The 64,069-nt window shown below is 39.6% G+C and overlaps 2 protein-coding genes across 2 annotated transcripts; both read left to right on the forward strand.

Moving 5' to 3' along the window:
- Positions 1-10,348: 10,348 nt before the first annotated feature.
- Positions 10,349-12,921, forward strand: KRT24 (keratin 24). Its single transcript, XM_063113281.1, has 6 exons — positions 10,349-10,927; positions 11,218-11,300; positions 11,664-11,820; positions 11,914-12,075; positions 12,163-12,288; positions 12,700-12,921. The coding sequence occupies exons 1-6, from the start codon at positions 10,349-10,351 to the stop codon at positions 12,919-12,921; spliced, it is 1,329 nt and encodes a 442-aa protein (XP_062969351.1).
- An 11,607-nt stretch (positions 12,922-24,528) lies between these two features.
- Positions 24,529-28,520, forward strand: LOC134388159 (keratin, type I cytoskeletal 24-like). The gene is made up of 8 exons (XM_063110980.1): positions 24,529-25,125; positions 26,074-26,156; positions 26,583-26,739; positions 27,014-27,175; positions 27,271-27,396; positions 27,679-27,896; positions 28,121-28,221; positions 28,417-28,520. Exons 1-8 carry the CDS (start codon positions 24,529-24,531, stop codon positions 28,518-28,520), a joined length of 1,548 nt encoding a protein of 515 aa, XP_062967050.1.
- Positions 28,521-64,069: the final 35,549 nt, after the last annotated feature.

The following is a 64,069-nucleotide window of genomic DNA, read 5'->3' on the forward strand; positions in this document are numbered from 1 at the left end:
AGGGAAATGACTGTTGGGCAGGAATCAAGAGACTCGGGTTCTAATCCTGGTTCTGGCACTAATGAATTGGATGACATAGAGGAACACATAATTTTTGAGCTTCAGGTTTCTTGTCTGTAAAATCCCCTGACTGCTTCTCACAGCTCTAATAATTATTCAGTTGCAGTGACGTGGGCAAGTGTGGTTGAAAACTGAAAAACAATGTCAAAATGCGAAAGCATTAGTAGCAGAAGATTTTAGACAAGAAAACGATGTCTTATTTAAGGGAGCAAAAAGTCTTGAATCATAAATCATTAGAACAAATTTTTGAAAAGTGACAGGAGGCAGATTAAGGATAGTGGTGTAGGTGTAGGTTTCCATGGTGATAAACACTCCTACGATTAAGGCACTGTCATGACGTAAAGGCCGGCTTCTACAATGATGGGCTCTTCCCAAGTGAAAAACGCACAGTCCAGCTGTACAGTATAAACAAGCTCAAAAATCAAAATCAGTAGGGATTTGGCCCAGCCAAAAATTACAGAAAATATTATCCACTAGTTGAGGAATTGATGAATCAAGCAAGAAACCTAAACTCCTCAGCCTCTTTATTATAGGTAATAGTTTTGTGGGATTTTGAGATAAAAAATAATGCACTGCAACAGACACAAATCTTGCTTTCTATTTTTCAGGTAACTGCTGCTAGTGATTAAAATCCCAGAACTATTTTTAAATGGGCAAGAACAGAATAGCTATTGGTTACATTAATCTGTCATTAAACACAAAAGCAGTCCTCAGTTCAAAAGGGGGTTGTATTCCATGAATTGTTTATAAATGTTTTCATTTAACTAACACATCTCACACTTACTGTATGGCAGGCATTGCTCCTAGTCCTTTACAAATATAACTAATTTAATCCTATGATAATCCTATAAAGTAGGAACTAAAGTCTCCATTTCATAGACGAGGAAACGGAGGCACAAAAATGTTAAGTCACTTTCTCAAGGTCATACTACTATCAAATAGCCAGGTAATAAGTGGGGAGCTGGATGTGCAAAATGTGCCTCCGGGATTTTTTAGGCATCATGCCATGCTGATGTTTTGGAACTGAATATATTTTCCCACAGAAACAATGGTAGAAATTGTTGTAAAATTCCACGATAGCCTATGGAAACTGAAATTCTATAGATCTATCAAAGTGCTCTCCCTGCCTTCCAACTCAGGATCTGTCACAGAGGAAGTGCTCGATAATGTTTGTTGAATTTAAATAGAACGAACTGCCCATTTGTGATGTTAGCACTCTAGAACAATTCGAAGTGCCCAGCGGCGGGAACATAGATGTTCTCCTCTGCAGAATCTCCTACCTTGGTCTCAGTAGTTTGGTGGTGAGAAGGAACTCGGGCGATTGGGCCTTATGGAGGTGGCACAAGTCTTCGGCAGCATATGGCAGGCAGGGTGCTGGTTTTAGCAGCAAAGCACCAACAGAAAATTTCAGCAGCAAAACTGGGGAGATAATCGGGGTTCTATCGGGTTGCAGGACAGACTTGCAAGACTGTGGCAGAAGATGGTGTGGAAGCAGGTAGTGGGATGCTAAGATGAGCTTCTGGGACCAAGCTAAAGGAAACTAGGTCTCTAACCAGGGCGCTGTTTGTCAGCAAGGGAAGGTGACAAGTCAGCCATCTGCAGCCAGAGTCTACATTTAGGTCAAGACTTGGACGGTAAATAATCTCTCCTTACTGTTTCTCAGTAGGAAAAAGAAATTTTAATTATTTCTCTGACACTCTGTAAATGTTGTGAAAAATACATAAGAGAAGGCTTGCTATGATTACATAAAACGCAACAAAAATTATGCACTTAAAAGCAAGAACTGTGACTTGTCAATTTTATTCCCAAGATCTAGCAGAGTGTTTTTGCAAGATGCCCAATTAATATTAGGTAAAAGTTGACTTACCACTAGTGTGTAAAATATAAACTAATTAACCAAATAATAAAATAAATAACAGAATAATAAATTATAGTGAATAAATAGGACAACTGATAAATAAATAGAATAATAAATTGAATAATAAATAAGAGAAAAATAAATTAATAGGACTATCAGGGAATAGAGTAATAGATGAATAATTAATGAATAAAACAACAGCACCAACTACTATATTCTTTATATTCTATATTCTGTATTCATTATAAACAACACAATGAATTGGAAATAATCTTATTATCTTGTTATACAATATATAATGTGAGCAATAAAGAACACAAGTATTAAATTTATCCTTGCCTAAAATAAATTACTCTGGTTATCAAAATTCTCATCTTTAATTTTTAAAATCCGTATGGCATAGCAGGAAGATGTAATTCCAGTTTATTCAGTCAGATATTTTGACCCAACTTCCTCTTTGGATACAACACAAAAATCTACAAAGCAATGTAAGGGAGAGAATATTCTTTATTTTGTCAGTAAACAAACAAATAAAAATATAAGTATCTTGGATCTTTGTTCAAGCAATACCACTACATAGTTTGAGCTCTTAAAGAAATCCCTACTCTGAGTCTTAATTTTTGAATTTTAAAAGGAAGGGATTGGTCTAAATTTTTTAAGTTCTTCATCCCTTCCTAGGTGGTAGAGAACTTCCCTAAGTAAATTTATTCAAAATTTTCCCTGAAGTCCTTGGGCTGGATAACGGGGGGGGGGGGGGTGAGGGGTGAGGGGGGATGAATATTATTTCATAGAAAATATTTTAGAAATATTTTTATTTGAATGAATTTTTAACCACTTTCCAAAAATACTGGTACCAAAATGGGACTTATCTACAGTACAAAATAGAAGTCAACATCATAGTCAATGTCTTGAAGCTTTGACAACTGCTGACCTATGAATAAATACATGAAAACCAAATTGAAGAAAATGACTTATCACAAAAAGAAATCATACCTTAATGCTTTTCTACATGTCCTTTAAAATAATCGTCTTTGGGGCCAGCCCATGGCTCACTTGGGAGAGTGCGGCACTGATAACACCAAAGCCACAGGTTCAGATCCCTATATAGGGATGGCTGGTTTGCTCACTTGGGAGAGCGTGGTGCTGACAACACCAAGTCAAGGGTTAAGATCCCCTTACCGGTCATCTTTTTAAAAATTAATTAATTAATTAATTAATCAATCATCTTTTTAGGATTCATTTTAACCAAAAGAATCAAGAATAGAATCATAGATTTTTCTATTATAATTTAATTTAATTTTTCTGTTTCTTTTCATTAGCCAATGAGATGGAGAAATATTCTAGTGGTAGTGTAATTACTGAAAGGAACACTGCCCCAACTGCAGACCTGTCTCAGCATTTGAATGTTGATAAACATAATATGAAATTTTTGCCATGCAAAACTGTAAGGAAGTTAATGAACAGTTCAATTAATATAATGGCTAGTGAAAAAATATATATTAGTAAATCAAATGGGAGTATGTTCCAGAGCTCTGTTCCACCATAGTGCTACAGCCCAGCGTGAGTCATAGCCAGCTCTCAGCTCTCCACTGGAGCAGACAACCAAGCCAGACATGAGATCGTGAAACTGAAACGCATTCTTCACATCCATGACACTGAAGCACAATCCCTAATAGCTAAGGCATGTGACAGCAGCTAATTACAGACTTAAACTTAAATCCAAAAGAATCCATAGATAGGGTCTACATAATTTTTTATAAATAATTATATATAAAAACTTTAAAGATAAAACCTTTTAGAAAAGGTACCAAGGACATCAGATGCACACAGAAAAATGGTGAGAACTATGAAGCACTTTAATCAGATAAAGGTAGGCTGATCGCCCAATTTAGCTTCAGGTGGTCATCTAGAATAAACAATACAGTACAAATGCAGAGAGCAGTAATAAAAATGATCAAGCTTTACGTGTGACTATAGAATTACAATTTACAAAGTACTTATACATTCTCACATTGGACATTATCATCCTGTACAGTATGTAGGGCAGGAATTATTATGCCTAATTTTACAAATGAGAAAATGATAGCTCAAAAAATATGCTTCTAGCTCAAATTAAAGCTAATAGAGTCACAACTCTTTAGCAGGACCTCTAACCCCAAATCCAGGCTGGTTTCTGCAAAAAGAATGAGTGTGTGTAGAACAGGGTTGGAATCTCAGGTCCAGCCCTTCCCAGATATGTGGCATCTGGGAAGTCACTTCATTTCATTGAGTTTTGCTGCACGTTGGCTCTCCAGGAAGTAGATGCTGAGACAGTTGGAGGATCAAAGGCATCATGGGGAGTAACACCTATGAAAAGAAAAGGGAAGATGAAGGACTGGGTAGACTTTTAGTCTTTTTTAGCATAGTTGGCAGACTGTGATGCTGACCAAAGTATCTGTCAGCCCAGTGAGGGAGCTCTAGAGCAAATTTGCCCATTAGCCCCTAGTATGCCCCCAAAAAAATAGCCATCACCATTTATCAGCTGCGTCTAATAGACCCATTTTAATTTTTTTTAATTTTAAGTTATTTTTATAGGTAACGTACAGATGTAAGATTAAAAAAATAGTGTAAGACAAATTTATTAGAAATTTTAAGGGGCTGGTCAGATAGCTCACTCAGTTAGAGCATGGTGCTGATAACACCATGGTCCAGGATTCCATCCCTGTAACAGCCAGCTGCTCAAAAAAATAAATAAATAAACTTAATATAAATTTAAACATATAAAACCCAAAATTTTATTCCATAATTTTCCTGTTTTGAAGGTATATACACCCAACAAATGTCATGCATGAACCTGGAACATATCTATCCTGTAAATATGGATTTCAGATTTCAAATACATCTGTAATAAGTTCTAGCTTATCATTACTTCCAGTTCTTCTTGCACTCGCATCAACAAAATATGATACCTGTGAGAACTTTGGTGGCCTATGAGTTTTTTAAGAGAGGAGCCACCCTCTTTGTGCCATAATTGCAAAATATTTTCACTTTTAGATTTATAAACACCAACTGAATAATCAATCCAATAATTTTTTTTTATTTCTACATCACCTATTTTCTCTCAATCACCTTTATATACACACCTGCCTTTAGCATCTGTGCACTTGCAAAGCATATCAAGTAAATTTTGGTCACAAACACTATAAAAGATGAAAGAATGTTGTGTACATTCTTTTGTCCTTAGCAATAAATTACTCACTGTTTAAATCTTGAGTTTGAGAAAACCCTTCTAGAATGTCATCATCTGGAGAGTCATAGTCTGAGATCTCGTTTATACAATCAACTTCACCATTCTCATTAGTCTAGAGTGCTGCTACCTGCCCTTTGCATCCATTTTCTGATTTTTCTAATAATTGTGAAACATCTCCCTGTGTCAATTTTCTTCTCTTTTCCATTATGGGTAGAAAATTAAAAACCCTAAATACTCACCATTTTTCAATTACAGTTTTTTTTAAGAAAACCCAAAGATGGTGTCTCCATACTTCTTTTATATCTTCTTGAAAAGTGATGTAATACTTCGGGCAATGCATTGAGAAAACTTATGATACAGTAGTGATAATTTATCTCATTGTTGCATTATCCTGCTGGGCAATTCCATCATTCTTTTATTTTCTTACTATTTTAGTCTTTTTTAGCATAGTTGGGAATAATTGATGAGTAAACATGAAAAATTCCTAGGAAGGATAATGAAAGAGCAAAAATATTTCAGGATCTGGGAAAAATAAGACCATTAAGATCTCATAATGTGTCATAGGTTTATGAAAGGAAACAGTGGATTCATATGCTGTCTGTAAGACAGAATGAGCTTCATTCCATTTTTTTAAAAAATAATCAAATTTTCTCTTTGTTTTTTGGGAGACTTCTAAGAAAGAATATAAATTGTGAAATATCAATCTTTACAAATAGAACTACTCCTTGGTCAGTCACTGGCTGGTGGCCACCCCAAGAAGAGTGTGCCCTTGGCTACCACTACCTTGCTCAGTCATTGGCCAGGATCAGTCTAAGAATAGGTCAGGAAGAACTGAACTGGAGCTAACAATCCTCACAGTGAGGCAGTAAGTCCCTTCTTAAAAGGAGATATGAGCATATCTCTGTGTCTGTCAAAGCTCCTACTTCATCATTCATTCATTTATTCATCCAAAAAATACATGTTGAGTACCGACTATGTTCAAGTTACTGTTCTTGATCACAGGGATTCAGCAGTAAACAAAACAGTCCAAAATAAAAATCCCTTAGAGCTTCCATTCTAGTGGAGGTGGGGAAAGACAGTGGACAGGTAAATGGTGTGTTAGATAGTGATAAATGCCAAGGAGAAAAAGGGAGATATAAAATATGAAATGGAGGTATAAAATATCAGGGGTATATAAACTATCAGAAGGCTGGGGGTAGAATTTTAGATGCGTTGTCTTGGAAAGAACTTATTAGTCAAAAGCTCTCTTGAGTAAAGGCCTGAAGGAAGTGAGAGAGTTAAACCGAGCAGGAGTCTGAGGGGAGAGCTTTCCCGGCAAAGCAAACACAAAGACCCTGAGGCCTAGAGCTTTTGAGCAATTAGTGTTGAGTGAGCGAGGGTGAGCGGGGTGGGAGATGATATTGGGGTTCACAGGAAGCCAGATAATGTAGAATCTTGTGTAGTAAGGACTTTGGCTTCTATTCAGAGTGAGATGGGAAGCCTCCAGAAAGCTTTAGGCAGAGGTGCATAGCTTCTGTGTGGGCTCATTCTGCTGTTCTGGCAAGAGCTTGGGAGCAAGGTCAGGAGCAGACAGGTCAGTTAGGAGGATACTATAGCACTCCTGATAAAAGATGATGGTAACACCAAGCTTTTAGCCTGAGCAACTAGAGCATGGAGCCATCATTAACCAGCTGGGGAAGACTGCAGGAGCTATTGGGCTGAGGGTGGGGGAGAATTTTAGGAGCTCAGTTTTGGACATGTTGATCTTGAGATGCTAATTAAGCATGCTAGTGTCAATGTCAAATAAGTAGCTGCATTTGCAAATCTGGATTTCCAGGAGAATACCAGCTAGTGATAAAATTTGGGAGTCATCAGCATATGGATGATATTAAAATCTACACACTGGAAAGACCATTTAGAAAGTGAGACTACATAAGGAAGAGCAGATGTGCCTCCCACATAGGGCTGTTTTTTGTCCCTGTATCAGTAACATGTGGGAAAACCCAAGGCACACACAGTTTAGGCACTTAGTATCTACCTCAATAAACTTGCTTTTTATAGTATTCCATTTACATTGTTGAGATACCCTTTCCACCTATATAGCTGGCAGAGGTGCAAGGAGAGAAATAGTCCAAGACTCTTCCGGAAGGAATGTAAAGGTACAACCTTACAGACCATTTAGAAATATCTAATAAAAGTCTTAAACTTTTGTATACCTTGGGCATTGTCTTAGATCAGAGTAACTGTGTAACTAAGGCAGAGGTTGCTTGTAGGAAGTTTACTGGAGTGAGACCTCAGGACCAACACCTAAGAGTGGTGAAGGAGATAGAATTGGGCAGAGAAAGGTGTTGAGCTGCGATTTGGTTCCAACAAAGGCTTCGGCTGGTCCAGTCCCATGGGGAGCTCTATAAATTGGATGGCTCTTTAAAAGTGCCCCACACACAGGCGGGGGGTCTTTATATCCCCTCATCAACCAGTCATTCAATGTGGCTGTCCCGGGGAGGGAACGTGACCCTGGGGGAGGGTGATTCCCAGAGAGGGACTCAGATAAGAGTCTCAACCACCAATCTCCCAGCAGGTAGGGGAATGAGTGCTTCATTCCTGCAGAAGGTTCTGGGCACTGCACTCAGCATTCACTACAGCCGGTAATTCCACTCTTAGGAGCCTATTTTTTGAAAAGAGTCATGCATGCCTATGAAGGTTGAACACAAAGGATGCTCAGCCCAGATTTTAATAACAGCTCATTTGAAACAACCTTATTTCAACATCAGGTCCAACATTAGTGAATTGGTTAAACACATAACAGTATGTCCAGTTAAGGAAAGAGTACATATTCATTAAAATAATGCATACTGATATGCAACACGAGTCAGCAAACTTCATCTGTAAAAGACCAGATAATAAATATTTTTATTTTTGCAGGCCATATGGTGTTGGTTGCAAATATTCAACTCTACCACTGTAGTGCAAAAGCAGCTACAGACAATGTGTAAACAAAAGGGCATAGATATGTTCCAATAAAACTTTATTTACAAAAACAGATGGCAAGCCAAATTTGGCCCACCAGCCTTATTTTGCCTACTGCTACTACAGAATAATTACTGATTTAGGAAAATGTTCAGGATATTTTAATAACTGAAACCAAATAATAAAAAATGTGGCACAACATGATCCCATATGCAAAATATTTAAAGTGTATGTGTACACAAAGAACAAAGCTACTGCATAAAATATAGGTGGTGGTTTTCTCTGCATGGTAGTATTTAGGTGATTATTTGGCTTTACAACATTTTCTAAATTTTCTGGGATAAACTATATGATTTTTGTGAAGAGATTATAATATCACTTTTAAAAACACCTCACCATCTGTATTCCTCACCCTCTCATATTCTCTTTAAGTAAATAAGACCATTATCCATGCTGTTATTCAAGTTAGTAGACCTCCAATCTCCTCTGTGTCTCTCAGTTTTCTCCCCTTCTCTCCAGTCCCACTGTCATTTTCTCAGCTCATGTCCTAAAGCAACTCTGACCTAGACTGAGGTCAGGCAACAGCCTCCTAGAGCCCCCTGACCCTGTCTCTTGCCTTCAGTCCATCCTTCATAAGGTACTGTAGGTGACTCTACCTTGCAGATCTGCTCATCTCTCTCCCCTCCACAATGTTCTCTGTTAGTTCCCCATTACCTCTAAAATAAAATTTAAATCTCTCTGCACTGTGTAAAGGCCCCTGATGACTTGACTCCTGGTGGACCTTCACAAGCTGGTCTCCTCTCTGAAAAGCACCAGGCCATTCCCAGACATTCTGCTTTGCTCACACTGACCCTTATATCTAGAAATCTCTTTGCCCACTACTTACCTGCTAGTAAACTCCTGTACTTCATTCCACTTCACAAAGCCTAGGACATCATCCTTGACACCCCTCCTATCATTAGCCTCTCCATCTTCTTGGGTCCCACCATATTTTAGTCTAAGCTCTATTTTAGTTCTTAATATAATAATACACTATGATTGGTCTGATCATACCAACAGACTGAAAGCCCCATCTTAAAGGAAGAGATGCATGCCAGGAGTGCATAAGGAAGGTGCAAATAAATGCCAAATGGAAGAACATAGGAAAACTTTTTTTAAAGCTCTTTATAAAAACTTCTAGGACTTTCATAAAACTCCACAAATTTGTTGTTATCACAGGGATATTTAGGTATCTCCTTTGTAAGATCACTGGCATCATTACGTCTTCATCATGGCAGAGCATGTAAGAAGAGCTATGGAAAAAGTGCAGACTCACAGAATATCTTTTCCAAGTAAATCTGCAAAATAAAAGAACCAACATTTTATAGATTTACCTTTTCAAAGTAAAATAAAATATTGTAGACCTCCATAGTTAATGAGGAAAGTGGGCTATTATCTTTGAATTGTTTTTAATGGAAACTGTGGTTACAAAAATAAGATTTGATAATGTTTAAAAAAAACTTAGGGATAGACCAAATCTAATGGGGGGGAGGAACATTTTGCTTTTGAATCAGGAGGCTGAAAAGAAGCATTATTATTGCTCAAAAATCTTGCATGGAATAATTCAAAGGGAATTTACTGACTAATTACTCCAACTTATCAACAATACTTGCTTTCAAAGCTATTCCACATAAATTAGCAAAGTCAGGCTTTCTCTCTGCAAGAATAGTTACGATGCTCAATTTATTCCCAAAAAAATGTTAAAGGGAATATGAAGCTACTCATCATTATTACTAGATTTTAAAAAGGAAGAAATATTTCCCGGCAAAGCACTCCTGAGTAAAACTCGTATTTGAATTGTGACTAACGCTAAAATCTGGTTTAATAATCCTCCCCAGCATGGCTTAGGAAAAATGTATGAGTTTAATGGACCTAGAGAAGTGTGTCATTTGCCAACTACAGATTTCTATGAAGAAGAAAAAATGATTGGCGGGAAATAATAGATTGAGGAACACTAATGAATTCTAATGAAATAATAACAACTCTAATTTTACTCCACCCGTATCCAATTTTTCCAATATTAATTGGTCCAAGAGAGTGAGGTTAATTCAGAATAATTTAACCCTGAATGGATTAGAGATGTGAAATAATGACAAAGCCAAATGAGGGGAACTCCCTAAAAACCATGTATATAAAGACCAAAGGACTTACAAACCAGTGCGCTTTTTAACTTCCATCCCTCAGACCTGGACAAGCTAAACATCTGCAGGAGCGTCATGTCTTGCTCACCTCGCGTCTCCTCCTCCAGGGCTGGAGGCAGCAGCTCGGTCAGAGTGTCTGCAGGTGGAAGCAGCTTCAGCAGTGGGAGCAGATGCGGTCTGGGGCGTGGCTCTGCCCAGGGTTTCCACGGAGGAGCCAGCAGCTGCGGCCTGAGCGGGGGATGTAGAGGTGGCTTTGGAGGCAGCTTTGGAGGGAGCTTTGGTAGCTGCTCAGTAGGGGATGGTTTTGGAGGAGCTTTGGGCTCTGGGGCTGGCTTTGGCGGGTGTTCTGGCTTTGGTGGGGGCTCTGGATTTGGCGGGGGTACTAGTGGAAGCTTCTACAGTTATGGGGGTGGTGTTGGTGGTGGTGTGGGCAATGGGGGGCTTTTCTCTGGAAGTGAAAAGCAAACCATGCAGAACCTCAATGACCGCCTGGCCAGTTACCTAGACAAGGTCAGAGCTCTAGAGGAGGCCAACGCTGATCTGGAGAACAAAATCAAGGAGTGGTATGACAAATATGGGCCTGGGTCTAGAGATGGTGGATCTGGAAGACTTTACAGCAAATACTATGCAATAATTGAAGATCTCAGGAACCAGGTGAGAAAATCAGTGATGATACCACTTTTCTGTCTCTTTATTAGATTGTAGGATAATGTGAAATTGTTCTATTATTATTTGCTCAATTATTTCATGCAAAAATTTTTAGACATATTATTGATTTTAAAAACTTTCTAGAATGTCGCTAGATTTATTTAGAATTCAATTTACACATTGACATTAGTTCCTAAAAAAAATTTCTGCAACTATTTATTGACAATTAAATATAAATCAATACTATGTTGTTAATTAAAATGGTCATTAACTTTTTGCATCTGTATATGTCCTAGATCATGGCAGCCACTATTAATAATGCCAGCATGACTTCCCCAATTGACAATGCTAGACTTGCAGTGGATGACTTCAAAATGAAGTGAGTTTGCTTCAAAATATCACTCATTCTCATGACAAAAACAGGACCTTTTTTTTTTTCACTTTTTACATAAAACGCATATAAAGGAATTAATCCAAGCAATTAGATACAAATATCAGACAAAGGTAATATATTAATATAAAATATCTACACTGGGAGAATAAGTCAAACAATTTTAATTTATATTTAATTATAAGCGATTCCAAAATTAAAGTCTTTTGAAATGATTTGATAGTCTTTGTTTAAATATTTCAAAAGAAGAATTTAACTTGAGCTGAATGGCAGTGTGCAAATCCCTTTTAAAATAAAGCTTCTCAAAGTAATTAATCTAATTCATAAATTATTTTCCAAACGTCTCTTAAGATACGAAAATGAGCTCTGTCTACACCAGTCAGTAGAAGCTGATATAAATGGCCTCCAAAAAGTGCTCGATGATCTGAATATGACCACATCAGACCTTAAAATACAGTTTGAAAGCCTAACTGAGGAACTGGCTTATCTCAAGAAAAACCATGAGGAGGTAGGAGCAATGAACCCAACAGGCTTCCCATCACTATGCAACAAGTCCCCGACCTCAAAGAATTTTCTGCGACTTCTGTTTCCTCTCCACCAGGAAATGAGCGCTCTGCAGAGACAGTCCAGTGGGGACGTGACTGTAGAAATGAATGCAGCCCCAGGGATAGATCTAACCAAGCTGTTGAACAGCATGAGGCAGCAGTATGAGGAACTGGCTGAGCAAAACCGCCGGGAGGCCGAGGAGCAGTTCAACAAGCAGGTAGCAAAGCTCAAGATCACAAAAACCCAGTCCAAGTAATTGAAGCTTCTTTGGTTTCATTGTCCTTCGTGGATTTCATTCTTGTAGAGTGCATCCCTGCAGAGACAGATTTCCATGGATGCTGGAGCAGCTAACTCAGCAAAGAGTGAGATGATGGAACTGAAGCGAGCCCTCCAGTCCCTCCAGATTGAACTGCAGTCTGCCCTGGCCATGGTAGGTGGGAAAGGAGCACTCGTTTAATCTACTACCAAAGCTTTAAAAACATTGCTTTGCAGAAACTGTTTGGAAGCACGTTGGCAAAATGTTGGCACCTCTAAAATGGGAATAATAGTACCTATCTCATAAGGCTGTTATGAGAATTAAATGATTTAATATTCATAAAACACTTTGAGCAGTGCCTAGAGGTACATAGGAAATGCTATGTTGTTACAATAGCACTTTTTGATGAATTAATATTGGTTATTATTACTATTATTGGTTGCTAATTATCAAAGGTAAATCTCTATTAAGTGGTTCATTTGAAGACAAAATACCCTTGTCACAGAAATGAATGTTTCAGTAATCGTACTCTGAACAGTTTTATTCTGACAATGTCTTTTTCTCAATTTGCATGTACATTTGTAGCATAGCTCCCTGGAAGGGACCCTGGCTGACACGGAAGCTGGCTACGTGGCTCAGCTGTCACAAATTCAGACACAGATCAGCAGCCTAGAGGAGCAGATCTGCCAGATCCGGGGGGAGACCGAATGTCAGAACACAGAATATGCACAACTGCTGGACATCAAGACACGCCTGGAGATGGAGATAGAGACCTACCGCCGCCTGCTCGACGGAGAGAGAGGGTGAGCCACCAATGCCTTGATTTTGTACTTTTTCTATAAAATGAGGAAATAGTTTTCAATTCAACAACCAAATTTTCAGCAAATTTCAAATAAAGTTCCCTTGAAAGAAACATGCTCCATTCCGGAAGAATAAATGCCTGCTTCTTTACAATTATTTGGCCAAAGAGAAGTAAGTGAAGATAATCATTTCTCTTACTTTTTATTTTGCAATAGTTCTGGGGACAAAGAAGCTAGATCTAAAGGATCGTTCTTTGTGGACTCCAGAGGAGGAAACAGCACGGCTCAGTCAAGGGGTAGGATTGCTTTTTTAAAATAATATTTTCTGCAATGTATATTGAGAAGTTAAAAATTTTTTTAAATGAATGAATAAAATAATATTTTCTGCTTACTTAGTGAGCATCCATCATTAATAAAATGCATTTTTCCTACCCACCAAAGTCTAGACTAAAAAAACTTACTTTAAAACATGTCTTGTGAACCAACCTTTGTATTTCCAGTTCTAAAATTCTCCCTATTTCTTTTTAGATTCAAATAAAAGCAGAGAAACCAGGACAGTGACAGGTAGTGACCAAATGATTTCATCTCAAGTCAACAATGTTTCTGATGTAAAATTCAAATAAGAGTAAGACGCACGTACCTGTGTTCTATCCTCAAGAAGTAAATGGTGAATCCTAGCAAGTACGGGGAGCAATCCAATAAGCCTGTGAAGACAGAGCTTCACCTACTCCTGTAATCGTTTCTGATGTCTTTTGTCTTGATTGGTTTGGTTTTGTCCTTAAAAGGCAAAACACGTTTTCTTTCTTAATCATTCTATGTTAATAAACTTTCCACCTGTTGCAAATCAGCTACATAGATCTTTGTAATTTTGTTTCACACTGACTTGTTTCACAACAGCTTTATTGAGATATAATTCACATACCATACAACCACCCACTTGAAGTATACAATTCAATGGTTTGTGGTGTATTCACTAAGTTGTACAGCCATAACCACAATCAATTTTAGAGCACTTTCATCACCTCAAAAAGACACCCTGTATCCATTAGCAGTCACTCCATATTTCCCTCCACAAAGCCCCATCCCCAACTCTAAACAACTAGCAATCTACCTTCTGTCCTATATATTTGCCTATTCTAGACTTTTCACATAAATGGAATCATGTGATATGTGGTCTTCTGTGTCTGGCTTCTTTCACTTAGCATAATGTTTTCAGCAATCATCCATGCTGTAGCACGTATCAGTGCTTCATCCTTTTTTATTGCTGAATAATAGTCTATTGTATGGATATGCCACATTTTATTTATCCATTCATCAGATGATGAACATTTTGGGGTTATTTACACTTTCCTGCTATTATGAATAATGCTGCTATGAACATCCATGTACAAGTTTTTATGTGAACATACATTTTCATTTCTCTTGGGTTTATACCTAGGAATGCGATTATTGGGTCATATGTTAACTCTATATTTAATCTTTTGAGGAACCACCAGACTATTTTCCACGGTGGCTGCACCATTCCGCATTCCTACCAGCAGTGTGTGAAGCTTCCAATTTCATCACATCCTCGCCAATGCATATTATTGATATTTTTTATTATAGCAATCCTAGTGGATATTAAATATTAATTGGTATTTCATTGTAGTTCCACAATGATTTTTGAAATCTACTATTATACATAGTCCAAAATCATTCCCCCCAAAATATTGTGAAATATCTGATAAGGCTGCAATTTTCCTGCTTTTTATTGGGTCAAAATACATACATGTTACTTAAGATGGTACCTGCCCTTTAGAAACTTACACTCTACCTGTAAAGACAACACTAGCACAAGTGAAAATAAGGACACCAAATGATTTTAAAAGGAGGAATTATGAGGAATAACTTGAGCCTCAAGATACAAAGATGTTGGTGTAGTGGATACTCCCAGGGCTGGGAGTACAGGCTGCTGACAGCTCACAGCTATGCCCTCACTGAGTGTTGCCCTCGGCAGCAAGAAGCTGCTTTGCCCAAGATTATGCCCCTTTCAGGAGAATGCCGATGGGCCAGTAGCTAGCTGATGGGAGATGCAAAGACACAGCCCCCTCGAATTAGGACAATTCCAAAGGGCCAGCCCAGCTCCCAAGCTTTCCTAAGGAACAGTTGAAACCTCCATTAAAAGGGTATTATAGTCAGCCTCTCCCTACCCAGTCCTGTCCTCCCCTCCTTACAGACATATTTCCCAAGAGAACTCCCTGATAAACCTCTGCACCTGTCTCTCCATCTCAGAGCCAGTTTCCAGGGAACAAGATTTAAGAAAACAGTATAAAGTTACAACCATTAGAACAAAGTGTCACTAACACAAGAACCAATAACCCAGAAAAAGACCTACCTATATCTAAGAATTGCATTCCCAAATCAGTTGTGGAAAAGTAGATTATTAAATACAGCCTCCTGGAATAATGAGTTAGCCAAGGGGCGGGGGCATGGGTGGGGGTAAGGAGGGTGTTCAATGGTTATTTCATACCACACGCACAAAAATAAATTCCACAGAGATGATGGAAATAAAATAAGCTTTTGACGACTTTAATTTTAAAAAAAGAATATTTGTGTATTTGGGGGGATGGTGGGGGGGTTTTTTTAACCAAAAAATAACAAAAAACAAAAATAGGCAGTATCAAGGGAAAGAAGGATAGATTTGTACCAGGAAAATAATGCACAATAAGCAAAAACAAAGCTAAAAGAAAAACTTCTAAACTTTAATGAAGTATGGTAAGAAAGAAAGAGAGAGAGAGAAAGAGAGAGAGAGAAAGAAAGAAAAAAGAAAGAAAGAGAAAGAGAGGAAGAAAAAAGAAAGAAAGAGAGAAAGAGAGAAAGAAAGAAAGAAAGAAAGAAAGAAAGAAAGAAAGAAAGAAAGAAAGAAAGAAAGAAAGAAAGAAAGAAAGAAAGAAAGAAAGAAAGAAAGAAAGAAAGAAAGAAAGAAAAGAAAGAAAAGAAAGAAAGAAAGAAAAGCCCAGCACCAAATGGAACCTGTGCAGCTAGTCAGTCAACAGGGTCCAGCCTTGTACTGCGTAATTGAAATCATCTTGTCCCATCTACAGTTTAGCGCCACCTGCTGTCAGATGTCTTTTCCGTCTTAAACCTAGGGAGGATTCTGCCGCTTGCAGACTTCCAAGAAAACAGCTGTTCTAGGAATTGGCAGCCTGTCTAGTTGACCAGACTCATCCTCAGCCTCCCCGTTTCCCATCCTCTCCCCGAACCACCCCCACCTTCCTGTCCATCTCCTGTATCTCCCCTTCCCACCTCAGAAGATAAGAAGTCTAGCCCACCCTCTTGGTGACTGGTTGCAGAACAGAAACCAAAAGCCAATCATTTTTTGTTTAAATTTTCAGCAATGCTACGTGATACCAAGGGTTTTCACTGCACTTGTCATATATGGCCATTCAAAGGCTGACGTCCCCGACATAAATTCATGAACAGATCTCTAAGCAGGAGATAACCATATCAATAAGAAATGGATACTTGAAACACATAAGCAATGCATAAAATATGAATGGCCAAAAACATTAAAAAGTGCCTGATGCCCAACATCTCTAGGAATCAAGGAAAGGCAAATTAAAATAATGAGATGTCATTTTCAGCATCAAAACAGATCCACTTTGTTTAATGAAAATAAATACCCATTTAAGCAAGGATATAGGGAAAAGGCACTAATATCTTGCGGGGTGGAGTGTAAATTGGCAAAACCTTCAAGACAACTATTCAGCAACAGGAATCAAAAGACTTTAAGAAAAGAGTCTATTCTTAGAACCAGCAGTTTTAGGAATTTATTCTTACATAAGCAATTACCAATATATGTATATCCTTCTCAGCTGTGTTTATCATAGTGAAACATTAGCCATAATAAAATATCCAACATTGAAGAATCAATAGGCTGTTATGAAACATCCATCAAAGTCCATCAAAGGACAGTCCTACAGCCATTAAGAATGTTCAAGTTCATGTATCAACCTGAAAATATGCCAATCATCTATTGAGAAGTGAAAAGTAGAATTTCAAGGCAATACATACAGTACGATCTATTTTTGTAAGAAAATAATTTATACATATTATGTACATGCTCATTTAAAAAATCTAAAACAATATGCATCAAAATGTTAATAGTGGTTATTTGAGGTAGTAGAAATAAGCACAATCTTTATTGTCTGCTGCACGTTTACATGCATTTTCTAATTTATCTGAAATAAACAGATACTACTTGTAAAATTTTAAAATCTTTAAAGAAAAACCATCTGTATATTTAAATGTTTTTACAATGAATACTCTTTCATTTTCAAAGAAAAATAAAAGAATAACCAAATGATAAGTAATGTGGTAGAAACTGAATAAGAAAAAGAAAGAAAAAGTACACAGAGAAGAGAAGACGCTGGTAAATTAAGGGCTGGAGTAAGGGCAAGAAGAGTAATCTAGAAGAGGCAGCCCTTGAGAGGTGGTAAAACTTGGAAACATGGAAAAAACAAAATACGGCATGGTTTTAGGCCTTGCTCCAGGACCAATCACATCAAAGGTACTTCTAGAAAGAACCAGTCACCTACAATTAATGGATCACAGCTTAGTACATAAACATTATCCATTAGCACTTTTAAGAAATACTTGTGTCCACTCTACACTCAAGAGGTTAATGGCAGGCTCTGGACTTGCTGTTGAATGATACTGTGGGAAGGACACAAGGCTTACCTGGCATCTTTCCACCAAGGTTTCCTGGGCACTGTGTTTCTCTGTCTCCCTCCAGGGCACAGGCAGCAGAGGAGATGAACAGTTGCTTGCCGGGACCTGCCCCCCCATCAGAGCTGAGTCCTGCTCCTTTTCTCCCTTCCTGGAAGGATCTGGCTTTGTAGCCTGTATTCCTACTGGTTCCCCTCCACTTTCTGGTAATCATATGAGGTGGCCCCTTGCATCCTAACTCCACAGCCAACCCTCCGCCCTCCCTCTATCCAAGTCTGGCCTGAATCTGCAGCCTCTCTATTCAGACTCATCTTGTCCTATCAGCCCTTCCCATTCAGGACCACAGCTCTGCCATTGCTTCTTGACAGCCCTGTCCTCCGAGGGTAAGTCCTGTGCTCCCTTCTCTCCAGGCATGCCCCAGGACCAGTGCAGGTAGACTGTGCACCTGAGCCTGCCCCATCCCTGTCCCTGGGGTGAGACTGGTCTGATGAGCATAGAGATCACCCACAGGGCAACAATAATTTGGCTAAGTACTAGAAAGGTCTCCAAAGGTCTCTTGTAAATATTTTAATTTTTTCTGTACCCACAGTTATGTCTCCTTTCCCATTTCTAACCTTGTGTATTTTGGATCTCTCTCTTTTCTTTAATCAGGCTCATGAAGAGGTTGTCTATTTTAGTGGTCTCTTTAAAAAAAGCCAGATTTTAAAAAAAAATAAAAATAAAAAAAATAAAAAATAAAAAATAAAAAAAAATAAAAAAAGCCAGATTTTGAATGTATTAATGTATTTTTTCATTTTTCATTTCAATAATTTCATCCTTTATCTTTATGAATTCATTTTTATATATTTTATCTTATATGGTGGTTCTTTTTTAAAATTTTTATATGCTAAGTATCTTCATCTTTAGTCTCTTCTCTTTAATAATGCAGCCATTTGAGGCTGTAAATTTTCTTCAGTGTACAATTCTAGCCACATCTCAGAAGTTCGGATATGAAGTCTAGATGGTTTGTAATAGCTGTTTTGATTTCCTTTTTGGGCCAAGGATTAAGAGAGGTGTTGTCTTTTCCTCCTGACACCAACCGGGAGTCCCACAATTCAACTGGATACTGACACTAACTACCTGGAATTAGCATCAGATTCCATAGGCTTAAGGGCTCAGTTCCACAAGACTGCCCTCCCTGCAGATGCCAGTCACAAGTAGGTTACCCACATTACCCACACTTCTGTCCAACCTGGCTACAAAGGTGGGGGCTCCCACAGCCTCCCCCACTTCAGTTTCAATAATTTGCTAGAATGACTGACAGGACTCAGAAAAACACTCTACTCATTATTACCAGTTTATTATAAAGGGTGCAACTCAGGAACAGTCAAATGGAAGAGACGAATAGGGCAAGATATGGGTAAACGGGTGCGGAGCTTCCCTGCCCTCTCCGGGCACGCCACACTCCCAGCACATCCGTGTATTCACCCACCCAGAAGCTCTCCCAACCCCACTATTTAAGGGTTACGGAGATTTCATTACACAGGCACGATTGTGGCCACTGGTCATTAACTCAATATCCAGGCCTCTCCCCTCCCCAGAGGCTGAGGGATGGGGCTGAACGTTCCAAGCTTCTAAGAAGGCTTGGTGTTTCTGGAGACCAGCCTACATCCTGGAGCTGTCTAGAGGCCCCCAGTCACCGGCTGTCTCATCACTAATGTATATTTCCCATTACACGACAGTTATTTAGGAGGATATATACCTTAACTTAAAAATTAAGTTTTTTCTGGTTGTCTTTTCATTATTTAGTCCTACTTGTAACTCTGATCAAGATCATTGTCTTGAGAGAATTTCTAGGCAAGTGTCCTCTCCCTCAATCGGGTACTTTCATGAGGCCTTTCCTTGGGGGGGACACAAAGAGGTCAGTTAAGGAAAACCTCTAAGCACAATTTCCCCCAAAGAAGCAGTACTCTCTACCCAGTTCTCAAGTACAAGAGCTGAACTTTTGCAGCTAACACACTAGTAAAGAAAATCCCTCCTAATTGTAATATAAAACATTTCCTAAATCTAACTGAGAAATAACACACTTGATAACCAAATCGCTAAATATTAGAGCTGCAAGGGAACCTGAAAATTGTTTAGTCCAATATAATAGTTTTACAGATCAGAAAACTGTGGTCTGGTCTAGAAATATTAAATGTATTGGAATTTTAGAAAACTTTTATAATGCTGTGTTATGGTCCTGGTGGACAGAGGACAGGAGACATGAGACAGATGAAGGCTTCCGCTGAGCCTACGAGATGCGATCCTGTCAAGTAAAATACCATCCCCTTCTTTTGCTATGAAGCTAATATTTAAGCACTGGGATTCCTTGACCAAAGATTGCAGCTTCTCTGAGATCAGAGGGCCAATAGAGGTTGAGAGGTGAGCTCAGAGAGACAGAGTGGAGAATGTCCAGTGAATTGACTGACTTAGCAATGGAAAGAGATGCAGGAGCCTGGGCCCTACTGCTCAGGTTACAGTCTGGGTTATTATCCACATCTATGGTTTCTCTGAAGAGGAGGTTATTGTCTGTCTGGTATGAAGAAGGGTCCCAAAGTACCTCTCCAGCTCAGACAATCCATGAAATCCGTGCTTACTTCAATCTCTCCTGATTTTGGACCCTGGAGGACAAGGCAAATCACCCCCTACAAAGTCACTCACCCATTCTCTGAACTCCCCGTGAACTGATTAAATGACCTTCGGGAAAATTAGAAAGTTGTTCTGTCTGAAGAGATTCTAAAGCATTCACACACAACAAACACAAGTCATTTTCTCCCCGGACAAAATGTGGCAAAATGGCATGACCAAAGACTTAATGGTGGAGAAGAGAGAGCCTTTAAACAAAGATGCCTAACTGAAAATCCTAAGAGAAAGGATGGACGAGGGCGATGGCAACAGAAGATGGACAAGGAGAGGAAGGAGTGAAGGAAGAGAAACAATCGCAGAATTGGTGGTTTCCGGTGTCCGACAACAGCACAGGGCTGAAATACATCGATGGATGGTTCCAGACCCACTGCGGTGCAAAACCTTTGTTTTCTTCCAAGGAGTTGAGCCTGGCGAGGTTCACAGCAGCCACCACCAGGAAGGCTACCTAAACAAGACTGTCTACAGGACGCTCCCCGGGTGACTCTTGCACAACCTTCCCTGCCCCCTCCCCAAATGACACCTCCTGCACTGCCGAGCCCTTCTCCCCACCACCACACACACTGAGAATCCCAAACGGGGAAGTGGAGAGTAAGCATTTGGAAAACAGAACATACAGTAAAGGACGAAAGTAATCAGTGACCCAAACTCTTCATGAAGCAAGTCAGACCATGCTGTTTTCTATTCACTCAAGGAGTATTTATGGTTTATCTACCACATGTCACACATGGCAGAGACTTCACACATCCAATCTGCACTTCCCCTTTTTCTGTGCTGTCTGCTGTAAAAAGTTCTGTCAACGATCAACAAATACTCTATGCCCAGTGACTCACTTTAACTATTCTGATCTCGTGCCTATAAGTGAAAAACACATGACAGAATATTCTCTGGAATGAACAGAAGATAGATGCCCAAAGTACTAGCCTCAACTCCGTAAAGATTGCATCAGGGGCAATATGCCGTACCTGTCAGTATTTAGTTTTCCTGCTAATCTAAAAATATGCAATATATTAATCTGAAAAATGTTTAAATACTAGTGATCTATCTCCCCCCAAAAAATGTCGATAGTTACTATTCGCAAGTCATTCTGCACTTATTAGAAAAATCATATTCTATAATGAAGTGTAGTTTATATGATTCTTTACAGGTAAAAATAAACTGCTGATCACAAACCATTCAAAATAACATACAACTAAGTGCCAAGCATTGAACCGGGAGCCCACACATCTAGGGTTCAGTCCACTTCTTTAAACTATCATATATCAAATAACAAGGTCGGTCCTTCTGAACATTCTGTTTCACTGGAACCTCACCAGATTCATGAAGTTTTCTTTCCGCAGATGAAAGAAAGACCAAGAGCTAATCTGTGATCTTCGCAAGTCATTATTTCAAGTAAAGAGAGTGAATATTAAATTTAGGGATATCTCAAAACAATGTGGAATTCTAACACTTCAGGCAAGAATAAGACTGTATTTACATATGTGATTAAAATCCTTTAATCTACTACACACCAACATTCTAGACAGTTTGCAAATTATAGAATCATGATTAATGTTTGATAGATTCGCCATTTAAAAGTCACTTAGATACCACTTAGAAAGTCACTTACAAAGAAAGCGTGAAATGCATTTAAGGAAATACTAACAGAGAAGAACATCCTGTGGGTTTATTTATATATTTATCTATACACTGACTCATTAGGCAAAAAAAATGAGGCAGTAATGGCTGTTTTTATTCATTAAAGGTCCTTCACATCAGTCATTTCTGACAAGTATCAGAGAAGAACCTCATAAGAACCTGATTTTGAAGTTGAATTTCAAAAACAAAGAGATGGATGGCGGCATTGCAAATCATATCAAGAAGAAAGCTCAAAAAAAATAAGAAACAAGATGGAATACCTCATTCATCACAAGCTTCCTCAGTTGAGACCCAAATGTCCAGATATTCCAAAGCACAAGGTAAAAAGGCTGCCAAAACAAAGAAAGCCACAACTCAGATGACAGCTAAAGAAAAACTCCACAAACCCCAGGCAAAGTTTAGAGGCAAAAGATACTCTTAAATTCAGTCTTTTCTCATTCTTTCCACATAAAGCTCTTTTCACCCAGGCTCTTAAATTTCTGTTTCATCAGATTTCTTTTACTTGGCTATCGTTCCTTTCTTTAAACCTTCTTTTAGCAAAATGCCAGCCTTTATGAACGTGGAAAGATTATATTTCATAATTTAAAAGGAGAGAAAAACCCAATGACTGTTCCTCCCATCTCCAGCATTTGCATACCATTTAACCATTAATGTTTGACATCTTTGGTTTCATAGCTTTGGGGAGAGGTGAGGCAAAATGACCAACATATTATGTTTGGTGCATTTTTTTTTACCTACCTTAGAAGGGGGTTATGAGACTTACTCCCAGCTTAACAATTTAAAAGTCTATAAAACACTTTCTACCCTTTGGAGAGATATCACCCTGAATATGAAGAAGAGTAACATCACACTACTGTGAAAACAGAACAAGTAAAGCATAAAGGTAGAGCTACATAGTCAAGGGAATCGTCACCTATTTAATAATGGGTACCTCAAAGGCAGTTAGGGAAAAATTAAGAGAAATTGCTGAATATAAAGATTAAAGCATGCACATAGTTTAACGGAGACTGCCAAGATAAGGAAGAAAGTTTTAAATAAATAAAAGTCAGATACTTGAGTATAAAACTAAGGAGGCTAAGAAATACTTTGGGAAGTGTCTATATTTTTTTTTAAGAAGACACTTTTTAAAAATTGTGGTAAAATACACATAACATAAATTTACCATCGTCATCATTTTAAAGTATACAACTTAGTAGTAAGTACAATCACATTGGTGTGCAATCAGTCTCCAGAACTCTTTTCATATTGCCAAACAAAAACTATACCCATTAAACAGCTCCCTAATCCCTCAACCCCCCAGCCCCTGGCAACTACCTTTCTACTTTCTGTCTCTATGAATTTGACTACTCTAGGCACCTCACACCAAGTGGAAATCACACAAGCTTCGTCTTTTAAAAAGAAACTTTTAAACCAGAGAAACGACTAGCAGAGACGAATGGAAGTCATCCAAAGTATGAAGGCACAGAAAAATACAAAGCAGAAAGTAAACTGGGGAGAATTCCAGATTTTAGAATCTATAAAATGATCCCAGTCATAATGTTTATTATCGGAAGTAGACACAGATTCTCTTTTCTAAATATCCTTTAAACAAAAACAGAAAAACATGAGCAAAGAGTCGACTGGGGGAAACTCCAGATTTCAACATCTGTAAATGATTCCAGGAACAACATGGGTTATCAGAAGTGGATTCAGATCCTCTTCTCCAGATAGCTTTAAAACAAAGAGAGAGGAAGTCAACATCGTCTCTTGGTTACTTAAAATTTGATTCTAGAGAAGGACGTTTCAAACATTTATATCAGACTAAAATTCAATCAGGAAAAAAAGCATATTTGAAGCATCAAACCAGTTACAACTAAACTCTGATCTGCTGCTAAAATGACCTGCCTAAAAACTTTTCCAGTCTTTCTTAGACATTATGTGCTTGAATAAACATGCTGCTGAGCTCTAACAACACTTACATGGAAGACTATTATTTAAGTTTGTCTTATTAACAGTAAAAACATATAATTTGATCTCAAATACAAAAAAAGCAACAACCTAAAATCACAACAGCCTTAAAAACATGCTGATTAAAATAATCTGAGGACAGAATTAAATCTGAAATTAATGCTGATGTTAAAGCTAATTTCGATTTTTAAGAACAAGGCAAACAAAAAGTTGCATGTTTTATGGGAAATTTTTATTCTCATCATATTAAGTATTTTAATCACTTTTCTTAATCTGGGGATGGTCCCTGCAATTGAGAAATCATGAAGCAAATTTAATTGTACTACTCTTTCAGAAAAGAATTACCAATCATCCAAACCTCTGAAAGACTAAAACTGTAATTCTGGAAAAAATTTTTCCTTGGCTCCACCTTGATTTTTTCTTTATATGCAAAATGCCCCAGGGCTCTGACCCAGCCTCAGAAAAAGAGCCAGTAGAGTGGGTTCACAAAAAGAAATTATCCAATTATGGATTAGCAAAATTGTGACAGGGATTAAGAAGTGACAGAGAAAAGAAACACCCTAAAAGTGTGTGCATAAGAGCTAAGAAGGCAGACTCGAATACGCTCTTCACTGTGACTTCTATTCTCTTGGACCAGCTAAGCGTCTGCAGGAGCGTCATGTCTTGCTCACCTCGCGTCTCCTCCTCCAGGGCTGGAGGCAGCAGCTCGGTCAGAGTGTCTGCAGGTGGAAGCAGCTTCAGCAGTGGGAGCAGATGCGGTCTGGGGGGTGGCTCTGGCCGGGGCTTCCGAGGAGGAGCCAGCAGCTGCGGCCCGAGTGGGGCATCTAGCAGTGGCTTTGGAGGTGGCTTTGGTAGCTGCTTAGTAAGGAGCAGTTTTGGAGGTGCCTCAAGCTCTGGGGCTGGCTTTAGCGGGAGTTCTGGCTTTGGCGGGGGCTCTGGATTCGGTGGGGGACCTGGCTTTGGCAGGGGTGCTAGTGGAGGCTTCTACAGCTATGGGGGCGGTATGGGAGGTGGTGTCGGTGGTGGTGTGGGCGATGGGGGGCTTTTCTCTGGAAGTGGAAAGCAAACCATGCAGAACCTCAATGACCGCCTGGCCAGTTACCTAGACAAGGTCAGAGCTCTGGAGGAGGCCAACGCTGATCTGGAGAACAAAATCAAGGCATGGTATGACAAATATGGTCCTGGGTCTAGAGATGGTGGATCCGGAAGAGATTACAGCAAATACTATCCCGCAGCTGAAGATCTCAGGAACCAGGTGAGACCACACTATCCATGGCTGAGTTTCTGTCATTGCTGTACCTTTCACTTTAACCAGATCATGTATTGTAATAAAAAATTTAAGTCAAGGAATTATTTGAAAACATATTTGTTTGTTGTATATACAAAATGTGACCTGGCATATCATAATTACGACAGTACTAAATATGACATACTACCACCTTAACTTTCTGTTTGCATCTCAAATTTGACGTTTTTTCATGACCGGCACTCAGCCAGTGAGTGCACCGGTCAGTCCTATATAGGATCCGAACCCGCGGTGGGAGCGTCGCCGCGCTCCCAGCGCAGCACTCTACCAAGTGCGCCACGGGCTCGGCCTGCATCTCAAATTTGAATATTTCTACATAACAATAAAACATATACAATGGCAGGCAGCTAATTAACATGTACATATAAGAGTGATGGTAATGGGCCAACATTAGTTTAATCTAATTATTCCATGATTAATTCTGACAGATTGACATATTTTAGTGGCTAGCTAGATTTAAATAGTCTTTAGGACTATTTTTCTTCCTAGAAAATTTGGTGCCAATATCGTATAAGAATACAGTGGAATCTAAAATGTTTAGCCTCCGTTGAATAGGAAATATATTTTTAGGGACATTTTTTGAAGTGAAATTCAATTTTTGTACTATTTTCCAAAAGAGGTCATGAAATAACTGATCTTCCAAAGCAGCAGAAATACGCAGAGAACTGTGTTCTGGAAAACAATGTTCTATGCCTATTCCAATAAAAATGCAAACTGTTACCTTTTTGCAGAGAGGTATAGTCCTAAATATACCAGTCCTAAACATACAGGTGTAGGCTTGCAAAGCAATTCACCTTTAAGAGATAATAATGCAGAAGACATCTACCCTCACAGGCAGACATGCAGGCACAAGGTCAAAACCATCCATGATTCATTCACTATTACCATCTTTCCTAGATCATTACTGTCACTATTGAAAATGCTGGGATCATTCTGCAGATTGACAATGCCAGATTGGCTGCTGATGACTTCAGACTGAAGTAAGAAATGTGAAGACTTGAAAAGAAGTGTAACTGGAAAAATAAAATATAGTTTGCTTAAAAGAGTGTTTTAAAAATCTTTTAGGTGATCATGACCTAAACTCACAAACACCCCAAGGGTAAACTTCAGAAACCACCATTCCACCAAAAAAAAAAAAAAAAAAAGGAAGAAGAAGAGGAAAGAAAGGAAAAAAGAAAGAGGCAAATTAAGGATGAACATTTTGTTACAAAATATTACACATAATTAGAATTAACATTAGACTTGAATTTTTCTTTATGGGAGAAACATTCCTAAGAGAAAACCTAGTAGTCTTCACTCATCAAAATGATCAGAGGTGAAAACTTTTTCAATATGTAAGAATAGAAGGCGTCCTTTGAAACGTGGTCAGGCCAGCTCACTGTCTGCCTTACTGCTGCCATTTCCAGGTACGAGAACGAGCTGTATCTGCGGCAGAGCGTGGAGGCTGACGTCAATCGCTTGCGGAAAGTCTTAGACGACCTGACAATGACTCGCTCAGACCTGGAGCTGCAGACTGAGAGTCTCACGGAGGAGCTGGCCTACCTGAAGAAGAACCATGAGGAGGTAGGAACACATTCCACATAAACAAGCAACTCTTGGCTCACCTATTTCCTCCCACGTCCATGCTATAAAAACAAAATGAACTCGGTTTTGTCTAAATAAATTTCCCACATCCTACGACTAGGGGGGAAAAAGTAACAATGAGCATATTATATCTAAATTTGATTTTTTTTTTCTCCTCTAGTGTCCTAGTTTCAAATTTTTGTTGGCTATGCACATTTTAGGAAGTCATTACTTTTCTATTGCACCACTGTGGCCTTTTTTCCTTCGTGCTAAGGAAATGAAGAGTATGCAAGGCAGCGCTGGAGGGGACGTGACCGTGGAAATGAATGCTGCCCCAGGAACTGACCTGACCAAATTACTGAACGACATGAGGGCACAGTACGAGGAGCTGGCTGAGCAAAACCGCAGGGAGGCTGAGGAGCAGTTCAACAAGCAGGTAGATGGTCTCTGCTGAGCATCAAAGCCTGCAGCCCCACACAAGTCACTTCTGCTCCTTTCATCTGCCTGCAACAGCATTTTATTTTTATTTAGAGTGCATCACTGCAAGCACAGATCTCTACTGATGCCGGGGCAGCCAGTTCCGCCAAGAGTGAGATAACAGAACTGAAACGTACTCTGCAAGCCCTGGAAATTGAGCTTCAGTCCCAACTGGCTATGGTATATGCAAATAGATTTTCAAAATCTCCAACATGGAATTAAGCAAATGCAGTTTTCTTTCTTTGCCAAGATGTTCACTAGGCACATAATAAAAGCAGTGTTAAGAAGAACCATTTTGTGGTTACACAAAGCATAAAGCAGTTAAAAATTATGTACTCTATTTCCAAAAATATTTAGTTTAAAAAGTAAGGCCAACAAAAATTATCATATAAAATCATATTTTTTAAAAATCATCCAATGACTTTTTTTCATCATGAATTTTTTATGTGCTTTTTCTTTTAGAAAAGCTCCCTGGAAGGGACCCTGGCTGACACGGAAGCTGGCTACGTGGCTCAGCTGTCACAAATCCAAATGCAGATCAGTAGCCTGGAAGAGCAGATCTGCCAGATCCGGGGGGAGACCGAATGTCAGAACACAGAATATGCACAACTGCTGGACATCAAGACACGCCTGGAGATGGAGATAGAGACCTACCGCCGCCTGCTCAGTGGAGAGGGAGGGTAAATGAAAGTCATGAACATGCCAAAATACACACCTTGCTGAATTGATTTTATGAAACCAAAAAGGGACTCAAGGGTTAGATTTGTATTTGTGAAGTAATAAAGTAACAGACACAGTCCAATCAAAAGACAGCTAAAGCTTCATTACAGAGAATCCCCATTATGGAGGGTTTCCCCTAACGGAGCAAACTGCAAAGGAAATCAAAAATTTTTTTTTCCTCCAGTGGTTCTGGTTTTGGAGAATGTGATTATAGAAACTCAGGATCCAGAAACATGGGATCCAAGGATTTGGCATGTGGTGACTCAAGATCTGGTCAAGGAAGAGGTAGACTTTTTTTTCAATGTTGATAATCTTATAATTTAAAGGTAAAGGCATGCTTTGTTTGTCATATTAAAAGTGTAGACTGTCATTTACATAATCTTACCCAGAGAGAACATACTAAATGCATGCAGTTGAATTTCTCTTGATCTGTGTTTCTGTGATAGCCTCCAGACTGACACTTGATCCCATGATTTTCAGATCCAAGCAAGACTAGAGTGACTAAGACCATCATAGAGGAGGTGGTGGATGGCAAAGTCATCTCATCTCAAGTCAGTAATGTTTCTGAGGTGAAAGTTAAATAAGTAATTTCCACATCAACAAGAGTGTCTTTCAAAGAAAAAATCAAGGAGGACACAAGTGAAGAAATCACATCAATGTAATCATCTTTCTGGATAACTTCGGAGAAAAGTTTCCATCCGGAAACAGATGACTAGCCAAATTTTCCGCATCCTCTGATTTTCCTATTAGACTGCTCTTGAAAAAGTTTAAATGACACTTTGCTCTGTTTCTATGCTTCAATAAACTTACTTTTGCAAGTTAACTAAATTATTCCTGAATTTTTAAGAAAGTTAATATTTTACCTAGAAATGAAGCTACGAATTATGGTCTAGTTGCATTATTATGTCATTAATATTAACTCATTATTTATATTATACCTTCTTCATAAAATCAAGATTATGGCCATTTTGAATGTGGGCATTTTTTAATGACATCATATAAGAACTTGGTGGCACAATTGCTGAAACTAGACTTCAGTGTCCCTAAAAGTATAGCCAACAGCTTAGCAACAAAAAAGGATGAGATTATTTGATCAGCTTATAATTAATTAATGCCTAATTTTCTTATCCACATCACTGACCTGCTTATTTCATAAGATGAAAAAGAAACTAAAGATATGCCTTCTACTTCACAAGGCTTACATTTCACATGGGGAGGGAAGCTAAAACACAGCGAAGAGAGCAAACAAGAAGAAGTATTAATAATAAAGGGCTTGATTTCACAGTATTTACCAGAGTGCCACAGGAATGAGACATGGCATGTTTGCAGGGCATTTAGGGGACAGATCTAAATAAAGAGTCTTGGAGAAATAGGATTGTATATGTGATATGGTGCCAGATTAAGAGAAGAGATGCTCAGGTACTTGTTCCTTTAACAAATCTAGCCACAGTTCTGGCCAAAAATTGTCACTTGGCCAAGCTGGCATTTCTTTCCCCCACTCACCACTGATGAGGTCTTTTACCCCCTGGGTGTTCACAGCCCCATTCTTCCACCTCTACAACATCCCTGAAGCCACATGGCTCTGTCTCATCTTACTTGGAGGACGAAGTGTAGGAGGTGGTACAGGTCCTAGGAAGAACCCAAGCCAGGCTGGGTAAATTCTTCTCATTTGAAGAATTTAATATGACCAGATCACAAATTAGAGAATTAACCCCACAACCCAGTCCTCAAGAAAAAACATGAAACATAGCATAAAAAGCCAAACTGGAAGTTAGAAAAGGATAAACCTGAGCTTAATTGGTATAAATTGTACTCTCAAATATAAAACTAATTAGAGCTGTATGAGAATACCAAATCTTTTTAGTCAAAACAACCAAAAATGTAGTTTTTCTTCTTCTAGGCAAATTGAATAAAGCTGGGCCCACAGCAATTTCTGCTTAAACAGCTAACCATAGAATAAGGTTAATAGCTAAGCACAAAACCACTCCCCAAAGAAAAAGTGCAATTTTAAGTCATCCTAAGTCAAACACATGTTTTCCATCAAATCATCACAACAAATAAAACTCTGAATATTTCTCTTCCAATGGAAAATTAAGAATACTAACCGGCTGATCCAGCCTGGGTTAACAGCCAAAGGACAGAGATGGGAATCTGCTGTGTGCACCCCCAGTCCTCGGGCTGTCCTGGCCACATCAGGGAAGCCTCTCTCTGTGGACTTGCCCGGATCTAGACTTCGAGCTGCACATCCTGACCACCTGGGACTTATGTCTATGGCTAGAACAAGGGGTCTTCAAAAAGTTCATGGAAAGATTAATATCATTTTTTGGTTCTATTTTTCTTTTTTTTTTTTTTTTTTTTTTTTTTTTTTTAATTTTATTTTGTCGATATACATTGTAGCTGATTAATGCTCCCCATCACCAAAACCTCCCTCCCTTCTCCTTCCCCCCCTCCCCCCCAACAATGTCCTTTCTGTTTGTTTGTTGTATCAACTTCAAATAATTGTGGTTGTTATATCTTCTTCCTCCCCGCCCCCCGGTTTGTGTGTGTATGTGTGTGTGTGTGTGTGCGTGAATTTATATATTAATTTTTAGCTCCCTCCAATAAGTGAGAACATGTGGTATTTCTCTTTCTGTGCCTGACTTGTTTCACTTAATATAATTCTCTCAAGGTCCATCCATGTTGTTGCAAATGGCAGTATTTCATTCGTTTTTATAGCTGAGTAGTATTCCATTGTGTAGATGTACCACATTTTCCGTATCCACTCATCTGATGATGGACATTTGGGCTGGTTCCAACTCTTGGCTATTGTAAAGAGTGCTGCGATAAACATTGGGGAACAGGTATACCTTCGACTTGATGATTTCCATTCCTCTGGGTATATTCCCAACAGTGGGATGGCTGGGTCGTATGGTAGATCTATTTGCAATTGTTTAAGGAACCTCCATACCATTTTCCATAGAGGCTGCACCATTTTGCAGTCCCACCAACAATGTATGAGAGTTCCTTTTTCTCCGCAGCCTCGCCAGCATTTATCGTTCAGAGTCTTTTGGATTTTAGCCATCCTAACTGGGGTTAGATGGTATCTCAATGTGGTTTTGATTTGCATTTCCCGGATGCTGAGTGATGTTGAGCATTTTTTCATATGTCTGTTGGCCATTTGTATATCTTCCTTAGAGAAATGCCTACTTAGCTCTTTTGCCCATTTTTTAATTGGGTTGCTTGTTTTCTTCTTGTAAAGTTGTTTGAGTTCCTTATATATTCTGGATATTAATCCTTTGTCAGATGTATATTTTGCAAATATTTTCTCCCACTCTGTTGGTTGTCTTTTAACTCTTTTAATTGTTTCTTTTGCTGTGCAGAAGCTTTTTAGTTTGATATAATCCCATTTGTTTATTTTTCCTTTGGTTGCCCGTGCTTTTGGGGTCGTATTCATGAAGTCTGTGCCCAGTCCTATTTCCTGAAGTGTTTCCCCTATGTTTTCTTTAAGAAGTTTTATTGTCTCAGGGTGTATATTTAAATCCTTAATCCATTTTGAGTTGATTTTAGTATACGGTGAGAGGTATGGATCTAGTTTCATTCTCCTGCATATCGATATCCAGTTATCCCAGCACCACTTGCTGAAGAGGCAGTCCCTTCCCCAGTGAATAGGTTTGGTGCCTTTGTCAAAGATCAGATGGCAGTAAGTGTGTGGGTTGATTTCTGGATTCTCTATTCTATTCCATTGGTCAGTGTGTCTGTTTTTATGCCAGTACCATACTGTTTTGGTTATTATAGCTTTGTAGTATAGCTTAAAGTCAGGTAGTGTTATGCCTCCAGCTTTATTTTTTTTGCTGAGCATTGCTTTGGCTATTCGTGGTCTTTTATTGTTCCATATAAATGTCTGAATAGTTTTTTCCATTTCTGAGAAAAATGTCTTTGGAATTTTGATGGGGATTGCATTGAATTTGTATATCACTTTGGGTAGTATGGACATTTTCACTATGTTGATTCTTCCAATCCAAGAGCATGGAATATCTTTCCATCTTCTTGTATCCTCTCTAATTTCTCTCAGCAGTGGTTTGTAGTTCTCATTATAGAGATTTTTCACCTCCTTGGTTAACTCAATTCCTAAATATTTTATTTTTTTGGTGGCTATTGTAAATGGGCAGGCTTTCTTGATTTCTCCTTCTGCATGTTCACTATTGGAGAAAAGAAATGCTACTGATTTTTGTGTGTTGATTTTGTATCCTGCTACTGTGCTGAAATCATTTATCAATTCCAACAGTTTTTTTGTAGAGGTTTTAGGCTGTTCGATATATAGGATCATGTCATCTGCAAACAGGGACAGTTTGACTTCATCTTTTCCAATCTGGATGCCCTTTATTTCCTTCTCTTCTCTGATTGCTCTGGCTAGTACTTCCAACACTATGTTGAATAGGAGTGGTGAGAGTGGGCATCCTTGTCTAGTGCCTGTTCTTAAAGGAAAAGCTTTCAGCTTTTCCCCATTCAGGATGATATTGGCAGTGGGTTTGTCATATATGGCTTTAATTATGTTGAGATACTTTCCCTCTATACCTAACTTATAGAGGGTCTTTGTCATGAATGAGTGCTGAACTTTATCAAATGCTTTTTCAGCATCTATAGAGATGATCATATGGTCCTTGTGTTTGAGTTTATTAATATGGTGTATCACATTTATTGATTTGCGTATGTTGAACCAACCTTGCATCCCTGGGATGAATCCCACTTGATCGTGATGAATAATTTTTCGTATGTGTTGCTGTATTCTGTTTGCTAGTATTTTAGTGAGGATTTTTGCATCTATATTCATCAAGGATATCGGCCTGTAGTTTTCTTTTTTGGTTATATCTTTACCTGGTTTTGGTATCAGGATGATGTTTGCTTCATAGAATGAGTTTGGGAGATTTGCGTCCGTTTCAATCTTTTGGAATAGTTTGTAAAGAATCGGTGTCAATTCCTCTTTGAATGTTTGGTAAAATTCTGCTGTGAATCCATCTGGTCCTGGGCTTTTCTTTGTTGGGAGCCTTCTGATAACAGTTTCAATCTCCTTTATTGTTATTGGTCTGTTCAAATTTTCTACGTCTTCACGGTTCAGTTTTGGGAGCTTGTGTGTGTCCAGAAATTTATCCATTTCCTCCAGATTTTCAAATTTGTTGGCGTACAGTTGTTTATAGTAGTCTCGAATGATTCCTTGTATTTCAGATGAATCAGTTGTAATATCGCCTTTTTCATTTCTAATTTTTGTTATTTGAGTCTTCTCTCTTCTTTTTTTTGTTAGCCATGCTAATGGTTTGTCAATTTTATTTATCTTTTCAAAAAACCAACTTTTTGATTCGTTGATCTTTTGAATTGTTTTTTGGTTTTCAATTTCATTAAGTTCTGCTCTGATCTTAATGATTTCTTTCCGTCTGCTAACTTTAGGATTGGATTGTTCTTGTTTTTCTAGTTCTTTAAGGTGAAGTGTTAGGTTGTTCACTTGCCATCTTTCCATTCTTCTGAAGTGAGCATTTAATGCAATAAATTTTCCCCTCAATACTGCTTTTGCAGTATCCCACAGGTTTTGGTATGATGTATCATTGTTTTCATTAGTTTCAATAAACTTTTTGATTTCCTGCTTGATTTCTTCTTGGACCCATATGTCATTAAGTAGAATGCTGTTTAATTTCCATGTGTTTGTATAGTTTGCAGAGTTTTGTTTGTTATTAATTTCTAGTTTTAATCCATTGTGGTCTGAGAAGATACATGGGATAATTCCAATTTTTTTGAATTTACTGAGACTTGATTTGTGACCTAATATGTGATCTATCCTGGAGAATGATCCATGTGCTGATGAGAAGAATGAATATTCTGAGGTTGTTGGGTGGAATGTTCTGTAGATATCTGCCAATTCCAATTGGTCTAGAGTCTTGTTTAGATCTTGTGTTTCTCTACTGATTCTTTGCCTAGATGATCTGTCTAATATTGACAGTGGAGTGTTCAGGTCCCCTGCTATTATGGTATTAGTGTCTATTTCCTTCTTTAGGTCTAATAGAGTTTGTTTTATAAATCTGGCTGCTCCAACATTGGGTGCGTACATATTTATGATTGTTATGTCTTCTTGATGGATCAGTCCTTTTATCATTAAGTAGTGTCCCTCATTGTCTCTTTTTATGGTTTTTAGTTTAAAGTCTATTTTGTCAGATATAAGAATAGCCACTCCAGCTCGTTTTTCTTTTCTGTTTGCATGGTAAATCTTTTTCCATCCTTTCACTCTTAGTCTGTGTGAATCTTTATGGGTAAGGTGGGTCTCTTGTAGGCAGCATATAGTTGGGTCCTGCTTTTTGATCCAGTCAGCCAGTCTGTGTCTTTTAATTGGGGAATTTAAGCCTTTAACATTAAGAGTTGTTATTGAAAGGTGTTGATTTATTCCTAGCATTTTATTGGTTGTTTGGTTGTCTTAGGTGTCTTTTGTTCCTTGCTTTCTGATTTACTGTTTGGTTTCTTTGTTTGTTGGTTCCTTAGGTTGTAGATAGTGTTTTTGTTAGCTTGTTTTCTCTTCATGAATGCCATTTTTATTGTACTAGTGGGTTTAGATTTTTCTTAGGTTTTTATGGCAGTGGTAGTTATTTTTCAGGAACCAAACCCAGTACTCCCTTGAGGATTTCTTGTAAGGGTGGTCGTGTGGTAGTGAACTCCCGCAGTTTTTGTTTGTCTGAGAAATATACTATTTGCCCCTCATTTCGGAAGGATAGCCTTGCAGGGTAGAGTATTCTTGGCTGGCAATCTTTGTCTTTTAGTATTTTGAAAATATCATCCCATTCCTTTCTAGCTTTTAGGGTTTGTGATGAAAAGTCTGATGTTAACCTGATTGGGGCTCCCTTATAGGTGATTTGACGCTTCTCTCTTGCAGCTTTTAAGATTCTCTCTTTGTCTCTGAGTTTTGCCAATTTGACTATGACATGTCTTGGAGAAGGCCTTTTTGGGTTGAATACGTTTGGAGATCGTTGAGCTTCCTGGATCTGAAGATCTGTGATTTTTCCTATACCTGGGAAGTTTTCTGCCACTATTTTTTTGAATATGTTTTCAATGGAATCTCCATTTTCCTCCCCTTCTGGAATACCCATGACTCGGATATTTGAGCGCTTGAGGTTGTCTGATATCTCTCTCAGATTTTCTTCCATGTCCTTGATTCTTTTTTCTTTCTTTTTGTCTGCTTGTGTTATTTCAAACAGCCCATCTTCAAGTTCAGAGGTTCTCTCTTCAACTTCGACAAGCCTGCTGGTTAAACTCTCCGTTGTGTTTTTTATTTCGCTGAATAACTTCTTCAGTTCAGCAAGTTCTGCTACATTTTTTTTCAGGACATTGATTTCCTTGTATATTTCCTCTTTCAGATCCTGTATACTTTTCCTCATTTCATCATGATGTCTAGCTGAGTTTTCTTGTATCTCATTCAGTTTCCTTAGAATTATCACTCGAAATTCCTTGTCAGTTATTTCAAGGGCTTCTTGTTCTATAGGATCTAGAGTATGAGATTTATTAACTTTTGGTGGTGTACTTTCTTGATTTTTTGTATTTCTGGTGTCTTTTTTTTGGTGTTTATTCATTGTTGCAGGGGGTTTCACAGTCCACCGGTTTAAGACTAATGACTAACTAGGATGTTGCTGTGGTTGCCAATTTGGTATGGCTCCCGCCGTGACTGCTCAGTTGGCCTCTAGTGTCTTGTGTGTGTGGTTGCCTCGGGTCTTGGGCTTCTCCGGGGATCCACCTTTCTGGTCAGCTTGTACTCTGCTGGGCTGGTGGATCACGTACCACAGGGTGTATGATCTCTGTTGAGCTTTCACTTTCTGTACAGGACTTCTCCCCGTCCGTGTGCTCTGGCCCAGGCTGTTAGATCGTGCAGTGGCGACCCCACCGGGTGTGTGGTTTCTGTCGAGACTCCGCCTCCCTGGCCGCACGTCTCCCCCCTCTGTGCACACTGTGCTGGGCTGGGGCGTGTCTTCTGCACCCCTCGTCTATCAGCTGGGCCTTCAAGACCCTGCTCAGCACCGCCTCGCCCAGGAAGTCTACCAGGTTTCTGCTAGGCACAGACGACCGGTCTCTCTGGGTGCCTTTGTAGCACTGTGTAGATCTTTCTCGGGTCTTGTTCACCTTTGTATCCCCCCGGTATAAACCGAGTCTAGTGCCCGCCTGCAGCCTGCTCTCCGGCAGGTTCAAGCGGACCTGGGAACTCTCCTACCGCACTATTCCCAACCAGAAATTCGTTAGGCTTTTTTCCAAACTGGTGGTCGCAGAGATGGTATCTGCCTCCCAGTAACAGGAAGTTTACCGGGGCCGGAGTCCAGGGTGTGGTGGAGTGACAGTCGGCCCGCCCGTACTTCCTAGCCCTCCCAAAACTGGTCGGGACGCCCCACACCCCCAGTCCTGCCAGAGAACCGCGGAGGGAGTGGGAGAGGAGATCGGCCCGCAGGGTCCGGAAAGCCCCGCGCCAGGCCAAGCAAATGGGCTCAGTGATGGCCGAGCAGGGCGGAGCTGCCCGCACCTGGGAAAATGGAGGCAGCACCGGGGCAGTGAGTGGCCTGGTGGTGCAGGCGGAAGCCGCGTGGGCATTCACCCCCCGAACAGAGCTGTGCCAGGGATCACTCACAGTGCTGTGCCAGGTCGGGTGCTCGCTCTGTCTCTGGTTTGTTGCCTTCCGTGTTCTCGGCGCTGCCGCCTCGGGCTGTTCAGTCGCGGCGCCGCTCGGGCGCTCCCAGGAATCTTCTTTAATGCCGGCCTGAAACCTCGAATCCTGAATAGGGCAGCTGGCCGCCTTCAGTGCGGCCCCAGCCTCCGGGATCCTGGCTGCATCCACAGCAGCCCTGGCGCCGTGTTCCCTGTTTCAAGACTCACTTTTGCAGCTAAGAATCAGTTCTTTTCCTGCTCCACACTTCAAAGCTGTTGCCTGTAAATGAGGCAGCCTCTCCTGCCGGGGCAAAGTGGCGTTGAGCCCCCACGACCGGCCAGCAGCAGCAGTCCTCCCTTAAGAGATGGCCAGAGGAAGGTCCACAAGTTTCCCGGCTGCCTGAGGCCCAGTGGCCACCTTTTCCACCTCAGCTACTCCGCGCCAGCCGCAGCAGCCGCCGCCATCTTGAAAACTCCTGGTTCTATTTTTCCACAAACTTTTTCAAGTACTTTCATATTATCCTGTCAGGGCAAAAGAATGAGGCTACTCCAAAAATCATCTTGAGGTGAATCCCTCACTGTGTGTTTCCTTGGCATGTGTTGCGATGCTGCACTTGTACTAAATGATTGTTTACAGATTGAGAAAAGTCCAGTTCATAGGTACCAAGATACTGAGATGCAATAGACTGTGTTGCTAAGAGCACATTCAATTTTTAATACTGAAACTATTGAGACATTTTTGGATCACAAAATTTATTTAGAGTACTGAATAAAATGTTAAGGACAGAGTGTTCATACATTATCACCCATGTTAAAATTATTTCTATCTTTTTTGGGGGGGGTGGCTAGCCAGCATGGGGACCCGAACACTTGACCTTGGTTAAAATTATTTTTAAAAGACGCAACAGAAATAGTTTTATTTTGCAACTCTAAAGCTCAGCTGTCCAGTCAACTTTTAAATGAGAGGAACGTGCTTCTTTCTTCTGAGAGTGAACTGACCCGTAAAAAAGAAGAGCCAGTGCCTACGTACACATGGATTTTCACCTGTTGACTTTTGGTCCAAAAATTCATAGGGTTGTTCTTGTCTTTCCAACTTCAAGAGACAACAGACATGCAAGAAGGGAATGCAAGAAATTGCATCATCCTCACGGAGATTAGAAACAAGATTATCACCAGCAGCCCAGAGAAGACAGCTGAAGGATTTGAGGCTCTAAGGAAAGTGGCCTAAACCTGCTGAATAACTTCACGGAATTAGATAGTGTTCAAGTGACATTAGCTCAAGTGACATTATCTCAACAACTTTCTGAGGTAGCAAAACACTGCAAGTAATAAGTCACTTTAAAAAATTATCAGTGGCCCAAATATGGCACTTGGATAACCGAAAATATCGGTCAAGTCCTTTTAAAAACAATTTATTCATTTGTAATATCTATGTTGATATGAAATGATAAAGTGGAAAAGAAGCAAACATTGAGATAACACTTCAACCACCCTTTTTAATGTTAGCACTTACATAGCACACAAAGGACAAACCCAGAGTGTATCACAGAGCTGTCATGTGTAAAAAGCTTGGACTCCTAGAGAGAGAGAGTGATGAAGGGTTTATTTTGCTGACGAAACCTCAAGGAATGTGAAAGCATATGGGAATCCAGAACAAAACTGCAGCAGGATATGCATGGCATGGCTCAAGCTCGCTCCTTAATGACACAGTAGTGTTGGACAGGGTCCAGAAGACCTACAGAGCAGCAAAACAAATCACAGGTCTAAAAGTTGTATTGCCATAGCTGTCTTTTAAAAGGAAAAAGGAAAGAATACAAAATTGTGTTGTTATAACATCCTACAAGTGTACGTCTATAAAATACAATAGAAAAATTCACATTGACCTCTGCATAAATCTGTTAGAAAACCATTGACAACTTTTAGGAGAATTTCATTATTCTTCTCAAAATGGAGGCAGGAACCACCCAGAAGTTGCAGAGCAGGGAAGACCTCGAGCTCAGGCCAGAAACACAGGTTGGCTATCAGCTGGGAAGGAAAACCCTACATTTCAAAGACAGATACTATCTTGCAACCTACATTCCATAAAACTTGTCCAAAGTTCTGGAAACTGTTTTTAAGAAAGTGCAACAGTCAAAGATAATAAGTTTTAATATAGAGTTATAATATGGAGTTGTATTATGGAATATTCTAAGAAATTAAGAGGCCACTAAGTTAGGGAGCTTATAAATATTCATCACAATTGTGAGAAGAGGAATTATCTCAGTGACTGACCATTTCTCATAATTTGACAACAACTAGGAGTTGTTAGATTCCTTAATACCAGTAGACCAGACATCTGAAATGTGTGCAAAGGTGTTTACTGTAGTATTTTCTAAAAGAGCAAAAGCGTGGAAACAGCCTGAAAGTCCATCAATAAAGAAATGATTGAATAAACTATGTGCATCCAGACAATGGGATATAATGCACATCTATAAGAAATAATGCATTAATCTTTGTCTATTAGCCTGGTAACATATCTATGCTATCATGTTAAGTGAAAAAAAAGCAAAATGCTGAGTCGGTGCGTATAACACGTTTGTGTAAACAAAAATGCTGAAAGGAGAGAGGAGAAACCCACATGTACGTGTATGTGTTTGTACAAGCAGAAAAAAATATGCCCACACCAAAAGGTTGGCAGCAATTATCTGGCCGGCATGATGAGGTACTGGTGAGCAGGGGAGGAAGACTGTTCAATTCTTCTTAATACACCTGTTCATTTCTTGGCCTGGTCTAGGGAGTAGCCATTGCCTTTGTATTTAAAAATAAATTAGGAAAAGTGTACTGTATGTGGGTCCACTTATGATGTAAAAGCATTATAATAGATGAATAAGTCTATAATTAGTCTAAATAGATGTTTTTATAAGTGATATCAAGCATAATAATATTTTCAGCAATCCAAAGGAGGAAACAAGAAAAATTAGGAGGAGAAAAGGAATTACATGTCAGAAGCACTTATGCATATAAACACTTTGTATCTATATACTTTATTTCACTTAATCCACAAACTCTGTGATGCAGGGATTACTGTTCTTGATGAAGAAAATGAAGCTTGGAGAGGTCAAATCATTGATTCAAAGTCACATGGCAAGTGAAGGAAGGAATTAGAAGTTAAAGCCCAGTCTTCCTAATTCCATGACCTGTGTTATTTCCACTTCACCACCATAAGTGAAATTCTGCAATTTCATATCCAAAACTCACAAAGTAGCCTAGATCTGTAAAAGGTGCCAAAAAATGTACTATGTATATTTCCATTTTTTCCAAAACTCCTTCTTCCCCAGCTAAAGTAAACAGACAGGCTTCAAAATTTCCACAACAGTTTTCTGTCTGTGTAGAAAGAAGAAAACTGTTGGAGACCACAAGAGAACAAATATGCCCCTTGGCCTGAGTTCAGATGGAAAGCAGGATACCAAATGTCCCTTTGGCCATTAAAACTGAAGCTGGGTTTCAAGTCAAGGGCAAAATCAGGGGAAGACCAGCTTTATAAATAGGACAGGAGCATCTTGATGTGAGCTGCATAATCTTGCAGCATCAGCAAGAGTGGAGGGTGAGACAGGGAGGCAAATATTTCATTGAAAACTAAATTTTTATGTGCAAAAGTACATAATTATATGCAATCTAAGAACCATTCTAAAATTTTTATAACAATAGGTGGTGAGAAGATCTTCTGCAAATAATTTTATTTTAAAAATTGATACATATATTTTGAGAAATGTAACCATAGTTTCCAAGCATCCTCTCTCATCCTTGAAAAACCCCTACTGGCGCAATTCGTAACTGAGATTATTAATGCCCAGAATTCATTGACCTTGTGGAAAGAGCTTTTTCATAACTGTCAAAACCTCTGTCAATTAATTCTAACACCCTCATCTTTACAAACACACACTGCTTTTAGCTTTGCTCATTTATTGCAGCTATCTGTAAGTAAATTACCTTCAACTGGTTTTTTATTAGACCAAGAAGCCACATTTATTTTATTTTATTTTTTATTGAAGCATAAATGATTATACATATTCGTAGGGTACAATATGTGATGGTCAAATCAAGATAGTTAGCTTATTCATTATTACAATACGTAATCATTCTTTATGTCTGTTAACCAATTTCTCTTTAATTACTCATTAACCCCTCCTTCTACTCTCCTCCTCCCCCCTGATACTTCTAGTAACCACGGTTCTGTTCTCTCCTCCTAAAAGTTCAACGTATCTTTGTGATTGTTATTTTTTTTTCTTTCTCTCTCTCTCTCTCTCTTTCTGTCTTTATTGTTTGTTTATTTATTTATTCAGCTCCCACTTACGAGTGAGGATATACAGTATTTCTCTTTCTGTGCCTGGGTTCTTTCACTTACCATAATTTTCTCCAAGCTCATCCAAGTTGCTACAGATGGCAGAATTTCATTCTTTTTATAGCTGAGCAGTATTCCGCTGTGTATATATACCACATTTTCCTAATCCAGTCATCCATCGATGGACATTTAGGTTGGTTCCGTAGCCTGGCTATTGTAAATAGAGCTGTGATGAATGTGAGAGTGCAGGTATCCCTTCATGATGATTGCCATTCCTTTGGCCAAATACCCAGTAGTGGGATTGCTGGATCGTACAATAGTTCTATCTGCAGTTGTTTAGGGAACCTCCATACTGTTCTCCAAAACAGCTGTATTAGTTTACTGTCCCACCAACAGTGCAGAAGAGTTCCCCTTTCTCCACATCCTTGCCAGCATTTGTTAGTCTGTCTTTTTGATAATAGCCAGTCTAACTGGGGTGAGATGATATCTCAAAGTGGTTTTGATTTGCATTTCCCTGATGATTAGTGATGTTGAGCATTTTTGCATATACCTGCTGGCCATTCCTATGTCCTCCTTTGAGAGATGTCTATTCAGCTTCATGGCCCACTTTTTAATTGAATTATTTGTTTTTTTACTGTTAACTTGTTTGACTTCCTTGTATATTCTGGATATTAATCCCTTGTTGGATTTGTAGTTTGCAAATATTTTCTTCCATTCTGTAGGTTGTCTTTTCACTCTGTTGATTGTTTCCTTTACTGTGCAGAAGCTTTTTAGCTTGATATAGTTGTTAATCCCATTCGTTTATTTTTTTCTTTTGTTGTCTGTGCTTTTGAGGTCTTATTCATAAAGTCTTTGCTGAGCTCTATACCCTGAAGTGTTTCCCCCATGTTATCTTCAAGGAATTTGAAAGTTTCCAGTCTTATATTTAAGTCTTTAATCCATTTTGAGTTTATTTGGATATATGGTGAGAGGGATGGGTCTAGTTTCATTCTTCTACATATGGATGTCCAGGTTTCCCAGCACCATTTACTGAAGAGGAAGTCCATTCCCCATTGTATGTTCTCAGTACCCTTGTCGAAGATCAGTTGGCTGTAAATACGTGGCTTTATTTCTTGGTTCTCTATTCTGTTCCATTGGTCCATGTGTCTGTTTTTATGCCAGTACCATGCTGTTTTGGTTACAATATAGCTTTGTAATATAATTTGAAGTAAGGAAGTGTAATACCTCTGGCTGTCCCACCCCACCCCCATGCCCCCTCAGGATTGCTTAGGCTTTTCAGGGTCTTCTGTTGTTCCATAAGAACATTGGGATTGTTTTGTTTTGTTTTGTTTTGTTTCTATTTCTGTGAAGAAAGTCATTGGTACTTTGACTGAGATCACATTGAATCTGTAGATGGCTTTCGGTAGTATGGACGTTTTCGCTTTATTGATTCTTCCAATCCATAAACAAGGAATGTCTTTCCATATTTTGGTGTCCTCTTTAATTTCTTTCAGCAGTGATTTGTATTGCTCATTGTAGAGATCTTTCACCTTCTTGGTTAAATTTATTCCTAGGATTTTTTTGGTTTTGTTTTTGGTGTGTTTTTTGGTGACTTGTAAATGGGCTCGCCTTCTTAATTTTTATTTTCTGCTAGTTCGTTGTTAGAGTATTAAAATGCTACTGATTTTTGTTTATTAATTTTGTATCCTACAACATTACTGAATTTGTTAATCAGCTCTAAGAGTTTTTTGGCAGAGTCTTTGGGATTCTCTATATTAGGATCATGTCATCTGCAAACAGAGACAATTCGACTTCCTCTTTTCCTGTTTGGATGCCTTTATTTCTTTCTATTGTCTGATTGCTGTGGCTAGTACTTCCAATACTATGTTAAATTGGAGTGATGAGAGTGGGCGTCTTTGTCTTGTTCTTGTTCTTAAAGCTTTTCCTTTAAGGAAAGCATTCCCTTTCAGGATGATATAGGCAGTAGATTTGTCATATATGGCTTTTATTGTGTTGAGATACCTTCCTTCTATACCTAATTTGTTGAGAGTCTTTATCATGAAGGGATATTGAATTTTGTCAAATGAAGAAGCCAGATTTTTAAACCTCCATGCAAATGAGGGCTTTGTTGCACTGTTTCAAGGTGAGGTAATTTTGCTTACTCTACTGGGTGTTCCACACCCAAAAGTTTCCATGAAGATCCAACATTAGTGCTTGTGATTTCTGTCACAATCATAGCCACACAAAATTCAGAGTTTTAGAGAGTTGGGCGGGGACTTTTATTCCAACCTCCCAGCCAGAGTAGAAATTCTTCCTGAAAGATTATTCTAGGCCTCCAGTTTCAGGCTAATGATGCCCAGAGCTTAGGAAGTTCATGACTTTGGAAGGTAGCCCTTTTGATTTAAAAACAGGTGTCACATTAGGAATGTTTTCCTTATATTGAGCTAAATCTGTCTCCCTTATAACTTCCAGCTCTCTGATCCTGGTTCAGGCCTTTGGAGCTATTTAAAAATGGCTATTGTGTCTTCCCTTTTCTAGACAAAAACTCTAATTTCTTTAGCTGTGCTCCTGTCCAACATGGTTTCTGTACTCTTCATTACCTGGACCTCACGTTTTGTATATAATGCACGTATTTACAATTAAATATTCCTTCTAATCCATGGCACCCAGAATTAAACGCAAGGATGGAGAGCAGTGAAAGGATAGCCTCTGGGCTTTGTAAATCTTTTAATATCACATCAGCAGCTACACCACACACACTCTGTTGAGCTGGGACTTTTGCAGAGAAACTTTATCCTTCATCTGATGTTTTCTTTTGTTAACTCATAGAACCTCATTTCTTAATTCTACTGATTTTACAAAATCTTACTTATTTTTACGCCTGAAAAATCTTTTAACATATTTTTAATTTCCTCATTCAACATATTAAATGTATTTTATCTCATTTAAAAAAAAAGCAACAACAAAAACTAAAATATGAGTAATATCACACCAAGAGCCTCACACTGGCCAAGAATAACAAATATCTGCTTGATGTATATGTTTTCTTAATATATCATTTGAATATTTTATTCTAAAAATAAGTGTTAAGTTGTTTAGGGTGTTTGAAGACATATGAGTAGGAACAAACTCAGACTCTCCCTTTACTTTGCTTAAAATAAAATGAAGCAAAGGCCATACAGAAAGAGAATATCAGCTGACACCAAATATATTTACCAAAAAATATTGTTGTTCTGTGTGTGACAGCTTTCACCAAAGACAGACAGATTGATCTTCCATCAACCTGTGAGTTTATCTCACCGCCTCTGATAACAAACATTATGAAGAAAAATGAATTCGAGGATATGAAAATCAAGGGTTTTTCCCCCCATGATTTCAAAAGGAACTGCAAAAGGAATGAGACACAGCCAATGCAGAGATTTACAAGAACCTGGAGAAACAAGTTTGCTATATAACACTAAATCACCCACAGCACTATATTGTATCAGTTCCTCCACTCCTTTTTAACTTTCTTGGAGGTCCTACACTTTCATAAAATAAGAGGGAAAAATTAGATATCATTAGTCATTTCAAAATTCCGAAGAAGTCTTTGAGAAAAATTTAAAATTTTATTTTCTTACAAACAACAAAATTCAAAAAAAAAATAACAGAAAAATATTAAAATAAATCCGACCATTTTCTCTTCCTAAATTTTGTTCTTAAATACTTCCAATATTTAATGTACAGGATACAGAAGCTAAGGGTCTTCCATTTTCTATTATTTCACCAGAAGTCTCTAAATTGGTTTCAAATAGCTTCATTTGAAGAGGGAATATTTATCATACGATTCCAAAGGAAAATAAATTATTACAAGTACAGCCATGAAAATGGTTGAAAATGTGTAAGGGCAGAAGTTCCATAAGGGAAAAAATACAAGTTTAATTAGGCTGATATCATATAAATATTATTCACTTTATTCCCCCAATATGATATAATAAATACCTAAAGGCATTTTCTCTGCCTTTAAATAAATAAGACACTCTATTGAGTTTAACAAACAATTAACAAAACAATAATTTAGTATTACAGATATCATTAAAAATCTTTAAAGTGATTATATCAGAGATGAAACATCCACTTTACCAAGTATAAGAGGAGTTACTAATTGATAAATCCCTTAACACTCTCCTAAAGCAATTGGGCTTTGCAGGGGTGAAGACCTTTCAACATACCATACGCTGCCCAAAAATCAAGTCTATGGCAATTAGGTTCTTGTCACTGGAAAGGAAGAATTGTACGGGTAAATGTGACTTAAGTGGCTCCTCAGTTGGAGGTTTTACTACCAATTTCGGGGGTACCAACATGGGAGGAGGAAAGAGTGGTTTGTCCTCTGGTAATGAGAATAATACAGTGCAAAATCTAAATGACCATCTCACAGTTTCCCTGGACAAGTTTCGAGCTCTGGAGCAGGCAAACAGTACACTGGAATATAAAATCAAAGAATTGTATAAGAAATGTAAGCCAGGGGCTAAAAGTCAAAGAGAAAAACAGGACTACAAGAAGTATTTCCAGATAACTGAGGAACTTAAAAACTAGTTAAGAAATTTTGCCATTGCAGGACAAAAGAACCACACTAAAAATGACAAAATATTAAAAGATCGGCAATATCTTACTCTTATACCTGCACTTTCTGAATTTAACCAGATTAAGGAAGGAATTTAACAAGCGACAGAATATACCACTTAGCTATGTTGTTTTTTTCCTAATTTGCTTACTTTTATATAGTTCATTTTATGAAAAGAATTTTAGAAATGTTTCCAAAATACTTCAGTAAAACTAAACTCAGTAAATACATTGCAGTTATTTCATTCTCAAAAGCAGAGATGAATGCTATTTAATGTACTTTCCATTAAAGAACCATATACCTATAAAATTTCTTTGAAAGGCCTGAAATTGACACGGCTAAACACCAGTGTGCAGAGAGAGGTCCAGGATGAGAGTGAGACAAGCACAACTTTTTGTGTCCTGCTCTTCCAGATTACACACGTAACCATTAACAATGCCAACTTCACACTACAGACTGACAACCTGAACCTAAAACTCGTAGCTGTGGACTTCAGACAAAAGTACCATGTAGTTACTTTTAAAGTCACAGTGGGAAACATCAGCTACAGAGATAAACACTCTGTGAAGCCATGCTTATTTTTACACTAGAATCACGGTTATGAAGAGTATTTTTCTTTTTAGAAATCCTAAAAGTGGAATAATATTTAACTGATAATCTCTTAAAAGCTTATTGTGTATAGGAATATTACGGTGATTTAATGTCCAAAGACATATGAATTTTTAATTAGGTATATTTCAGGTGAGGGTCCTGAAGATATGTCATATGTTTCTGAGGATTCTTTAGTTTTAACTTTCTGCTTAGCAAGTGTGTAGAAGACCCTCAGCACATAAGAGGTGAATGAGGTGTGGCCACCCTGTCCTAAGACGTAAAAATGCTGACGAGGTTCTTCCCCAAATCTTTTGGTATTTTATGTGCAGTGCCATGATACCCTCAAAAATGTGACGTTAATACCAAATTATATTAACAGCAAATACTTAACTGAAGGTTAGCATTTCTGGAATCTTTCTTTAATAAAATGTTTAAATAAAGCATAATAATACAAACCTAACGACCGTCAAATGCATTAAAACATTTTCCAGGCTTGAGACTGAACTGACCAGAGTGTCAAGGCTGACGTGGACGGTCTGTGCAGAGTCCTGGATGACCTGACCTTGTCCAAGACTCATCTGGAAATGCAGATCGAAGCTCTGGCAGAGGAGTTAGTTTATCTCAAGAAGAACCAGGAAGATACACGTACCCATACACCCAAGTGTAACTTTCCTCTTCCTTACAATCCCAATCTCACAAGGAGGTTAAGGAAAACTCCAATAGATAAAATGAATCCTCCAGCCATTATGGTTAAATTCCTTGATGATTATTTCCAATTCAGGAAATTAAAGCCGAGCCAGAAGTTGCAGGCTCTGACATGCGTGTGGAGATGGACATCACCCTGGGAGCTGATCTCACCCAGCTCCTCCATGACATGAGAACTCACTGTGAAGCCACAACCAAGCAGAATCACCAAGATTCTAGAATTAGGTTCAACAACAAGGAAAACTAAAAACACAGCCAAGGCCAGGAAATCCAGGAAGACTTCGCTCATTGATAAATGACTGTTTTTAAAATGGTATTTCAGAGCAGAGCGCTGCGACAGCAGAATGTTGCTGCTGACGCTGATGCATCTGATTCCACTAAGACCAAGATGAATGAACTGATGCCGATTTTTCAGGCCCTGGAGATAGAACTACAGTCTACAGTAGCCCTGGTATGTAAAAAAGTCTCCCCCTGGCTGGAATATGCCATAAATCAATTGTCCGCACAGATAATTTCATGATTTCCCATGAATTCTCAGCAATACGTTTCCAAAATATTGCATCCCTAATAAAAAATATTTTTTTTAGGCTCTCAAGAAAAATCCAAGATCTTGAGCTTCTTCAGTTAGTAACTCGGACAGGAAAAATTTACATTTAATGTATCAAAAACATCTGGAAGCAAAATTATGAACTGCACATATCAGGTCATATTTTGCAAATACTACAGCCGTTGAATTAGCTGAGATATCACAAATGTCAGCATAAAATCACTATTAGGAAAATGCTAGCTCGTGTTCAGAATGATATCACTACTTCTGTCTGCAGGTAGGTGGTAAGTCAGGGCTCCTGTCTGAAAGCTTAAGAGAATTAATCTAGATAGGAAGCCTGCATTTAGGTGAGCTAGGATTTCATTAAATATCAAGAACTATATGTGCTCCTTTTTGATTAAGAATATTTAATACCCTTAAGCTTGAATAACAATGTTTCACTTTTTAAACCAATTTTCATTTATACTCTAAAAAAATAAGATTGTTCATGATAAGAATTTTTTAAGTGTTCATTCCCACTTCTCCTCCTCTTAACAAGTTTATGAGGTGGGTATATTTTGATCCCCAGTTTACAGATAAGGACACTATAATTTTCCCAATTTATACAGTAAGTAGAAGAGTTGGGATTCAAACCCAAGCAGCGTGGCTTCAGTCTCTGTGCACTTTCTTTTTGTTTTGTTGTTGTTGTTGTTTCTTTTTGTTTGTTTGTGTGTATGTTTGTCTGGGGTTTTTTGTTGTTGAAGACCTGGTTGATGGCAATGTTGTCTCGTGACAAATAAAAGACGTTCACCAAAGACCAGCTCAAGGAGCATCACACAGATCAGCCAGAAAAGCTAAGACAAGCACAGCACCAAGAACCATTTAATCGCAGTCATGCACGTAGGATAAGCCATGCAATACAGAGAGGGTCAAACTTTGAAAAAAACACAAAGACAAGAGGATGTATTTCAACAACACTGAGCTTTGAACAATGGGATAAGTAAAGGCCAGCAGGATATTTAGGGAGTGTTTTTGCTCATGTGAAATAAAGTCATATAAACACACCCATCTGCATTTTAGAGTTTTTTAATCTTTGTGAACTGAGAAAAATAGGTACACTTCTAATTCAGGAGGGCTACCCTTGATGTTTTCAGTTCTGATCTGAATCAATCAGCTTGGCCAAGCGCTTGGCTAAGCACTCCAGACAGTAAACAGTAAGAGACAAGTACTCCCTTCTAGAAGTTACAGTCTAGCTGGAGACGTGGGAGATACTCAAGAAATAGTTCAATGTCATCAGAATATCGCATAGCACCAAAATTACAATAGTACAGATGATAAGTGCCATGGGAATTCACAGACGAGAGTTCAAAATGGACTGGAAAGCCCAGGGAAAAACTCACGAAGCTACAAATGAAAGTGACAATAATATAGCATTTCATACTCAGCAGCAAGCAAAAATTAAGACCATATCAATGCTGACACATGCGAAGCAAGTAAAGCTCACGCTTACTACTGATGAGAACACGTGTGTTTCCACATAGGAAAATAGTTGGTGTTATCTACTACAGTTGAAGAGGATGCCTTACGACCCAGAAATTCCTCTCATTCATTTATTCATTCAACAAGTATTCATAGAGCACCTACTATTTGCTGCACACTATTCGAAGCACAAGGTTCCAATCTAAGCACTCCCAGCTCTATCCCCCAGTGAAACATGTGCACATGTACAACAGGAAACGTGTTCAAAAATGTTCAGAGAAGTGCTGATCATAATGGCAAAAAAACTGAAAATATCCCATGCCCATCAACGGTACGATGGATGAATAAATTGTGAATTCCTTTATCAAAACAGAATTCAATACACCAGAGAAGATTAATAAACTAGAATATACACAACAACAGGGGTGAATTTCAGGAACATATTTTCAAAAGCAAGTTGCTGAAGAATATATACAATATCACTCCATTTGTATAAAATTCAAAATGTGTCACTCTAAAATAATGTACACTGTAATGATGCAAACAATATGAGGAAAAAGTAAAAAGTGAAATATACACACAAAATTCAGGGGTAGAGACACACGGGCAACTCAATGGTACTGATACTGACAATGTTTTATTTCCAAACTGGGTGTGATTCATGGGTATTTGCTATATTGTTTTTCTTAATACCTCACACATATTTTATGAATACTCTTTTGTATCTATTCAACAATGCTATTAAATTCAATAAGGTGACGAAGCTTGAATTTTGAAGGAAAGATTTCAATAGGCAGAAATGAAGCTGATGCCAATGAAGGAAAAGTGAGAGAAGGGACCACAATGCACGTGGAACCATGAAGCTAAACCTGGCAGAGCAAAGAATTCACCTTAGAGAGTGACATGGATAGGACGAGATACTGGAATGCAGTCCAACCTTGGAGAGCCTTAAGAGCTTCTCTTAGGAGAATAGAATAATCGTAAGGACCATGGGAAACTCTAGAAAGCTCAGGCGATGGAGTAATCTGTAAAGGGTTGCATAAGACAATTAATATGCTGGGCTGGCTGGTGAGCCCAGTTAGTTAGAGCACAGTGTTATGATACTAAGGTCAAGGGTTCGGATCCTCATACTAGCCAGACACCAAAAAAGAAAAAAAAAATTAATATGCAAAGATTGCATAAACAATATACATCTGTATGCAAGAAGGATTGGAGTAGGGGAGATGAAGTTGAGGTGGAGCTAGTAGGTTACTGCTGCAATTTAAGGATACATTGATATTTTTCTGGACTGAGATACTCCCAGAAGTGAAGAATCTGAGAGACAAGGTTTATTAGCATTTAAAGAGCTAAGACAAGGTAAACAAAAATTCTAAAATGTCAAGGTGGAATAAAAATGGAAAGTTGGCAGGGAGAGCAGAAAAAGGAAAGACAGTATGGCAAGGTGTAGATATACTGAGTTTGATGTAACAGGGAAACATCCAGCTGGAGATATTCAACAGAAAACAGGAAAAACAAATGGACAATTGCCTGCAAATTGCACTTATATATATGTTTAGCATGAAAAACAGCAGTCTATATTTCAATGAAAATTTATTGTTATTCATAGCAGAAGTCCTAACCAACTGATGAACATTCAAAATTTGAGTGCCTTTCTAAAATCACTTGACAACTAGCAAAACTCTAGAAATTAGAACTAAACATCATATTTTTGAGGTATGAATTATCTCAACCAAAGAACCACAACACAGAAGTCATTTCCAGAAGTGAGTCACACACACAAAAAAACACATGCCATATTCAGAAAGGAATCACACAGATAAGACTATCTTATAGGTACTTTACTCAATTCAAAAAACATTTACTAATTGCTTACATTATGCAAGTACAATAATAAGGTAACATGGATAAACTATCAGAGGTATCATACATAATTACAGAAAGTTCAAAAAAGGGTGGGTACTGTTTTACTCAATCTCTAAGATTAACACTGAGGATTTCTCAAAGAAAACTAAAATGCTTCCCTGATTCTGAATCAGTCCTGACTTCAATGACCGTCTCTTTCAAGGTATGAGTCACTAGTTTTGTGGCTACTTGTAGAAATTTCACAGATAATGATTTTTGACAGTAACCAACCTTGTGGCACCCGTATGTCTACCTATCATCACATTTCATTTCTGGAGTCAGCAATGATAGATGGCACCGAGCCACCACCGGTGAGTTGAGACATTCCAAAAAAACAATTAGGGAGCTGAAGCTTGATAGATTAGTATAATGAATTTTTCTGAAAACGACAGTGTGAATAATATTTGGAAGAGGTGTGGCAGAATGTGGAATTACTAATCAACTATTCTTGCCCTGCCAACAGTTTTATTTTTCATATAGGCTAAACTAAATTTCTGAAAGTTTATTAATTTCCAAATGTAATTGCTTGCAATTTAAGCCAAAAGACATCTTAAAAATCTATTAAACTTTTTTTTTTCTTTTTTACTGAATAGGACACTGGTGTAAAATGTGAAAGAGAAGGACTAACTGAGGGGCCAAAAAAATTACAAGGAAATAAAAAATATTCACAAATTTCTGATCACTTTGTATCATAAAAGAGCACAGTATAACAGACTACAGTCTGCAAGAAGTTAGCAACGGTATTAGCTAAATCATAAAATTAATTAAGCACTCTTATCTTACTACCAGATTATTTTTCACAGATAGCATAACACATTGATTGCTAACTGTATGATAACTTCATGTAGTAAAAAGACAATATAGCTTAACTATCAAAGATATTATGCAGTTGAAAAAAGGATGGATTCTGTCCTATTCAATCTTTAAAATTAACACTGAAGATTTTATCAAAGAGAACTAAGAATGTTTTACTAATTCTCAAACAGTACTGACTTCACCGACTGTCTTTCAAGGCATGAGTCACTAGTCTTGTGGCTACTTAGGGAGGTTTCAAAGATACTGTTTTTTGAGAATAAAAACTACAGACTCCAGTGTTTTCTCCAAGTGCTCAAAATTATTAACAAAAGTAGAAGTATTATATTCATGTAAAAATGATATGATCTACGGATGTAATTAAGTTGCCTTAAATTGAGTAATTGCTGTTATACTGTATTAGTGTCTTTCATCTGAACACAGCCCCATGCCCAGAAGGCAAAGATTATCATTCCATCCTAAATAAACAACAGTAATCCCTAAGTGAGCAACTTCTCTCCTGGTTACACAATTAGAAAGTCAAAATAAACTTGAACCTTGCAATGAACATTACCAGAACTCAAAACACATTTTTAAGAGAAGTTTAACAACAATCGATTCCTTTTTAAGACAACATACAAAGTCAATAAAAGACTGTCTACCCTGGTATTCACTCATTTATTCAAAAGCATTAAGTGCTAAGTCTAAGAAGTTGGTAGGAAGATAGATTTGGGGCAGATTCCAAAGAAAATGTAAGACATGCACTCTTCGCCCTAAAGAAGTTTACAATCTAGCTGAGAAGAAAACAGTTACCAGGTATTTCGAACCTCACCTAAAGGTTGTGAACAAATAGAATTTTTGTTAATCTATATTTTTTAAATGCTATTCATTTAGTAGCCAGGGTCAGATATTACCTCCTCCATGAAGCCTATGGCAAAATATAATTAAAAACAATATTTTGTACAGCTAAAATTACCTTGTATAATCTTTGTCAAAAGTCCACATGTATCACTTCTGAGATTCTAGTCTTTATATATCAAGCTTACTTGGAAAGGGGTCCACATGTACATACGAGTGCAAGCGTGCTGCCAGCTGTGCACATTACGTCCTCCAAAGCCAGACCACAGTGCTCAGCAGCTGGAAGGTGCTCAGATACTTAGAGACTGACCGGCAAGTTGAAAGCAAGGGAAGGAAAGGAGAATGCAGAGACAGTAGCAGATGAATCTGACAGCAGCTGCCAGGGAGCAGGGTCCAACCCAGAGAAAACTGGAGGTCCCCACACTGGCAGGAGCAGACCAAGGAGGCAATAGGGAACGTGACGTAAAGAGGTGGCAGAAAGGGGCATGGGACGTGAGAGTTGGCTTCTAGAGTAGGCACATTTATCCGGACACTTTGGGCAGTGGGAGGGCATTTAAGTCTGAAAATAGAATTGAGTAACTCAAGGCATTGTACGAAAACAAATAGTAAGCAAAAATAATATGGAAAGATATCTGAACTTTAATTAGAAACAAGAACTACATCGTGCCTTTGAATGTGATCCACACAGGTGTCCTCACGCTACCCAAACAATCTGGCTTTGGGGGCGGAAGGGTGAACTGCTGGAGAGGACAAAAGAGGAAAACCGAAGCCGGGTGCTGCCTTCTAGGCATTTCAAACACACAAAGCTAACCTAATGTGTGATTGCGAGGACTAGACTATTACTACTACAATAGTTGTGCAGGGCACATATCCAGGACCAGCCCCTGCTGTCAGAGAAGCTCCATACCCACGCACAAGCGTGCTTAGGTGGGATAAATGTGGAAAGCCAAGCAGAGGAATTTCTGCACACTCTTGCTTCCTCTGTCATGGGCTGCCCCCTATATTTTCTACTTCCTGCCTCTTCCACTTTACTACTTCTGTTTACCAGAAAGTGCTCCACACGGAGACCACACCATCTCCAATAAGGGTTCAAAGCCTAGCGTACAATGTCTTCCCAAACTTGCTAAAATGTTTCCTCCAAAATTTTTTTTTACCTATCCTGGATATTTCGTACAAATAGAAGCATATGAGATGTGACCTTTTGTGTCTGGCTCCTTTCACTTAGTGTCATATCTTCAAGGTTCATTTGAGTTTGGCATGTATGAGTACTTCATTCCTTATTATGGCTGACTAATGTTCCATTGTATGTATTTAGCATCAATTTGTTTGCCCATTCATCCATTGATGGAAACTTGGATTGTTTCCACCTTTTGACTATCATGAATAGTGCTGCTATTGTGGTTTGGGGGGCTATGCGGAGTGGGGAGTGACTACTAAACGGGTTTTCTTTTGGGGTGATGAAAATAGTTTGGTACTAGATAGAGGTGTTAGCTACACAACATTGTGAACTTACTAAATACCAGTGAATTGTTCATCTTTAGATGGTTAGTTTTATTTTATATAAATTTCACCTCAATTTTAAAAACTTGTTTAATAACAAGGTGACTCCTCTCCCACCTGTCTAAAATAGGCTTCTTTGTGTGGGTTAAACTATGAATGAGAAATGTTATGTATTCTTAAATAAATTGCCTATATAACATGCACATATGCATGTACCATTCTTCAGAGCCAAGGCCAGACACTACCTCCTCCATAAAGCCTGCTGGGGAAATATAATTAAAAACAAAATCTCCTAATCCAGAAATCCTCTCCACAAAGGTAAACAAGAAAGAAAACAGTTTTATTATTGAATAAGCATTAAATCAGAATGTGATGTACATCACAGGCATTTCACTAAAAGACTGCAAAGACAGAGGAAAAAAGCTTGCCCCTTATATAGCCAAGCAGATGCGATCCTTTACATGCATGTTCTCAAGATAAGCAATAACCAGTCTTCAACCATTTGTCACACACAGTTCATCCTAAACTTTACCCCTAATTTGGGTGACCGTCTGTGTTAATAGGCTTTATATAAAGGAAAAACACACTTCTCATGTCTGCATAACAGGAGGTAGGTTAGGAGCAAGGTGCCTGCTGAAGTCAGGATCCTGCCCTCCCCCAGAACCTGGGAGATTGGAGTGTTATTTATCTTCAGTGTTTACATTCCAAAGAGGTGGTTTCAGGGTCCTTGAGAAAGGCATTCCTTGGAGGTAAAACCGGCAAAGGTCTTATTTAGCTTTTCAAAAGATTTACTTCTGTTTCAAAGAGACAGAGAAAGCATTTACAAGTTTTCTTTAAAAATTCCTAAAATTTTCTAAAAAATAAAGAATTACAAATTTTCTAAAGTGAATGCTCTAAGAAAAGGAAGTGGAAGAATGTGTCTTCCCTTATTTTTAACAAAAGGAATTAAGTCTATAAACTGCCAGAAAGGCTGTAGGAATGATCTAAATAGAAATTTTTTAACAAAGTAAAAATTAACAAAATAAATATTTTTAAAGAGAAAGAAAAGGAAGATAACAGAAGAAAATCCAAGAAATACCAGACCTGGCCCTCGGGTAAAGCTCATTGTTTAGCATGAAGCCTCTGTGCCTTGGGCTGCAGTAAACAAGGGAGGGAAACACCCTGGAAGACTAAGGGAAACAGGACCGGAAGGCAAAGTCCTTGACTGGGGAAATTGTCCTGCTTTTAACCCTTGCATTGCACCAGCAAAGAATGAGTTCAGTACCTGCCAGGAACATGCCCTGCTTAATCACTCCATATGAAATGCATGTGGAGGACATACAGAAACGCATGCACACATTTCTCATATGCTTTGAAAACATGCTGGAAGATACTGACAAACATGTTTCAACGCAAAAGTCTTTAATTATATTCTTAACTGATACACAACACACAAGATTAAACCACATCGTGTAGAGGCATGCTCCTACGAAGAGAAAAATCAACAACATAACAAAACAGGGCCAAATCAATAAAGTCCTGTCATTTATAGCCATTTTTTTAAAGTAAAAAAGAAAAACTTTATTTGCTTATTTAATTATGCATCTATAATCCTATGAAAATACATGCTTGATTAAAAAGAAGGATTCACAATACCCTAAGCTACTAAAGAAATTATACTTCATACTGAAAGAAAGTAAGCCGAAATGCCAGGTACCGATCAAGCTTTATTAAAGGAAAAGGATCTGCCAGGCTGCACTCAAAATGGAGGGAAGCACCAGGCCTGGGTGTGGGAGGGCTTATATAGGCTGTAGGCTTATATAGGCTGACGTAATCAGGGAGGGGGTTGGTGCTGGAGTGGAAGGTGAGGTTGGCAGATGCAATCAGGTGGGAGGTTGCATCCATGCAGAAGTAGAGGAGTTTCTATTTCTCAGAAACCACAAGGTTTCTCATAAGGGAAAGGCTGGCAGCTATTTTGTGCTTATTGTGTGCAAAATGGTAGAGGCCACCTCCAAGATCCATCATTCTGGCCTTTTAAGTATAAGAAGAAGGGAAAGGGGTGAAGATCTCATTCTTCTGAAGCTACTTCCTGCTGGAGATGGGCAAAGATATGAAAAAATAAAAGATTTATGTTGGTGGGTAAAACAGTTAGGTGGTGCGGTACTGGTTTTGTGTGGGGAGGCTGTATTCTTTCTGGGAAGGGTCGCTGATTCTGAGGGGCTGATATCCTCCTCCTGTGAAGAATTCGGTGACCTTTCGATTGGTGAAGGTCTGCATACGTTCCTGTAAGGAACTAGAGAAACACCAAAAGAGGCAGGGACCAAGAAGAAGGATAAGTCCCATCATGGCTGGGGTCCGATGTGTTTTGTCCCAAAGTCCTCCCCCATTGCTATAGCCTAGGTGAGTGGTTTGGGTTGTGGGGGACGTAGAAAAATTGTAGGGGACATAGAAAAATTGTAGTAGAATAGTAAAAAAATATAACTTTAATGTATGCAGTTTTGTAACAAATGCCTAAGTAAAGCAGCTTCTAAGAGGCCATACAAAGGTCAGGCCCAAGCATACTAAACATTCCGAGGGAGGGAATGTCCCCCACCCGGTTCCAGGAACTGACTAGTTTCTTATCAAAAGGCCACCTGGCCAGACCCCAGGGAAGATAAACAATAGAGAAATGTGCTGTTCCTTATCGGGGTACCAGCCTGCTAAAGCCCACCTGTAAATTTAGAGGTGCCACAAATCTATCAGGGTACCAGCCTGCTAAAGTCTACCCATAAATCTAAAGGCGCCACAGATAACCAACAACTCATTCTGTCACAAAGATCTGTTCAGAAAAACTGTATAAAAAGAGCCTGTGCTGTAAACTCAGGGTCACTTCTGTCCAGGAGACAAGGTGACCCCAGCATGCTGGAATAAAGTCCTTCTTGCTTGATTGCATCGGTCTCAGTCTCATGGTCTTTGTGAAGTGAGCCGTCCCATTCTGTAGGATTTGTGCATGGTGCACGGATCTTACAGGGTGAAGCAGAAATGTTTTGTTTGGGGGGGGCACTGGACTCCAGCAGAATTCCCTTTGGGAAGAGCTATCCAGTAGTTTTTACCTCCATAAGAACATGATGTGGTGGTTGTCTGGTCATAGCATGTTGTGGGAACGTATGTCAGGCATGTGAATGTGTCATGTAGGGTTCCCCTAAGGATTCTGGGTGGCAGACCTGGGAGGTTGGAAAGTGTCCTTCCACCCACCAAGACCTTAGTTATACATTGTGAACAGGGTGTGGCATATGTCTCTGTTAGGAAAAGAAGCAAGAGGAAGAGAGAAGGCAAGTGTTCAGGGGCTGAGAGGTTGAGAGGGTGCATAGTAGGAAAAAGGAGTAGAGGGTAACCTCGTCAGGGGTGTAATTGCAGAGGGCGCCCTGCCAGGCTAGTTCAGTTACCCACTCAAGGATGTCTTCAAAACTGGAGGTGGTGGGTCAGGACCAGTCTTGGAGCAGCTCCTGTGTGAAGGACATGAAGTGGGCCAGCAAGAGTGAGAGGATAATCACCAGGGGAAAAATCATCCTTCTTCCAGGATTGGGAGAAGAGTGGAGGTCCTGGAGATTTTCAATTTTGTGGGTTCTAAAATGGACAAAGTGTAAGGAGATGTTGGGTTGGGGGTTGAGCAGAGGGACCCCTCTGGCTTGGTGTTAACAGATTCTTTTGGTAAAGTCTCAGGTGCCAGTTTTACCAAGGATAAGTGATAACAAGGGGCCTTTCTTAGTACTTTTACTGCCGTGGGGGTGGTGAGAAGTACTGTATAAAGCCCTTCCCAACATAGTGAGAGGGGCTTTGAAATTTGGGTTTTAATATACACTTGCTGTCCTGGGCTCCGTTTAAAGTCTGAGGGGGTGGTGGGGAAAGGATGAGGTAATAGAAGGTTGGCCTGTTCCCGAGCGAAAGAGTAGGGAGATACTGGCCTAAAGGCGATGAGCTGCAAGGGAGAGGTGTGAGAGTGAAGGGCCTACCATACGTAAGTTTGAAGTAGTTGAGGCCAGTGGGTTTGTGGGAGGCAGGTCACAGGCGAGTGGGTGCTAGAGGGAGAAGCTGGGTCCAAGGGAGGTAAAGTTCCAGGGACAGCTTTGTGAGGTGTGTTTTTATGAGGTGATTGACTTTTTCTACTTTGCCTGATGACTGAGGCCAGTATGGTATATGTAAGTCCCATTTGGTATGTAATGCCTGTGCTGTGAGTTGTGTAATCTGGGAAATGAATGCCAGGCTATTATCAGACTGGAGGCTGGTGGGCAAGCCAAAATGAGGGATGATTTCTGAAGTGAGAGCATGTGTTACTGCTGTAACATCCTCTGAGTGCAGGGAAAAGCCTCAATCCAGCCTGAAAAGGTATCTACTAAGGTTAGAAGATAGCGTGTCCTTTGTGGGGAGGCATGTGAGTCAAGCCAATTTGCCAGTCCTGGCCAGGAGTGTATCCTCTGGCCTGGTATGTGGGAAAGGACCGAACTTGGAGGCCACCTTGATTGGAGCAAGGAGTACAAAAAGGACAATTTTGAGTGATTTGTTTTAGTAACTTGGCCATGTGGGGAGAGTAATATAAGGGCTGAAGAAGGCATAGTAGGGGTTCATAGCCTATACGAACTGAATTATGGAAATCTAAAAGGATTTGCTCAGTTTGTGTGGTAGGGAGGACATAGCAACCAGAGAGAGTATAGCAGTTGTCCTTCCTCTGTGCTCCCAACTGTTGGAGGTGCTGTATTTCTTGGGGTGTGTATTAGGGTAAGAGCATAGGGGCCATGAGAAGGACCTGAGTGGGAGAGGAAGAGTGGGGGCCTGGTGACTGAGCAGCCTGTTTTGCAGTTAGATCTACCAGTTTGTTTCCTGGGCCATGGAGTCATTGGAGGTTTGGTGTCCTCTGCGGTGTATAACCCCAACCTCCTTTGGGAGTTGTGCAGCCTCAAGAAGTATCTTGATAAGATGTCCTTTTTTTATGGGCCCTCCTTGAGTGGTCACGTATCCTCTCTCCTTCCATATGGCCGTGCAGGAGTGTAGGATGTGGTGAGCACACTTAGAGTCAGTGCGTTTATTGACTTGTCTGTTACTTGCCAGAGTGAGAGCACAGGTGAGGGCAATGAGTTCTGCCTGTTGGGAAGTGGTGTTGGGGGGAAGGGCAGCCTCAATAGTTTGTGTTAGATTGACTATGGCATAACCCACACCGGGGGGGGGGGGTGGACATGGAGATGGCACTCCAGTCTATGAACCATGTATGTTGGGACCACATAATGGGATGCAGCGAGATGTGTGGAAAGGGATCGAGAAAGAGGTCTAAAGCCTCCCTGCAATTATGTTCTAAGGGCTGTGAGTGTTTGGGGGTGAGAGTGGCTGGATTTAAGGGAGAGCGAGGTTTAAGGAGACCTGGGAATTTTCAATGAAGGTAAGATGGATAAGTTGTAAGCAAGACGGGGAGAGAGTCAACATGGCCTTATGGCTGAGAAGATCTTAAAAATGATGGGGAGAACAAATGACTGTTTATTGTCTAAAAGTTAGTTTAGAGCTTTCTTGTGCTAAAAGGGTGGCTGCCACCAAGGCCCATAAACAGGGAGCCCATCCTCGAGCTGTGGTGTCCAATTGTTTAGAAAGGCATGCAACAGGGGAGGAGATATCTCCCACCTCTTGTCCCAAAACCCTGACACCAATCCTTGGGTTTCAGTGACTTATAGGATAAAAGGATGGAATGGGTTTGGGAGGGATAGATCTGGGGCTGTGAGGAGAGCGGCTTTTAATTGCTGGAAGGGAGAATGAATGGGCTTTGTGGGATCTAAGGGAATAGCAGGATCCCCTTTGGTTGCCTCATAAAGTGGCTTTGCTAGCACGCCAAAGTTAGGAATCCATAGGCAAAGTTACCCTGCAAGCCCCAAGAAAGAAAGGATTTCATCCTTTGTGGTAGGAGTAGGGAGTTCAGAAATTAGACTCTTGTGATCCACTGTTATTTCTCTGGTGTTGGGGGTGAGGTGGACTCCCAAATAGGTAACAAAAGGAGAAGAGATCTGGGCCTTGCTGGGGGACATTTGATATCCCCTAGAGGCCAGGAAATTAAGGAGAGCAACAGTGTGGGCCTGTGAATCCTCATAGGAGGGGCTACAAAGGAGGAGGCCGTCCACATATTGTATTAAAGTGCTAGAGGTTGGAGGAAGTTTAGATAAATCTTGAGCTAAGGCCTAGCCAAAGAAGTGGAGGCTATCCTCAAACCACTGAGGTAGTACTGTCCAGGTGAGTTGTTAGGAACAAGGCATATCAGGATCAGTCCAAGTGAAAGCAAACAGGTTTTGACAGGAAGGGTGTAAGGGGATAGAAAAAAAAGGCATCTTTGAGGTCAAGTACAGAGAAGAAACAGGTTGTTGTTGGGATTGTGGATAGAAGAGTATAGGAGTTAGAAACGATTGGGGTTATGAGTAAAACAGCCACATTAATGGCCCTGAGTTCTTGAACTAAATGGTATGAGCCATTAGGCTTTATAACTGGAAGGATGGGTGTATTAAAAGGCAAGTGGGTAGGTTGTAAGAGATGAGAAGGAAGGAGTTTGTGTACAGTGGGTTTTAAGCCTATTAGGTGTTTGTTAGCAATGGGGTACTGTGGGACATTAGGGAACAAAGAAGGGTTCTGCAACTTAACAAGGATAAGGGAATGGTGCGTAGCAATGGAGGGAGAAGAAGTGTCCCATACTATGGCATTAACCTTGTCCGAGGGGAAGGGGAAGGCGGAAGCCTCGGGGACCAGGTCTAGGGTGGCCTGTAACAGGAGTGTTGTACTTGAAGTTAAAGTGTTTAGGGTAAGGGTAGCTTTAAATTTGGAAAGGATGTCCCATCCCAGTAAGGGGGCTGGGCATTGAGGCATTATTAAAAATTTGTGCATGAATTGGGTGTGATGTAGGGTGCGGGAAAGGGGTTGAGTGATCCATGGGCAGTATTCTGATCCTGTGACCCCTACTATTATGATAGAGGATGGGGTTGTTGGTCCTGCATATTCAGGAAGGGTAGAGTAAGTGGCCTCTGTAACAATGACAAAAGAGATCAGCTTACCTGCTATGAGGAGAGTCACCTTGGGCTCATGCATGGTGATCTCCTTGGGGGCCTGGCGCCCTGGGCATCGTCAGTCTTCCTCTTGGACAAATCTAAGAAGTTCTGGTAAGGATGGCCATGAAGCCAAAGGCTGTGGGTTGGGGACTGGGCCACTCCCTCTCTGGTGAGTGGAAGAGTCAACTCTGCAGTGACCTGGCTGTTTGCAGTGAGGACAGGGCCTGGGAGGGGGCCTGGGATTAGAACAGGCCTGTGCCCAGTGACCCAGTTGACCACATTTGAAGCAGTTCCCGGGTGACTTGCCTCTAGAGGCAGCTGGCTCTGGAGTGTGTAAAGCACAGATAGAATTAGACAGGAGCTGTTACTTGGTCTGATCTCTTTTGTAGTGATCTTTCTTCTCCTCCTCCTCCCTATTGTTAAAAACCTTGAAAGCTGCATTGAGGAGGTCTTGTTGGGTCATATTTGGACCATCCTCAAGTTTTTTTAGTTTTTTTCAAATATCAAGGGCTGATTGGGTAATAAAATGAGAGTGTAAGAGGGCCATGCCTGCAGGGGAGTTTGGGTCTATACATGTGTATTTATATAAAGCCTCAGAGAGGTGGGTTAGGAACTCACTGGGATTTTTGGTGGATCTCCGCGTGATTTCTCTAAGCTTGTCATAATTGACTGACTTGTGAGTAGCCTTTTGGTGGCCATAAATCAAATGTGTGATCATGTTATCCCAGAGATCCCAATCCCCGTGGCTGGCCTGGTAGTCTCAATTGGGGTCCGTGCAAGGGACAGTGATGGTTCCCACTAGCCATCTGTTATTTTGAACATGTACCTCATCTGCCTGTCATTGGGCCGTTATCCAGACCTGCTCCCTGTCTTCACAGGACAAAGTAGTAGTGAGAATCATGAAAATATCATGCCAGGTGAGATCATAAGACTAGGTGAGATATCTGAATTCCTTAAGATATGTGTCTGAGTTGTACTGAAAAGATCCCAGTCATTTTTCAATTTGGGAGAGATCGGAAAGAGAAAAGGGGATATGGACCCAGACAATTCCCTCCATCCCAGCCACTTCACAGAGGGGGTATAAAGGAGCTGGAACTGAGGTGGGGTTGTCACCTGATGAAAGGGAAGAAGGAGAGGGGTTGGGTGGCTGAGGATGAAGAGAGGGAAAAGGTGAAGGGGCTGGTGGAGGATCTGGAGCATAAGGAGGTGGTCGGGGAGCAGAGTGGTCTGATGGATCAAAAGACTGATCCGAGTTCAGAAGGGGAGGTTGGGCATGAGCTAGGAGAATTTGAGATGGAGGACAGTTTTGACAGAGAGGAGGCCACAATCAGAGATAGAAGAAGGCTTGAACATAAGGAATCTTTCTGGCTTTGCCACTTTGGTGACAAAAGTTGTCAAGGTCTCTGAGAGTATCCAAATCGAAAGTGCCATTTTCTGGCCACTGGGATCCATTGTCTAGTTTGTATTTAGGCCAAACCTGATTGCAGTAGAAAATGAGGCATTCAGGTTTTAATGTCTCCCTGGAGGCCAAGAGATTGTAGACAGCCCAGAGGCATAGAGCATGGAGGAACTTGGCCAGAAGACAGCCCAGAGGTGTAGAGAATGGAGGTTTGGATTGTGAGGAACCCATTTAGAGGGTGATAAAGGAGGTGATCAGTCCCAGTAGAAGAAGGGTAACACCAAGGAGCATCCTCATTGGCGTGCGCCTTCTTTTCGAGAGAGGAGCCACTGACCAGCTACAGGCGCATCCTCCAGTAGCTGGGAGGCATGAGAGGGGTTCCCTTGGTCTTTGGGAAGTAGGCAGTAGTCATAGAAAGTAGTTGGGGGAACCCATAGAAGTAGGACAGACCCACTGACTCACCCTGAATTGAGGCTGATGTTGGATGGTTGGTCTGAAACGGCAAAAGGAGAGAGTTCCAGAGGTACCCAGTTCAACAGGTCCGGGAAGGGCAGCCAGGAGGGCCAATCAACCCAAGAGAGGGGATCATCCGAAGGTCCCAGCCAGGACCCTTCCTAGGTTTCCGCACCAAAATGAAAGAAAGTGAGCCAAAACACCAGGTACCGATCAAGCTTTATTAAAGGAAAAAAATCTGCCAGGTTGCACTCAAAATGGAGGGCGGCACCAGGCCTGGGGTTGGGAGGGCTTATATAGGCTGTAGGGAAGGCTGATGTAATCAGGGAGGGGCTTGGTGGATAGTAAGGCTGGCTGATGCAATCAGGTGGAAGGTTGCATCCATGCAGAAGTAGAGGAGTTTCTATTTCTCAGAAACCACAAGGTTTCTCATAAGGGAAAGGCTGAAGGCTATTTTGTGTTTATTGTGTGCAAAATGGCGCTGGTCACGTCCAAGATCCATCACACACATATAATTATACCCAAGCTCTATGGGATTATCATCCAAAACTAAAAGATCAGTTGGACTGATCTATCTATCTATCTAAAGAGAAGAGATTCGTATCTACAACAGCCTGGAGGGAAAAGCCACTTAATATAAACTTGTGATGCTATCAATTCTGTTATGTTTTTCAGAATAAAAACTTATCACAACATGGATATGTAGGACAGGCAAAACATTCAATGGATTAAGATTTATCATTCTTGTATACGAGATTAGGAAATTTAAAGGGTGAAATATATGTGCCCAAATCCATTACATAAAAATGATTTAATCCATTATTTTCCTTTCAATATTTTTCCCCTTTTAAAGCTAAAGTTCAATTCTTGAATATTCCACTTTCAAGTATAAATGGGTTAAAAGAAATGTTATGTCCCCCAGCATGTCATTCAGTAAAAATTCACCAAGATGGAGGATAGGTGCTTGTCTGATTTGCTTGGATTTTAAAAAAACACTAAAAATTTGGAGAATGTAGTGTGAGCTACTTATCTGTCTCCTGGTAGTTCATTTCCTTTACCTCCTTCAAGCAAATAGTTTTCTCTGTGCTCATGACCTTGGGGAGGGCGAAACAAAAGCAAAGTGGTCCCCAGTCCTTAGCCTTAGAATAAAGAGGACTCTGGGCTTACACAAAATGTTCAGAACAAACATCATTCATTCTACACGTGGTTATTGCCTGCCTTCTCTGTGCCAGGCACAGAGCTAGAAAGTGGTGATACAGTAGCAAACTAGACACTCAGATGCACCTTAGGTTCTAGTGGTAAGAGCAGGATTTTCCATCCCACCTCCAAGAATAGAAAAGCTTTCTCTATAGTGAAA

This window comes from Cynocephalus volans, chromosome 10, assembly GCF_027409185.1.
Source record: "Cynocephalus volans isolate mCynVol1 chromosome 10, mCynVol1.pri, whole genome shotgun sequence".
Classification (NCBI taxonomy): Eukaryota; Metazoa; Chordata; class Mammalia; order Dermoptera; family Cynocephalidae; genus Cynocephalus; species Cynocephalus volans.

What these genes read in the sequence shown, in the direction of transcription:
- KRT24 (XM_063113281.1), top strand. Translation starts at nt 10,349, where the DNA reads ATGTCTTGCTCACCTCGCGTCTCCTCCTCCAGGGCTGGAGGCAGCAGC. An exon ending in GTGGATGACTTCAAAATGAA is followed by an intron (nt 11,301 to 11,663) that starts GTGAGTTTGCTT and finishes ACGTCTCTTAAG; the next exon opens with ATACGAAAATGAGCTCTGTC. An exon ending in AGGAGCAGTTCAACAAGCAG is followed by an intron (nt 12,076 to 12,162) that starts GTAGCAAAGCTC and finishes TCATTCTTGTAG; the next exon opens with AGTGCATCCCTGCAGAGACA.
- LOC134388159 (XM_063110980.1), top strand. Translation starts at nt 24,529, where the DNA reads ATGTCTTGCTCACCTCGCGTCTCCTCCTCCAGGGCTGGAGGCAGCAGC. An exon ending in TGAAGAAGAACCATGAGGAG is followed by an intron (nt 26,740 to 27,013) that starts GTAGGAACACAT and finishes CTTCGTGCTAAG; the next exon opens with GAAATGAAGAGTATGCAAGG. An exon ending in AGGAGCAGTTCAACAAGCAG is followed by an intron (nt 27,176 to 27,270) that starts GTAGATGGTCTC and finishes ATTTTTATTTAG; the next exon opens with AGTGCATCACTGCAAGCACA.